At 36.4% G+C, this 72,089-nt stretch overlaps 1 long non-coding RNA gene across 1 annotated transcript; it reads left to right on the forward strand.

The window, feature by feature from the left end:
* The first annotated feature begins 25,665 nt into the window (after window positions 1–25,665).
* On the forward strand, window positions 25,666–31,734 carry LOC129644984 (uncharacterized). The gene is made up of 3 exons (XR_008711102.1): window positions 25,666–25,962; window positions 26,106–26,179; window positions 31,557–31,734. It is a non-coding gene; the product is annotated as an uncharacterized LOC129644984 (long non-coding RNA).
* Window positions 31,735–72,089: the final 40,355 nt, after the last annotated feature.

Consider the following 72,089-nt stretch of genomic DNA (forward strand, 5'->3'; position numbering starts at 1 on the left):
ATCAAAGGCTGACCAGCTGTCAGTAAGAGACATCAAAGGGCAACCTCCCTGAAACCTTTAAGTTTTATGGCAGGTGCCTCATAGAGATGTCAGGTCATCTCAGGAAACCAGGAGAAGACTCCATCTAAACGCAATTGTCTTTGGTTCCTTTTATCTGTTTGGGAAGGTTAGGCGTCCTGGGTTAGAAAGAATTTTGCAGTGATTTGAATACTGGACATCAAGCCTCTCTTATTTCAGCTGCTCTCAGCATGGAGGCTGCAGTCATGGTCTCTTCTGATGGACACATCTGGGGAACAGAAAAATGATCCCAGTGACAATGTCATCAAGTGCCCATGAGGCATAGAGGCATAAACCTCTTTTTTGGCCCCTCTCAGGACACAAACACACAATTTGGTTATACTTGGGCAATTCAGAATAACTTTGGAGATATAACATTTCCTTTCTCTCATCTGCTTGTCACAGTTTTGAGATGTGTTCTATATAGAACCACAGAATAATGGGATTTCTATTTAAAGTAACACAAAAATCCAGTTTCTTTTCCTTGTTAAGCCAACTCATATAATTATATCCATAAGGAGATATTATAAAAATCTATATAGAGAAGAATATCTTTACAATTGAATTAGGGGACAATGATGGTTAATTTTTAGCTGATTAGATAAATGAATGTATTGTACATGAAAACAGGTACTTTTGGTCTTAGATTATTAGATGTTTGTTTTCTATCCACATCTATACCATCTTAAGATGCATCCCTTTAATTTTACATAACAAGTGAATCCTTTATATTGTCAAAAGCCTAAAGCATATCTTGGCTAGTTGTTTCTACTTTATTAGGACCAAACAAAATTTGCACAAGAACTAAAAAGTTATCATGAGCTCCAAAGGCTTATTTATTTTTGTCTAAAAAATTAATATATTTAAAGAATACAGTTAAAACCATTTTGTACTGCTTTGATCATTCACTTACATGTCATTAAGTAGTCTAAGCATTTTATTATGAAGGGCTCTGTTTACAAATTAGATGAAAGAACACGGTTCACACTGAAGATCAGCATATATATTGTATTTTACTTCAGATGCATATGACACAACCTTAATATTAGAGCCAGATGATTAAAAGAACATTACCTGAGCCACGAGAGTCACTGAATGAGCTATGCTAAATTGGTTGTTTTCTGTTTTGTGATTAATTGTGCTTCTAAACCATATTTTAGTGTGCTTTGTTTTTCTGTCCCCAGTCATCCCATATTATTAAAGAGAAATTCTGCATATCTCTCCTGGAGTCCAATTAAGGATTTGCATCATGACTAGATTTTTCACTTTAATTACTGTATATAAAGTAGGTTTTGACTTATTTCCATATTTATCAAACTATGCAGAAGAAGCAAAATTCATCAAATAAACAGATATCTGTGGCTATAATTGCAGCCTGCATCGAGCATGTAGGAAGAAAATATGAGGGTCCAAATTTCATTATGTAGAACATAATAAACATCTGAATAATTAAACTGTGTGTAAATCATAAGCTTGGCAGTAGTAAGAATAGGAGAGACACTTTCATTTGATCCAAAAAATATTTTAAATATATTTCTAAAAATACATCCTGAACATTAGACAAACAACAAATTGAAAAAGCTCGCATCTCTTATTAGTGAAAAATAGCACGTTGGATAATTTGCATTCAAAAACTGTTTTTTAATTAATTATAATATATGATGAGCTTCCCATGTTTATGGATTTCCAAAGTTCTTTTTAAAAAAATCAAATAAGAAATTAAAAACAAAAGGAAGATAATATTAGCAAATTGTTTTGATGAATTTTCTTTACACTTATTAGTTTAAGTAATTAACATCAGGGAAGTGACCTATCAATTTCTGGAACTAAGAAAACACTCTTGCCTTCTAAATATATATAATTTAAAGCTCCAAATAACATTCCACTTACAAATGTTTAACCATACTTCTTATTATGTGTGCTTAATTGTATATTAAAGAATTTGTAGCTACATAAATATAGGAATCATTATTTTTACTGTATTAACAATGTAATGATGGGAAGTATATTAATATCATGACCAAGATACTAATAATTTATCACAAGTGGAAAAAGCAGGACTTTTCATATTAAGCATGAGTCTTTAACTTTTAAGACATTCAGAAAAAGGATTTCATGTGATTTTTCCTTTGGTTATTTAATTGCAAAACTTAAATAGTCTCTAGTGTCACAAATGAATTGGGCTTATTAATTTCAAAACTTTCAAAAGGACATTTTTTTTAATTTAAATTTTGCCATAGTTAAGCCCTTGACAAGGAAAGTTTAATTCTAGTTATTGTAAGGTTGCTAAGGGCTTTGAATTAATTTATCTTGTAAGCCCTGCTGTGAATGTAGCTGGTTACTTTTGAATTAGATATTAAGGGCAGATAAAGTGATGGACCTGCTTGGCTTCTACTATGTGAAGATTCATCATATTTTGGTTTCCACTGGCTCCCAGAAGTGAGGGTGTCTAGAAAATAGGATCTGCTTATTGTTGTCTGAAATCATCCATTTCTCTTTCACAATTGATACAGAAATTTTCTTTTCATCTTTAAGTGTATTGCAAAAATGTGACAATATGGGATTTTAGAGGTAACTACAGCTGATCAGATCAAGGCCACTATGTTACAACCCATCTAAAAAGCTTGAGTATGTTCCAGTGTGCAATGCATGGGGCCAGTGAATATACAAAAGTGGTTAAGGAGGTACAGTGTGTACTTTTTTATTTTGGGGTGAGATGAGAAAATAAGTTTGAATTCACTCAAATAGCTACTATGCATCTCTTTTATATTAAGAATTCTGATAACTGTATGAATAGTTTTCTTGATCCATTTTGAGATTTCAGCTGACTTTTCTGTTCAGGCTCGCTATTCTTCTCTTATTGCTGAACAATAAAAACATAAAATCACAAGGGATTGGATGTGAACACATTCAAAATGATTAACAGAATTGAATTGAATCAGTAACTGGATGTCTAATGGCCTCTCATTAGAAACAACTAGTTGTTTGGCTTAAAACTTGTTCAAAATCCATTTCTATGGATAGTGTCATTTAGATGGTCATATATAATAAAGAAATATCATGTCATAAAACCAGGAGAAAAAGTTTCAGAATATTTGTCTACTAAGGGGTGGAAATACTGATAAAATGTTAAAGGGAGTAATTAAAAGATAGAACTCATAAATTTCAGTGGTGCATGCTGTGGTTTGATTGTCTCAGTAGAGAACATTTCAGTGCAACATTCCATAATCCAGACACTCACCTTGTGGTTGAAGACGATTTTCAATAGTATCAGTTTTCTAGAATGAAGACATCCATATTTCATGTATAATTCCAAAGTGACTTCTCATTTCCACACTGATTTTGACTACAATGGTGGTAATACATGAATAATTTAGAAAATAAGTATTTATATGAATAAAAAGATTTTAGTTTTAATTTACTTTTTTTAAATTAAATAAATAGCCTAATACCCATGCAGAATTTATTTTCCCTCCTGAAAAAGAGAATGTAGTCCCTTTTATCTTCTGATTTCTTAATGGACTCATATGTTGGTATCGAAAACTGACTCAACAGTATATTTCATTTTGTTTACTTTTCTCTTCTTCCCTAATCAAACTTAAGGCTTCCACTGTAGAAAAAAAAAGTTATGTAAAAGAAATTTCTGGGCCTTACCCAAGATCTACTAATTTAATCTGAGGGATTGAGGCCTGGGAATTTGCATCGTAAACGATTGTCTTAGGCAGTGCTATGTTGGCAAATGTTTTAATAACTTGGTCCATGAAAAAATGTATTTATATATATATTGTTACTATACACTTTATTTAGGTAAAGAATATATAGTGTAAAATTTAAAAGTAATGAAATATACCACATTCTTTATTGTAAATTCCATATAGCCAATTTATTCCCACAGAGTAATTTCTTTAATTTTTGCTAAACTCTTTTACCTGTAGCCGGGCTATGGTTGCTTCCCAGATGGCTCAGTGGTAAAGAATCCACCTGCTAATGCAGCAGACAAGATGCAAGAGACACAGTTTGATCCCTGGTTTGGGAAGATCCCCTGGAGGAGGGCATGGCAACCCAATCCAGTATTCTTGCCTGAGAAATCACATGGGTAGAGGAGCCTGGTGGGCTACAGTCTATGGAGTCGCAAAGAGTTGGCCATGACTGAGTGATTGAGCATGCATAGCACAAACTGTGGTGTAGCTGATGAATGTATATAGTTTCAATGTGAATGTTGGTTGATATTTTTGTTTATGGTAAGATGAAAAATGAACCAATAACAATATATATGAACTCATTTGTTAGTCAATAATGTCAATGACATTTTTGCTGAATGGTATAATAGTTTTCAAATTTTGGACAAATGCTTCAATTTTATGTTATGTATAACATAATGGATGTAGACAGATACACTTTTAGGTTTAATCTGTATTAGACTGAATAGGCAACGAAATCAACAAAATATAAGGCCTGTTTTGTGGCATTTTTTCAAATTTCTTGATGTAAGCACTCCCACCTTCAGGTTACCAATTTGCCAATTTCAAGTTACCAATCAGATCAGATCAGTCACTCAGTCGTGTCCGACTCTTTTTGACCCCATGAATCGCAGCACGCCAGGCCTCCCTGTCCATCACCAACTCCCAGAGTTCACTCAGACTCACGTCCATCGAGTCAGTGATGCCATCCAGCCATCTCATCCTCTGTCGTCCCCTTCTCCTCTTGCCCCCAATCCCTCCCAGCTTCAGAGTCTTTTCCAATGAGTCAACTCTTCTTATGAGGTGGCCAAAGTACTGGAGTTTCAGCTTTAGCATCATTCCTTCCAAAGAAATCCCAGGGCTGATCTCCTTCAGAATGGACTGGTTGGATCTCCTTGCAGTCCAAGGGACTCTCAAGAGTCTTCTCCAACACCACAGTTCAAAAGCATCAATTCTTCGGTGCTCAGCTTTCTTCACAGTCCAACTCTCACATCCTACCAAAATGATGTACTAAAGCAGAGTTGGGAAGGGTTGCCAGTATTGTACAGATGTGATGGATATAAATAACCTGAGGAGCAAGATAATAGCAAAATATAGTAAATAATTAGGAAGTGATGAATTTTCAGTATTACCTTTGCTTTAAAGATCATTTATTTAGATAATTTAAATACATTTAAAATAATTTTACATTCCTAGGTGGTGCTAGTGGTAAAGAACCTGCCTGTCAATGCAGGAGACATAAGATATGTAGGTTCGATTTCCCAAGCATGGCAATCCACTCCAGTATTCTTGCCTGGAGAATCCCAGGGACATAGGAGCCTGGCAGGCTACAGTCCATTGAGTTGCAAAGAGTCAGACATGAATATAGTGACTTAGCATAGCACATATTTAAAAACAATTTATCAAAGTGACTGTATTTAACAACTGACAATTTAAAAATTAATTAAAAATTATCAGAATATTAGACATTTCTCAAGACAGTAGATGTATAGACAGATTACTTTTAAAATGAACTGAACATAGACTACATACGTGGGCCTGTATAGGTTGCTGTGTATTTGTAATAACATCTAACTATAAAGAATAAAATATTTACCCAGAGCTCTGGAGGCACTTACCTTTGTTGTGAGAAATGCAGAAACTTAAGATATTGTTTTAAAAACTCAGATCATTATAATATATTTGAATGAAGATGTTAATATAATAGAGTGATCAATGCAGTACAAAGTATTAAAGTCTAGGGGCAGACTGGCAGCTCTGTGATGACTATAAATAGTATGGAAAGGATCTTGGAAAGATGCAACTTAATTGGGAACCTAAAAAATGTTTAGTCAAACCTAGACATTGGTCTTATATCACAGAGTACAGGAGGAGCCTAGCAAGCAAAAAAAAAATAACTGAACAAACAAAATTCAGAAGTTTCTACTAGTTCTTTTCTTCATATATCAGTGGTATAATCCAATCTATGCTTAGTTAGAAGGTGTTAGGATTTTGTGTCTGTTCACAGGATCCTTAATTCTAGTCTCTTGGGATGCATTTCCTCATTCTCCATCAGTCCTGTTTCCTCAAGCTCCTCCTCTTTTTGGTCCTTTAACCTCTTTGCTTTTCCTCGCCACAGCTCCACTTGTTTCTGTTAAAATTGGTCCACTTCTGCCTCTTTCGGTTGTGTTGGGGAACAAACAGTAAGTCATGTAGGGTCAACAGAGGGGTCATTGGTTTCTACACTGACGTATTTAATAACAAATTTTAAAAAATTATGTGCTGCAATCAAAGGTCAGAAATGAAGCTAGAGGAAGGCTATACCTCCTCCCTAAGTGAGTGGACTTCTCCAGGGACACAGAGATATTCTCACAAAATGTAGATAAAGCAAGTTTGATGAAATGACCCACCACCCAAAATGTAATAGAGAGGTCGGGTAATTCTTGACTCCTAGGGAAGGAAGGTTAAGGGTCATGGTTTCTTAGCAGGCTGGGCAGCGTTTATTACACAGCGGAAGGTCTATGTGTGTCAGGCATTGCACTGACAGCCACATAGTTTCATAAAGAAGTGTCCTTGCTCATCTGCTCAGATGATACTGTCAATACTCATCTTTCAATTAATCAAAATTTTATGTTTCCCCTATAATTTTTACTTGTTGTTCAATCACCAAGTCATGTCTGACTCTTTATGACCTCATGGACTGCAGCATGCCAATTTTCCCTGTTCCTCACCACCTCCCGGAGTTTGCCCAAGTGCATGTCCATTGAACTGGTGATGCCACCAAACCATCTAATCCTCTGTTGCCCTCGTCTCTTTCTGCTTTCAATCTTTCAATCAGGGTCTTTTCCAATGAGTCAGATGTTGTTTTTACTATGTAAATACTATTCACTCTTAAACCAAGTGATACCATATGATTGCATTTTAAAATTACATAACTTTTCCCCAAGAGTTAATATTATTTTACTTTTTTATTTGCTTAATTTCTTTGTACCTCCAGCCAAGTCTTCCAGTTACAAAACCTCTGTAACATGCTTCACTGTAAGTAACTTCTCTATGTTTAGCGCTTAGGTTTTTGAATCTTTATTTACCTCAATATTGATTTATACCTCCATGTTAGAAGAACATATTCTCCATTAACTTCTTAAGAAAATGGCCAAAGAAATAATTATATTTCGGAATGCATATGTGAAAATGCTTTTATTTTATTCTCAGGCTTTACTGAGATTTAGGACTCTAGTTGGAAATATATTGATGCTGTATATATTTACATATAATTTGTGACTTTTATTTTTTAAGGAACATATTATTAATTAGAATAATTACAGATATAAAAACTTCACAATGTGCAACTTAATACTTTTAAATTTATTATAGAGTACAATGAAGGGCATCTCAAACTCAACATATTTCAAATAGAACTCATCCTTTTCCTCCCTGCTCCACTCTTGGTTTTCTTATTCTTAATAAATGGTACCACGATTTATTTAATCATACCTGTCAGAAACTTAACCTGCACATCCTTATCAGTGCTACTTTTGTATTTTTTTTGGCTGTGCCACACAGCATGCAGGATCTTCTCTGACCAGAGATCAAATCCATGCCCCCTGCATTGGGAGCATGGAGTCTTAACTGCTGGACCACCAGGGAAGTCCAGTGCTATTTCTGATATGTTTCTCCAATGTATCCACTTTTCCTTGTTACCTTTAGCAAACTATTCCAAGGCACCAGTTCCTTTCACATCCCAGATTTCCTCACTGATCTTTTTATATTCACATTTGTTTTCTTTCATTTTATTCACCTCACTACAGCTAGGTTATGTCCTGCTGAAATGCATATATGGTGACATCCAATTCTTAAAATTAGTCTTCAGTGGATTTCAGTTATCTAGTCTCCTTTAGCAACATAGTTCTGTGCCACATTTGCACTGTTTCACTTCCTTTTTTACTATCTTGAAACTAACCACAGGGCTTGCGTGTGTTCTTTTGTAGGGAACACTTCTTAACCTTCTTTTCCTTCCCTGCCTCCACCTAATTTTTAATTCTTAGTTCTACTTTTACTTCTTTGGGACTTCTTACCTAACCTGTTTTAAATTTTTATAAAAATACTGTTTTTTTTTTCTTTTTTTACCAAAAACCACGATTGTACTTTTAGTGTCCTTTGTATTGTTACTTCATTAATATTTAGCTTTCTAATTAGATGAAAGGCTCCACAAAGATAAGACTCTTTTATCTATTTTCGTTCATCAGGGCATCCCTTGTATTTACATATGCCTGCACCCCACTCCAGTACTCTTGCCTGGAGAATCCCAGGGACAGGGGAGCCTGATGGGCTGCCGTCTATGGGGTCGCGCAGAGTCGGACAGGACTGAAACAACTTAGCAGCAGGAGCAGCAGTGTATAGTACACTATAATTAAGTATTGTTGAACACATGAATTTTTTCCCCTTTGCCTTCTCTTTTTACTTCTCTTCCATTCCATTTGTCTTTTTCTTTCATTCTTACTCTTTTTTGGGGAGGTAGCCATGAATGATAAATGACATAAATTTTATTTGGATTAATCAAGAGAACAGGCCAGATAAGATCAATAAAATAATTATTTAAAAATCTCTTTGAAAAAAAAAAATAAAATAAAATAAAATAAAAGGTAAAAAAAAATCTCTTTGATTTTTCAAGTTAAAAATAGTTATAATTATACAGTGGGCATTTTAATAGCACTATTTCATTTTGAAGTGTATTTATTTGAAAGTCACTCAGTCATATCTGACTCTTTGTGACCCCATGGACTGTAGCACACCAGGCTCCTCTGTCCATGGGATTCACCAGGCAAGAATACTGGAGTGGGTAGCCATTCCCCTCTCCAGGGGATCTTCCTGACCCAGGGATCCAACCTAGGTCTCCTGAATTGCAGGCAGATTCTTTACTGTGTGAGCCACCAGGGAAGCCTCTTCAAATTATATTAGATTTACCAAAAAAAAAAAAAAAAAAAAAAGAAACTAAGGGTGTTATGAAATTTAACTTGACAGCATTTTCCAAATATTCAAGATATTAGGTATTTTGCTTAAAGACAATGAACACATCCAGCAAAGAATGACCCATTCATTCCAGGAGATTATTTCTTACTTCCTATTTTTTGTTCAGTTTATTTTAGGAAACCATCTACATAACTCATGATTGAATAGACAATTTGTTTGTGGATGCATATAGGTGTACCTTAGCTTTCTATTTGAGAACTATGGATAGCATAATGTAGTATGCCTAGAAATGAATTTTGTGTGCTTCCTTGTATGACCACACTTATAATCATCATGTAATTCTTTTCTACCCCCACCAACATTTTTATTTGTCACTATTTTATTTTTTCATCTTTCAAATCCTGATTCATCATCTACTGAATAATAGCTTTCTGAATCAGTGTATGGATTGTGCTTCATTCTTAAAAGGCAAATTTGTGAGTTTTAGATAAATGTCACATATTTTTAAAAATTATTTCAAAACATATAATATGGTGGGAGTGAATGACAGCTGCATGAGGATGTATATATTCAATAATCCTCTTGCTGGTTTTTGGCAGAGCCTGCTGTAGTTCCAGTCTCTTTGTTTACCATGTGCAAAAGACTGGATCAACTTTCAAACACTTTATTATGGTTTAATGGGGGAATCATTAGTAGATGAGCTTAACAGACCCAAATGCTAGACACTCAGTGGTTTATTTTTCAAGATTAAAATAATGTCTGTTTCTAACCTTCCGTAGTTTAAAGCAAATTTGCATACAGCTGTATCCAGTTAAGTGCCTTTCAGACTTCTTGTTACATTAAGAATGTACAAGCATTAAGAGTGCTTGTAATACAATTGACTTTAGGCTGAATTTTACATTAATGGCCCCCTTTGTTATTTAGCTGGCATTAAAGGCTTAAGTACAAGAAAATCCATGTACAAAGCGTATCATTTTTATTTTAATTTAAACTCCCAAGAAATTTAGTGACTAAAACATCCGTTATGCCATTTGGAATAATTTTTTTTCCCCTAAAGCTTTTTGCAGCAAGAGACAAATGTTAGCAGAATCCTGAAATGCACAGTTACCTCAGGATTGCTAGGCAAATTGATAAAGACTACAGTGATACAAATTGGAACCACAATGGCCAGGGGACACAAAGCTGATGGGGTTTGGGCCTCTCTTAGGATGCTGTTAGGAAAAGGGCTATTAACATTGGCAAATAAGAAAAAAAAAAAAAAAGGCTGTGAGTAGGATGCTAACAGTACAACAAGGGAGATGGTGCAGGCTGCCAGGATAGGAAGTGATTTCAACCCATCTCTAAGTGAAATCTTTTGGACAATTGTATCTTCCATGAATGCCTAGAAATTATGCTATTTCTGTGACATCTACTTGCTTATTAATAGATTTAATAGGAATGGTCCAATGTTAATAAAATCTCTACTTCCCTAGAAATATTGGGAGATCCTAGGTAAGAGAATCTTATGGTTCCTAGGTAAGATAATTTAAAGTTACGACCTTGTACAATATACTAGTCTGCATTTGATTCTATTCATCAAAAATCAGGCCATTACTATGCACAAGGCACTAGGGCCAAGAACTTTCCTTTCTTAGTATGTGAAAAATGCATTGAATACAATTGCGCATTTCTCTGATGACCTGGGATCTTACAGTGCCTCCTGTCACCTCAGTTCTGAAAATGTATTCTCATTGAAAATCAGTTTAGAAGGGGATGGAAAAGGTGAAAGAGACTGTACCGAACTCTATGATTACCTCTGGAAATGCATACCTTTGTTTTTGAAACTTTATTATCTTTTATTTGCTTTTCCTTAGAAGTAAAGTACTGAGAAAAATGTGATTAATTGAGGGAAGTGGATAGTTGAGTTCCAAATAACTGAGTGTTTGACACAAACTCATCTTCTCTGTATGTCTTTGGTTATTCTTTTAAAAGAGTGTTTCTTGAAATAATCTATCTGCTACAATTTCAGTAGTGACTTTTCAATGTCTAATGGATGAAAGATGAAAAAAAAACCCAGATGAGAAGAGATTGAAGTTTGTGATTATACCTGTTGGCTGGGTATAATCATGAATCACTACTGAACTATAAATCCACTGGGATGCAAATGAGTATCTGCAGAGCATGACCAAAGAAAACATCTGGTAGAAGAAATAAATGTAGCCAGGATCTCCCAATAAATAGTAGGTGGAGAATAAACAACTTGGGAAGCTGGCCATACTTGCATATTCCTGTGCTAGAAAAGTGAAAGAATGACTCTTATCTTGGAGAATATTCCAGAAGGACTGGATATCAAGATGTAACCACAAGATGTAATGATTTCTTATAATTAGAAACAAAATTAGGGCTAGATCTGAAGGATAAGGTAGAAACTTTAAGGTAGAAATATCTCGGCTTTCATAATTTCAAAACTTCAGGGGATGAACAGAAAATGCCTGTGAGTGAATTTGGGTGATGGATTTGTGGCATATGAAGAGATGATGCCTTGTCTACCAGGTGAAGTCTTTCTACTAACTTCATGTGGAAATAAATGCAAGTTCTTTGTGACCAGATCTTACAATTTTTAGAGATATCAGAAGTATAAAATCCTAAATTTTAAATATTATAATTAATGTACAGAAAAATAAAACAGTAGGAGTTTTAAAAAAATTGATAGGCAGATTTGCAAGTCTTCTATATTTCTGCTGTATTCTTAGCATGACCTACAAGGCCCTTACTCTCCTCACCTCCCATTGTTCTACTCCTTCATCATTTCCCAGTAACAGCACTTGTCTTTCTTAAGTTCTTCAAATGATTTTGCTTCAAGAGTGCTCTTCAATCATCCTTTTTTGTTTGGTTATCTCTTCATCCCTGAGATCTCAGCAAAAATGTCACCTGTTGGGAAAGTTATTTCTGATAACCCACCACCCCCAATTCCCCAAGATTTTGTTAGGATTCTTTTCTTAGAACTTTGGACTTTTTTGTTTATTATACCTGTTCAATTAGTAATTGTGATTTTGTTGTTGTTGTTGTTGGGGATGGGAGGGCTTAGTGAGAGAGTTCAGTTATTTGTTTAATGTCTACTTCTCCTTTGAATTACAGCATCACAGTTTTGGGAACTTGTCTGTTTTGTTCAATGTTATTTCTCCAGAACTTAACATAATGCCTATTCAGGACTTTAGGACTTATCTACTGAATGAATCAGCAAACTATCCCCCTGGGACAGCAGAATACATTTTGTGAGGAAGGGAAATGTGAGATCTCTCCATGGTCCTGAAAACTTAGCAAAAAGACATGGTCACTTGATTGAAACATTTTACACAGGGGGCTGTATGATACCAGTAGCAACTAATAGCAACTGGCCAAGAAAGTGGAAAAGAGAAGAGAAGAAAAGCGAACTAATATACTGAAATTCTGTTACATTTGTGATTCTCTTTACACACATAATCATAATTAACCCTCATGACAACCTGGAAGCATAGCTATTTTTAACCTTATTTTGTGGATGAGAAAACCAAGAATTAGAGAGATTAGATAGTTTTCAGAAGTCCCAGTTCTCAGAGGTGACTGAGATGATATTCGAACAAAAGGTTGGACTCCAAGGTTTATTTCATTAATACAGGAGGTTGGGTCATGTGGGTTGATAGAACTTACATGCTTTATGCCTAAAGGATTAGTTTTGTAAACTCATATAAGAGGTTAAGTCTGTATGTATGAGAGAAAAAGGCAGCAAAATTTGTGAATCAGCCTGGAGTGTAGCAAACAATTGACAACACTTGCTTTTCCAGGATGAGTTTTGAAAGATAACAGCTTCTTTGCAATAAATAATGAACATATTGCAGTAACATTCGTTATTGAAAGCAAAACATGTTGGTCTTTATTTTCAGACGTCACATTTTGGCAAAGTCTAATCTTGACAAAGTCCAATCTAATCTTTTCTTTCAACAAAGAAAAAGTAATAATCAACTTCATGATTGTAGGCTTTTCTTTGTGTTAAAAAGCCCCTAGAAATGTCTGAGAAGTGTATTCTGTACCCTAATGATCTTAATTTTCTGAATGATTCTGGAACTGGTGATGTACTACTTGTAAGGGATAATCACAGTACCAAACATGTATTTGCACTTGCAATGCTGGAAAGGAGTTAACTGTTTAACTGTGCACAAGGGACTCCTTTGGTATACTTAGGAGTGAAGGCAGGGATTAGGCCTTATGATGAATGGATTCAGGTGCAAGGGTACTAAGTGAATATCAGAGGGGGAGAAGAAAGAGTAAAACATGATGATGATGATCTCAAGGTGAGCTAAAAGTGAAGCTGGAACTGACCAAGGACATAGGGGAACCCTACAGTCATACCTACAAATTCCAATCTTCCAAATGGAGATAGATGTTGATGCTTAATGCCCAGTGCATGCAGCATCACTATTCTGAGTTGTTCAGATTGTATAGGTAAACATCCTTACTAGTTGCTCCCTTATATATTCTTTTCCCCATTTGGAGACCTCCACCTGAGTACATCCTATTGCTTCTTCCTTTCATCTGCAATTTTATACACTGCATAAGAATAGAAACTATGACTTAGCTTGGACTTTGATTATTGCAGGAAATAGAGTAATCATAAGCAACATAAGAGTACCTGATAGTATCCAGACACAGTTAAAAATTTTAAAAAGATTCTACTAGTGAAGTATTAATAATAATAAGCTTCCCTCATTTAATACACCACAAGGCTATTCAGGTTCAGTTTTGAGAATCTATTAAATTGTTCTTATTTCTCACTTATTTTAGAATACACACACAATTCAGCTTTCAAAGGACCAATTAAAACATGGACAGTTACTTCCCTGGGAATTCAGTGGTTAAGACTCTGCACATTCAATGCAGGGGGTAAGGGTTCAATCCCTGGTTGGGGAACTAAGACAAAACCTGTTCATATATCTAAGTTTTCCAGAAATGGCAGTTTCTTTGTGTCTCATTATGTACTCATTTAATTCTGCAGTTTTTGCTTAGTTTTTTTCCTATGAAAAATGATAAAGATGTAAATCTTATAGGCCTAAAATTATGGTTGGGTTTCATGATTCTAACAAATAGCTATTAATTTCATGGCATAGAAGGTGAGGAATATGAAACAATATCTCATGTTACTTTCTGCTTATTTTAATCTGTACAAGGTGAGGAATATGGTATACTTTTAAAGCAGATTCCTTTTCAAGTAGATTTAACTATGGAAAATGAGATGTGATTTCCAAAGTTACCATTCTAAAAATGGCACATTCACGACCATTATCTAGAGTGAACATTAGGGTAAGGTAACTATGCGGCTTTAGAAGTAATGCATTAGAGGAACAAGCGATGTTAGCTTTACAAAATAAAATTTGTCATCCTTCTGTGATTTAGATCAGCTATAAATAGAAACTGTTTAAAAGGTGTTATTTAGTAGTTTCCATTATGCAGCTGTCTATTTAAATCATTTAATTTTGGCATCTAATCCAACTCCCAGTCTCCATCGGAGACAAATAAGAAACCATATGTGAAGGCATCTGTGGAAATCTTCCTTTTATTTATGACAACATTAAAGTAAGACTCTGATGTCAGTTACTTAACAATAATAGACGTTCCCTTGCACCTATAGTGCTGGGTTACTTGGGCATATCCCTCAGTGGTATCTTATACCTACTGCTGTTTTCTTCATTATATACAGATGCACAGCAGTGGAGACAGTAATAGTCTTTCTTAATTAAATAAAGCTAAATGTTAATTAGTTCAAAAAATTGATTTATTTTTAGAGCCTAAAACTTTTCATACTGAGCTTTTTGCTTTTTAGGAACAGGTTGTATTCTCGTTTAGAACTTTACATTTTCCCCCTTTATTTTGGGTTTGTATTTGGAGTCTTGTGGTGGGCTCTAATCGTCATAGAGAAATTATAGGTCTACAGATGTTTTCAAGATGTTCCTCTGTCAGTAGCAGATTATCCCCTGTAGCAAAATCTCATTAAAGTGCAATTTACAGAGCTCTGCTGATGTTGCCATCAACCAAAATTAAAGGCATTAATTTTTCAAAGTTCACAGAAGTCCTTACATAAATGATGTAGCAGTTTGCAAGAACAATTTACAGAAGTGTTATTTGCAGAATTAACCTACATTAACAGAACAAATGTTGTAAGGGTGGAAGAAAGGGCTGGGCAGTGAAATTGCAGCTGTTCCCGTTTTATATTAGGTGCTTGATGTAAAGAAGTGTTGAAATGTAACAATGACTGCTTGCTGGGTGAAAAGTTGAGAAGGGAAAACAGGAATTTGAACGACCTCACTAAAAGAGTTAAGATTACAATAGAGTGATCACCAGTTGGGGACACCCAGTGAGACCTTAAATTCTACTTTGAAACATCTGTAGTCAATATCTTTTAAAATATTCTCATTTAGAGAATGAGTTTATGTAGCTCATGTTGTGAGTATTTCTCTTCAATAAACTGCTAAATGTTTGAGAATTTATTATGTGTACCTCAATGATCCTAGCTAAGTTATATGCATAGTAGTGTTTGTGACCCAAGATATTAAGATGGGACTTTTTTCTCTCATTATTGTATAGCTTTTCCCTATGCTTGATTTTCTCTAACAAAGTATCGACTACTGAATTGAAAACCTCACAGTTGAAACTTCAAAAGAATTAGAAATTTCAAAGATTAAAAACAGAAAAAAAAAAAAAAAACACCACTTTTCTTTTAAAGTGGGAACTATTTGCTACCACATTTGTTTCAGAACAGAGGGTACAGTTCTTAAAACTCATTAATCTTTACTAGTCTTTTTCCTTTCATTACATTAGCTATTTCAGCCTGGATTGGAAGATCATTGTATAAATGAGAGGACTCATCAGTCATACCTGGTCTCAGCCACGCTTTCTCTGTAAAGCTCATGCTTTCCCAAGATCCTGGGATGGCTTTTCTTTATTTCAGGAAGTCTGGGTGACGCTTGGTGGTTAGAGTGAACTATTGGAATGATTATCTGTGCTGGTGAGAGGTTGGTCTTGACAGTTCATGTCAATGGCAAACATAAGGTATTTCTGTTTAGTATTCAACCATTGAATGTGAAATCGTGGTTCCAGTGAACAGGTGTGCATGTCATGGAATCACCCCATAAATGCTCTTAGAGCCATATCAATTCTTGTGGTTTGACTTGTTTCATGCATGTCAGGGTCCATTTGCTTTGTCTGAAGTCTGTCTGGACGTACACCCGCTTTGATTACATAGTTGTTTTTCTTTTTCCCCTGTGAATCTCAATAAGCTCATGGACTTTTGTCAAGAAATTCACTTCTGCGTGAGTAAGTATGATAAATGTGTCCTTCAGAAATCTTATAATAGATTCCACAGCACCCAAATACAAAATGTTAAAATATAATTGAAAAGTATAAAAAATTAGAACAGCTGGGGAAATATTGGAGGAACTCGATTGCTTTTGGTGGATATGATATTTAGGAACTTGTTAATAAGCTCTGTTGTTTGGGAGTTTCCTATCTGGAAGGGACAGTTCCTCAAGGGACCAGGTAGAATATATGTTCATTGGCCTTTCTGTGAGATTTTTCAAAAAGGATATCAATTATGTTCCAGAATGATGAGGCCATCTGTTAACCAGGGGTTGATTTCAGATCATCAAATATTGGTAGGAACATTAAGCCTTGCTAATTTGCATAGTATCATTATCTCTAATACAAAAAATACATTTGGGAAAAAGCGCATATTCTCTGGTCCATTCAAGTATAAAGATATCCACTTGGGTATGATGCAAGCCCTGTAATATTTACAACAGAGAAGGCCTACAGAAATTACTCATATCTGCCTTGACATAGTGAAGGCAGCAATTGTTATTGTTATCTTTTGGACAATAAATGTGAGAAACACACACAGATGGACTATGAATTTGATTGACAGTCCTAAGTCCTACTCAAAAATATGCTTGAATTTAATTTTTCATTGATTATATGTCCCTTAATTTATTTCAATAATCTTCAAATACATTTATTTATTTATCTTCCAATACGTGGTAGATGATTTCTTTTTTGTAATATTAGTAAGATAATTTGCTCATATAAGGTTTTATACTTTGCTTAATGTGACTAGTCTATAGAAATATTGGTTGAGTAACTTATTTTCATTTGTATTTGGTAATAACTTTTCCTTAATGACACAAGATTTCTCATTTAGAGAAATAATTAACCAATAGAAATATTAAGAAATCTTACATAATAGGCATATTCATATTTATATTTATATATCTAGTGCATGATAATTACATAACATTAGACAAACTGAATTAAGATTTCAGATATTAGTAGTTTTATGAATAATTTGAGAAATATTACATATAACAGCAATAGCAATTCATGAAATAAATCTCTCTTAAAATTTCCAAATAACAAAGAAAACACTGACAAAGACACTTTTATTGGACATATTGAATGTTAATTTGTAATATTACTAAGTATTGATTCTAGCTTGTGTTTTTTTCCCTCATAAGTGGAGAAAAATTGTTTTTTATACTTGATTGGTCAAAACTGAACTTCACGTAGATTCTAGAGGCTCTATATTTAACAAAAGGTCATTTGATCTCATCCTAGCCCTCACACAGCCCTTGTAATTAAGTGATAATTTGGACGATTGTTAATCTTTGTAACTTGTACAGTGTAATCCTCAGATTCCCTCACATGGGCAGCTGGCAGAGGAACTCAGCAACCTTGCTGCTGGTCTGACCTGGCAACACCCTACCCAGTTCCCTCTTACCCCGAGAGTTGGCCTTTAACCAACCTTTTTCCAGGGGCTCAGGTTTTTACTGTTATGTTTCTCTGTCCTTTCTTCTTGAATACTTTACCTTAAGACAATAAGAAACAGGGAACTCAATATGTGTTCCTTTTGCCAAATTTAGTCAGGATGAGCCCATGCCTGTCTTTGAAAATTATTGTGGGAGAAATGGACATACCTATGTTAAATGTTTCAATGAGGAGATGAAATAATATATTTATTTCAGTTCAGTCGCTCAGTCGTGTCCGACTCTTTGCGACCTCATGAATTGCAGCACACCAGGCCTCCCTGTCCATCAGCAACTCCCAGAGTCTACTCAAACTCATGTCCATTTAGGCAACTATTATTTTTCATAATCTCTGGAAATGATGTGTTGACAGTGGAAGGCACCATAATGCAGTACCAGACAGACTTGAGTATGAATCCACTCTCTGCCCCAAAACTATCCACATGAATTTAAGGAGTGATTTAACCTCTAAATGTCTCAGTTTTCTCTTTGTAAAATGGAGAAGATAATAGTATTAACCTCATGAGTTTGTTGGGAGGATTAAGTCAGAACAATGACTGGTATATAGCAGCCACTCAATGAATGCCAGCTAAAAAGACTGCCTCACAGGAATACTCCTTAGATTTAGGAAAGTAAAAACAAGTAGGCAAACTTGCCAGGTCATGGTTGACAAAGCCAGAGTGAAGAACTCCGAAGAATATGTAAAAAATGTGAAGTTTCTCCTTTGGTTTCATACCTATGGTCTATGTTACTTTTTGATCTATCTATGTATGTTACATGATCTCTGTTACTTTTTGAAAATGTATCTAAGTGTGTGATTAGTTGCTCAGTTGTGTCCAACTCTTTGCTACCGGATGGACTGTAGACTGCCAGGCTCCTCTGTCCATGGAATTCTCCAGGCAAGAATACTGGAGTGGATTGCCATTCCCTTCTCCAGGGGCTCTTCCTGACCCAGGGATCAAACCTGGATCTTCTGCATTTCAGGTGGATTCTTTACTGTCTGAGCCACCAGGGAAGCCCCTGAAAATGTCTAGTTATTAATAATTTGCTTTCAAAAAGCTTTCATAATGTACACTGTGGAGAATAAAACACTTAAAAAACATGTTTATTCTCTGCTTTTGGAGCCCAGAAAAATAGATAAAACTTCTATTCTACATTCAGTGAATTTCAGGAATAGCTTGTTTATAAACTTGACATTGGAATGAAGTTGGCACATTGCTTCTCTGTTTAGTTCAGTTAGAGAGTTCTTTAAAGCTTAATGATGGAAATCTAGATCCAAATCTTAAAAATTAGAAAAGCTGTTTTATAATAATGCGACTTTCTCCAAACCCTCCCTGCCCTCCACCACAAGTATCAGTCTGTGGGCCTGAGAACTGTTTCTTTATGTAAATCAAGGCTCTCGTATACTGTATGCCAGTGCATTCAATCGATGTTTGTAGTAGTCATAGTGCTAAAGGTAGTGGTGTCCAAAAGCCAATAAGGAGCCTCTCTTCAAGGGGAGGAGAAATTGACCTGGGTGTAGGTCGAGCTCAAGCAAAATAAGGAGATTGTATCAGAGAGGTGGAGGAAAGTACTTTGGGGTTACAGAGAGGGTTTTGCTCACTTCTGTGAGTGGTGGCAAGTGAGGAGGGCCTAGCTGTGAGTAGTTTCATCAAGTAGAAGGTTAGGTGGTAGGACCCTAGGATAAAGAGACATTAAGACACGTGATGTTTTATAGGATTACAGATAATAGACTTTGAAATTAATTATTATAAAACCACAAATACATGTGTATAATATATTCTGAGGCATTTGACTAATACTGAAATGCTTTGTTCCTTCCCCAGATACTTTTATTTTGCCTGAGTATGTAAAACAATCATACATCCAAAAGGTTTATGTTGTAAAAAATAATGTTAATCAGATAGTGTTCCTCAGGCTTTATAATTTTTCTTGTTTCCTGTTATCTGTAAAAATTTTACAGATAAATAATATAAAACAATATATTGGTCATAATAAAATCCATCAGGTATTAATCTATATATATATCTCTTCTTCATATATTATCATGCAGATACACATGAGAAAGAAACAGAAAGCAATTATTTTCTTGGAAAAAGTGAAGCTACTTTGCTATATGTAAGGAAACATACAGGTTATGTTGTTTAAAGGTTAAATTGACTAATCTTTTAAAAGAGATTTTAAACATTTTTATTAATGAAATCAGTTATCTCCTACAAATTCATTACAAATTATTTAGCCTCTTAAATAGGGGCTTCCCTGATAGCTCAGTTGGTAAAGAATCTGCCTGCGATGCAGGAGACCCTGCTTTGATTCCTGGGTCAGGAAGATCCACTGGAGAAGGGATAGGCTACCCATTCCAGTATTCTTGGGCTTCCCTTGTGGCTCAGCTGGTAAAGAATCTGCCTGCAGTGTGAGAGACCTGGGTTCCATCCCTGGGATGGGAAGATCTCCTGGAGAAGGGAAAGGCTACCCACTCCAGTATTCTGGCCTGGAGAATTTCATGGACTCTATAGTCTATGGGCTCACAAGGAGTCGGACATGACTGAGCCACTTTCACTTTCATCCTCTTAAATATAGCAAAATTTGTATATTTTAAAATCTCTAAGGAAGAAATAATCGACTGTAATTAAATTACATAATATATAAAATTGAGCATGCTGTCACCTTTAGAGTCTGTTTCAAAAACTAAATTGTATGGATGTAATATAACATTCATGAGTGATGAATATATCACTTTAGAAACTGTTAATATTTTTAGGAATATTTCAGAAAAACTATTTCAGGAAAGATGTCTCAGATGTGAAAGCTGATTGATATACTTCATTGTGTATGCAAGCTTTCAAGCAGTGTCTTCACAGAAAATGCTTAAAATTGACAACTGATGAAGTCACTCTGTATTACCTGCTGGTCACTGCAAGTGGAATAAGGTTTTTCCTTTCCTATGCAGTGCTGACTCATGTAGCTGATTCCTTCCTCGCTTTTTTCTGTAGGTGCTTTGAAATATAAATTTAGGGAGTTTTTGCTAATCATCATTTATAAAGGCAAATATTTCTCTGTTTAATTTAACTTTTAGGTACTGTGAAAAGCAAGACAGGCACTGATTTAGTGTTTCAGGGAATCATCAGTGGTTATAAGATGGTATGTGAATCAAGCAGCCATTTTGTTGCTTTTACCAGAAACTAGAACAAAATGGTGGGAAGGGATATAAATGTTTTATGTACATATATATAACATAGATAATTGTAATACTTTGGGGTGCCAGTTTTAAAATTTTCTTTTAAGTTACTTTATCATTTAATGTAGACAAGAAACATTTATGAAATAAGGACAAATACAGGAGACTTGTTTATCTGAGATATTGTGAATGGCCTGTAGCAAGAATGGTGCCTCCTAGGCTCTGATATTGTTCAGCTTTGTCCAAACCAGGGTCTGTTTTCACTCACTGTGTAAGCAGGCAAGGTACTTACTTTCTCCCAGTTTTCTCTTGTACAATGGGTATAGTGATAGATCTCACTTCACTGGGTTGTGTAATAATTAAAATAAGACAAAACATGTAAGATAAACATGTCCATCATGTTTAAGCATGTCCATAAGATAAAACATGTCCATCACTGACTCAGTGGACTAAACTCAGGCAGTTGGTGATGGACAGGGAGGCCTGGCGTGCTGCAGTCCATGGGGTCACAAAGAGTCAGACGTGACTGAGTGACTGAACTGACTGAACTGAAAACGTGTAAAGAACTTAGCACATTGGTATTTAGAAAGCATCCAGAAATGTTTTAATTAATATTCATATTAATAACATAGTAAAGAAATAAAAATTGATGATAAGAAGTAATAGGGATAAAGTGGTATGAAAAATAAAGCCAGTTTTAGAGTAGTCTATTTAGGTTAAATAGACTGGGTCACATTCCTGTTGTAGATATTACAATCTCTGAATATATTGTCATTCAATAAACATAATTTAAATGAAATTTATCATAATATAGGGGAAAAAAACTTCAAGTTAAAAAATTCCATAACTAAACTCTGAAATCAAAAGCTTTTTTAGAGAATGTTTGACACTAATTGTATATATGTTATATTTGGTTACATACTTAAAACTCAACATTCAGAAAACTAAGATCATAGCATTTGGTCCCATCACTTCATGGCAAATAGATGGGGAAACAGTAGAAACAGTGACAGACTTTATTTTTTGGGGCTCCAAAATCACTGCAGTTGGTGACTGAAGCGATGAAATTAAAAGATGCTTGCTCCTTGGAAGATAAGTTATGACCAACATAGTCAGCATATTTAAAAGCAGAGACATTACTTTGCCAACAAGGGTCCATCTAGTCAAGGCTATGGCTTTTCCAGTACTCATGTTTGGATGTGAGAGTTGGACTATAAAGAAAGCTGAGTGCTAAAGAATTGATTCTTTTGAACTGTGGTGTTGGAGAAGACTCTTGAGAGTCCCTTGGACTGCAAGGAGATTCAGTCAATCCTAAAGGAAATAAGTCCTGAATATTCATTGGAAGGACTGATGTTGAAGCTGAAACTCCAATACTTTGGCCACCTGATGAGAAGAACTAACTCATTGGAAAAGACCCAGATGCTGGAAAAGACTGAAGGTGGAAGGAGAAGGGGATGACTGAGGATGAGATGGTTGGATGGCATCACCGACTCAATGGACTTGAGTTTGAGTAAACTCCAGGAGTTGGTGATGGACAGGGAAGCTTGGCGTGCTACAGTCCATGGGTCGCAAAGAACTGGACACGACTGAGCAACCGAACTGAACTGAACATATGTATATGTGTGTGTATATATGCTTAAATGTATTTTTAGTTGTGAGTAAAAAACTCATCGTTAAAAATAGACCAACTCTTGAAAAAAAATGTATAGCATAATAAAAATGAAAATTTTATTAATACCTGGAATAAGATTGCCTTATCTGTAAGAATTCTTTGCTTCTGGGAGGATATTCTTGTGAAATTGGAATTGGCCTATTAATAATCAGCATGGTGGGCTTTTCATTACTGTCAAGGTAGCATTTCAGTCTTTAGATGTGTAGGTAATAGTACTGGCTACTGTGTGTACAGAAATTTAAAAAGCAGGCACATGCCATTTTTAAAGGACAATCTCCCTCTAGCTCTTTGTGTTTATAAAGATAGATTTTAAAGAATATCTAGATGGCTATATATGAAGTATGTGGATCTTAATATCTATATCGGAGAAGGCAATGGCACCCCACTCTAGTACTCTTGCCTGGAAAATCCCATGGATGGAGGAGCCTGGTAGGCTGTGGTCCATGGGATTGCTGAGGGTCGGATATGACTGAGCGACTTCACGTTCACTTTTCACTTTCATGCATTGGAGAAGGAAATGGCAACCTACTCCAGTGTTCTTGCCTGGAGAATTCCAGGGATGGGGAAGCCTGGTGGGCTGCCGTCTATGGAATCACACAGAGTCGGACACGACTGAAGTGACTTAGCAATAGCAATAATATATATATATATATATATATATATATATATATATCTATCTGTATATCCACATCTATTCTTTAAAATCTAGATCATTAGATATCTAGATCTCTTTATATGATCCAGAAATATATCTACATCTCTGTTTACATAGATATATAGATGAAAGTGAAAATGTTAGTCACTCAGTCGTATCCAACTCTTTGCAGCCCCATGGACTGTAGCCCACGAGGCTCCTCTGTCTATGGGATTTCCCAGGCAAGAATACTGGTGTGGGTTGCCATTCCATTCTCTAGGGGATCTTCTTGATCCAGGGATCAGGTTTCCTGCATTGCAGGCAGATTCTTTACAGTCTGAGCCACCAGGGAAGCCCTAGATAGATAGATATCCAGATATATATTCATACTTATCTATCTATCATCTATTGATATAGAGACTATCAATCTGAATTATATGACTATAGATATCAATATCTATATATTCTTTAAATCCATATGGATAGATATCCATACACTTTTATAGAATCAGGTGGTATATGTGTGTGTGCACACACAGTGTTATTTCAGCCTTCCTTCACCTTCTCTCCACTGTGTTGCTGACAGTAATTCTTCTACCTCAGGACCAACACATGACCTCCTTGAGATACGCCTTCCCTCAGTTGGGGAGAGTTGCCAGATAGAGCAGCTCTGTCAACTCTGTCATCAGGGATGCTTCATGCTTCTTTCCCTTCCTGCTTTTCCCGCTTTCCCCTTTCCATGACCTCTCCATTGCTTTCCTCCTATCCTTTTACTTTGACCCTATTTATGGGTGAGGGAGTGTTCAGTTCTGCATGTTTCCTGCCTCTAATCCTTTTCAACTGTTTTATTAGTAAGTCAATGGTTAGGAGGGTAGCACATACCAACACACAAGGGTGTGACTCCTCCTGATCCACCTCTGTCCACTCCCTTTCCAAGCTGTACAGGTTGAGAACTTGGTAAGTAACAGTCAGGCCTGCCCTCTGTGTATTGTGACTGTTGGGTGAAACAATAGAACCTCATACAGCTGCGTGGTCATCTCGGTAACATGCTGAACACTTTAGAACATTATCTCTATTTAGGTACCTAATTCTGTATGTAGGTATCATTTTCTTATTTTTATAGACAAGAAATCTGAGGTTTACAGAAATTGATAATGTGGTGGTGGTGTTGGGAGGGGCCCTTGGGTTTGAACCTTCGTCTGTGTAACTCCAGAGGCCATAGCTGTAACAGCTAGGCTTATTGCTTCAATTTTGTTTTATTTGAAAGTCTATGTTTTTCCCACATAATAACCTAATGACATCAGGATAGGTGAAATATGCAACTTTAGCTTATGAGAAACAGATGTTTGAGGTACATGACCAACTGTCGACTGGAAGACTCATTTTCCTCCACATTTTTCTTCAGTGAGATATCATTTGGGAAAAAAAAAACAAACCAACTTTCTCATTTTGTTTTAGTTGAGAACATTTTAAAGATTTGAAAGACAGAACACGCTTGTAACAAACGACTTATAATAGAGAAAGCAACTAGTTTTTAGAAAATTCAGGTTGCAAATTAGCAGTAATAATGGTGATAATAATGATCCAGTGCCTTTCTTCTGAGCAGACCCAGATGATTTATAAGATGTGAGGGTAAACATCATTTTACTCCCACCCCAACCAGAGCAGTCAAAGTGACAGTGTACAGCTTGCTGGCGCCGTGCTCTCTACCGGGCCCCGGAATATTTGAGAGCTTTGTATTGCAGATGTCAAAACCGATTTAATAATTAATCATTTAGGGAATAAAAATCTAGGTTCTTGTTCTGCATTTAGAAAAACACTAATTGAATACATAACCATAAAGTTTTTTATTTTCACTTACCTGGTCTCTGCAGAAATGAAAATCTAGAGTTCTATTTGTTAAAAGCTATAGAAATGCATGTACACAGCAGTTTAATTTGAATTAATATGGGTGTAATAATATGTGCATGATTAAGGGTAGGAATTTTTATTACGGGAATAAATCTCCTAGTTTTTAGACAAAAAGAGTTTTGTTTCAGGAACTGTTTAAATTTGGTTTCTTCCCTAGTGCTTTCTGACTGGTGCTTCTGAATGAAAATAATGACTAATTAGTGTGAAATCCTGTTTGAATGATAGGATTTCTGGGAAAAGAATTATCAAATTATTTTACATATCCTAGTCATTTGTAAATTGTTGTGTATGATTCCCTCAGAGGGATTAATTTTCTCAGCAATTCATTATAAAACATTTGGACAAGTTTTTACTCTAATCTTTGGGATGACTTGTAGGCCTATTATAGTTTTTGCCATAAGTCAAAATGTGCTTATGAGAACGTCTTAAAGGCCCATGGGAAGCCAGGTCCCACCCTGGGGTGGAGGGAGCTTTGAAGCCACATCTACATGCAGGTGACTCCAGACCACACAGGAAATTCTCAGGGATCTGACAGTGTCACGGAAGCAGCCCAAACTATAGCAGGGCCTTCTCTTCCCTGTAACCCTATATTCTTTTCTATCCATTCTCAGCTTTTGAAATCTTTTGTATAAATAGGATTTATGAAAGCCATTTATTCAAACCCTAATCTAATACCCAGGTTTCTCTATCTCTTCTGGAGGCTGAGTTAGCTTTCCTCATAGCTGTAAGAAAAATATTCCTGGTTTCTCCATACTGGAATCACATCACTTCATGTGTAAATAAGAGGCAGTCAGGTGAGCTGGAAAAAGCAACAGCCTGGACTTCAAAACAGCTGGATTCTAGTTTGGCCATGCTCTTAGCTAGTCCTAGCCTAGTGATCTTGAACAAATCATTGGACACAATTCAGTGATGTCTCTGTCCTCTCTTTGTGAAACAGAATTTCATAACTGGAAGAAATCCTGGATTAGAGCAAGGAACAGAAATTCAAGTGTCTAGACTGAGGAATCATAGGTAATGTATGAAATGGGCCTGATGTCAGATAATAGAAAGTGATGACAAGGACTTCCCTGGCGGTCCAGTGGTTAAGACTCTGAGCTTCCAAAGCAGGGTGGTGAGGATTTGATCCCTGGTCTGAGAGCTAAGGTCTCACATACCACAAGGCCAAAAAAATTAAAAAAAAAAAGTGATGATGATATGGTTTACTAGTGATCCAGTGCCCAGTCTACTAGACTTGGGCCAGTAGTGATCCAGTGCCCAGTCTACTAGACTCTGCCCAGACTTGACCTTTATATGTTTCAGGTGTGCTAAGTCACTTCAGTCATGTCTAACTCTTTGTGACCCTGTGGACTGTAGCCCACCATTCTCCTCTGTCCATGAGATTTCCCAGGCAAGAATACTGGAATGGGTTGCCATGCCCTCCTCCAGGGGATCTTCCAGACCCAGGGATCAAACCCACATCTCTTATGTCTCCTGCATTGGCAAACGGCTTCTTTACCACTAGCACCACCTGGGAAGCCCCATAGAAGACCATAAATCCAGATTTATTGTGAAATCCTCTGATGTCCAAGTGTTCTTAAATATTTGAAAAAATAAAAACACCTCACATATCTACCAGGGGGACTTGGTATGCAGGTGGTCACTTCGTGATCCTTAGTAAGGGGTCTAGGGAGTCCCCACAGCCGCCTTTAGCAGGGACTCAAGGGATGAGTCCCCCCTTGAGATAGGCACTGGGGGCAGACCGCTTCATGGTCATGGAGAGGGCTGCTAAGGATATTTGTTGTTTTTCTTCACCTAGTTTGTAGGAGATTTGAATTTTGAGTCATGGGTTGCATCAGAACTAGAGTAGGTATACCAGCAGAGAAGGATTTCCAGGACCACATTCTCTACTGAAATTCTGTGCATGTTTTTCTGGTTTAGTAGCATATCCAACAAAAGAACAAACAGCAAAGGCAGTGTGCTGAATGACTAGTGTTCAAATTGTTCCATTGCCTGATGGGACTGTACTGAAAAGAGGACTATCTCCATGGGAGGCAGGTGAAGTTTGATACCCCTGTATATTAGCTGGCAAAAATCTCTTTAAGAAATCAATTTAAATATATTTCAGAGCAGGCCTTTAGAAAATCTCTGTCTTACATGCAAAGAGTCAGTAGAACAGTGTTTTGAAGAGTTCTACTTAGAAATGGTAACCTCTCTCAGCCTCAGTTTCTTCATCTGTAAAATGAACATTAGAATAGCAATTTTTAAGCTGAAGTATAGTTAATTTTGGGCTTCCCAATTGGCACTAGTGGTAAAGAAGCCACCTGCCAATGCCGGAGACCTAAGAGATGCAGTTTCTATCCCTGGGTTGGGAGGATCCCCTGGAGGAGGGCATGGCAACCGACTCCAGTGTTCTTGCCTGGAGAATTCCATGGACAGAGGAGCCTGGTGTGCTATGGTCCATGGGGTCGCAAAGAGTAGGACACGACTGAAGTGACTTAGCATGCATAGTTAATGCATGCATAGTTAATTTATGATGTGTTGTTTCAAGTATATGGCAAAGCGATTCAGTTCCATACACTCATACACACACACACACACACACACATATACACACACATATTTTTTTCAGATTCTTTTCCATTATAGGTTATCACAAGATACTGAGTATATTTCCCTGTGCTATACAGTAGATATTTGCTGTTTACTTATTTTATATATAATAGTGTGTCAATGGCACCCTACTCCAGTACTCTTGCCTGGAAAATCCCATGGACGGAGGAGCCTGGAAGGCTGGAGTCCATAGGGTCACTGAGCGTCGGACAAGACTGAGTGACTTCACTTTCACTTTTCACTTTCATGCATTGGAGAAGGAAATGGCAACCCACTCCAGTGTTCTTGCCTGGAGAATCCTGGGGACGGGGGAGCCTGGTGGGCTGCCGTCTATGGGGTCGCACAGAGTTGGACATGACTGAAGTGACTTTGCAGCAGTAGCAGTGTGTATATATAATCCCAAACCCCTAATTTATCTCTTCCCCACCCACCAATATCCCCGCTGGTCACTATAAGTTTGTTTTCTATGTCTGAGCCTATTTCTGTTTTGTAAATGAGCTTGTTTGTAGTTTTTCTAGATTCCACATATAAGTGATATCCTATGATATTTGTCTTTTTCTGTCTTGCTTACTTCACTTAGGATGATAATCTCTAGATCCACCCATGTTGCTACAAATGACATTATTTCATTCTTTTTTATGGCTAATATTCCACTGTATATATGTACCATATCTTTACCCATTCATCTGTCAATGGACATATAAGTTGTTTCCATGTCTTGGCTCTTGTAAGTAGTGCTGCTGTGTGAACATTGGAATGCATGCATCTTTTTGAATTATAGTTTTTTCTGCATCTATGCCCAGGAGTTGGATCACAGGATTGTATGGTAACTCTATTTTTAGTTTTTTAAGGAACCTCTACACTGTTCTTCATAGTGACTGCACCAGTCTTTTTATTCCCACCATCACTGTAGGAGGGTTCCTTTTTCTCCATATAATAGCAATATTAATACCTATATTACTAGAGTTATTGTGAGGATATGATAAATCAGATAGTACATGAAAAATTCTTTGAAAAGTGCCTGCTGCCTGAGCACTAAACAAGCCATTATTTTACCTACACCATCTCAGACTTAGTTCCACTTGTCAAGACTGAGGTAGAAATAGTAAATAAGTATTGCTCTGGGTAGACTTTTCAAAAATATATCGAGGGCTTCCCTGGGCACTCAGTGCTTAAAAATCCACCTGCCAGTGTAGGAGACAAGGGTTCGATCTGATCTGGGAAGATCTCACATGCTGCGGAAAAATTAGGCCCAGGCACCACAAGTCTACCTTGTGCTCTAGAGCTTGGGAGCTGCAACTCCTGAGCTCACATGTCCTGGAGCCCTGCTCGACAATAAGAGAAGTCATCACAGTGAGAAGCCCATGCACCACAACTACAGAGTAGCCCCTCAAAATAAAATAAATAACCAAATAAAATAAATAAATAAAAAAGTTTAAAAAACCTATATCTCTATTCTATTACAAAATATATTGAGAACATATACATGTATATGCATTATGACTAGCATAAATTGATCAATATCTATAAATGATCAGCAAATTAGTAAGTTGGACTTGTGTTAACATTGTTGTTTCCTCCCTGGTGCTTTGTGGGTTTATTTTTTATTTTTCACTTTTTAGCTGTGCTGGGTCTTCATTGCTGTGCAGGTTTTTCTCTAGTTGCGGTCCTCAGGCTTGTCATCATGGTGGCTTCTCTTGTTGCCGAGCATGAGTTCTAGGCTTGCAGGCTCAGTGATTGTGTCTCATGGGGTTACTTGCCCCACAGCGCATGGAATCTTCCTGGAGCAGAGAACCAGTGTCCCCTGCAAACTCTTAACCACTGGACCACTAGGGAAGTCTTGCTTTGCATGTTTAAACTGAATAGTGTTGTCAGTATTATCAAATGCCTGCTGATTATACTACATTAATATTTTCCCTAACTAGGCAATATACTGACATTTAAAAAATATTTAATGTTACAAGTGCCCATAATTAGTAGAGCAAAGTTCAGTTAAATAGTGAAATTATTAGGTTAAAACTTAAATGTCAGTAGAGGCACAATCTCCTAATTTGGGGCAATTATCTGGTTCATTGCCTTTGCTCTGACATATATGTCATGATATACATACAAGGTAGGGCTTAGAGAAGACAATTTAATTAGTTTTTTTTTTCATTTACACTTTATTGCAACTCCTAGTGGTGAAAAAATTAGGCTGATGAACCAGTTGCTCTGCATCTGAATTACCAAAATATAAAAGCATGATGAAATGTTTTATCGAAACATGGTATTTGTTTTAGAAGAGCAAATGAAGACTATTTGTTACATAGAAGATGTGCCAGCATTGTTAATTTTAGCTTTCATAAATGTAGTAATCACATTGAAGTATTTAACATGGTAAAGTCAGAAGCTATAAATTCTATTGACTCTAATTTTGAAATTTCAATAGTTTGAATATCCTTCTATGAATGGAAACACTATAGAGTAGTTTTTAAGTAATTTTAGTGGTTTCTGCAAATATGGATTCAATTACTTCTAAATTATGCATCAAGAATTTTGAACACCGTTCAGTGTGTAATCAACTTTTTGGTTATAAAGACTATTTCTTCATCCTTTGAAAGCACAAAAACTAAACAATAATCCATGATTTTTCCGTTTATTAATTTAAGCTTTTGTTTAAAAATAAGCCATTCTTAGAAACATAACTGAATAGTAAGAAGCAGATATAATTACATACACGCCATTTAATTCTTCTTATTTTCGTTTAATACTGCGAGGATTTGAAACGATTGCTTCTCTTCATGAGCATCTTTCTGTAAATGTGGTAACCTAATATATTTATACTTTAACCAAGTATAAATGAATAAATCTACTTTTGAAATAACATTAAGGCAATGATTAGTTGAGCATAATTTAATTTGTATTTTACCTTTTATGGTTTTTCCATCAATTATGTATTTCCGGTAATATACTTTATAGTTTGAGAGAAGAGTAAATTAGAAGGGAAGGGACCATATGAACTGGGAATGAGACCGCATTTATTTCACATGTATGTGATGAACATATGTATATTTGGCAAAAAAAAATGGCTTGGAAATCAAGTTCTTTGGAAATGTTTGTCAGTGTTTGAGATTGCTGATCTGTGTCAAAAGGTACTAAGACTATGTTGGTAATGGAATATTTTGAGAAAGTGATCTTACTGTAAACTAGTTTATCCTATGCTACCTATAAAATATGAGTTTGTCAAGAATTCAGTGCTTTTGCTGAACTGCTATCTCTGTGAAGGTAGGAATCACCTGGTTCCTTACCTTGGCCCACCAGCCCTGCATGTGGGATCATCCGTTTCTCACGAGCCTCACCTTCTGCCCTTCTGCTTGCTAACAGCATTCCAGCTGCAATGACCTCCTTCAGCTCCTGAAACTCACCCTGCTCCTTTCTCTGTCTGAGACTTACCTAACTGTCATCTTAGTTCAACTTGACCATAAGATTTGTTTCCTAGGCATGTGGCTGTTATCATGCTGCTGCTAAGTTGCTTCAGTCGTGTCCGACTCTGTGCAATCCCATAGACAGCAGGCCACCAGGCTCCCCTGTCCCTGAGATTCTCCAGGCAAGAACACTGGAGTGGGTTACCGTTTCCTTCTCCAATGCATGAAGGTGAAAAGTGAAAGTGAAGTCGCTCAGTCATGTCTGACTCTTAGCTACCCCATGGACTGCAGCCTACCAGGCTCCTCTGCCCATGGAATTTTCCAGGCAAGAGTACTGGAGGGGGGTGCCATTGCCTTCTCTGGGCTGTTATCATAATTGCCTACTTACCTTGTAGGAAAGTGAGCGTGGTGAAGACAGAAGGCAAGTTTTCCTTCTTCATGGCTCTGCCTCACTGCTAGGCATAGTATCCTGCCTGCAGCAGAAGAACAGTGTATGTTTGTTGAATTCCCCAGCATTTAACCCACTGAATACTTGAAAAATCATATACTAAAGTTGTTACTAAGCCAATATATTGTTTTCAACAAATTTTCCAGCTCTAAAATCCAAATCCAAACTGTTTTATATAATGTGTGCTGCTGCTGCTGCTAAGTCGCTTCAGTTGTGTCCGACTCTGTGCGACCCCATAGACGGCAGCCCATAATGTGTGCCCAGGTACAAATGAAATTATTTATATTTACATGCTCTTAGAGGGCACAGTTAAATGCTCCAAAGCAAATGCTGACTTTGTTATATTTGCTAGCTGCATGGATTATTTTGAATATGCTACTGGAGTTCAGTGGACAAAAAACTCCAGAAAGAATGGAGAGACGGACGGAGCAAAGCAAAAACAACACCCATTTGTGGATGTGACTGGTGATGGAAGTAAAGTCCGATGCTCTAAAGAGCAATATTGCACAGGAATCTGGAATGTTAGGTCCATGAATCAATGCAAATTTGAAGTGCTCAAATAGGAGATGGCAAGAGTGAACATTGACATTTTAGGAATCAGCAAACTAAAATGGACTGGAATGGGTGAATTTAGCTAAGATGACCATTATATCTACTACTGTGGGCAAGAATTACCTAGAAGAAATGGAGTATATATCATAGTCAACAAAGGAGTCTGAAATGCAGTACTTGGATGCAATCTCAAAAACGACAGAATGATCTCTGTTCATTTCCAAGGCAAACCATTCAATATCACAGTAATCCAAGTCTATGCTCCGACCAATAATGCTGAAGAAGCTGAAGTTGAATGGTTCTGTGAAGACCTACATGGCCTTCTAGAACTAACACCCAAAAAGATGTCCTTTTCATTAGAGGGGACTGGAATGCAAAAGTAGGAAGTCAAGAAATACCTGGACTAATGGGCAAATTTGGCCTTGGAGTACAGAATGAAGCAGGGCAAAGGCTAATAGAGTTTTGCCAAGAGAATGCACTGGTCATAGCAAACACCCTCTTCCAGCAACACAAGAGAACACTCTACACATGGACATCACCAGATGGTCAATACCGAAATAAGATTGATTACATTCCTTGCAGCCAAAGATGGAGAAGCTCTATAGAGTCAGCAAAAACAAGACTGGGAGCTGACTGTGGCTCAGATCATGAACTAGTTATTGCTAAATTCAGACTTAAATTGAAGAAAGTAGGGAAAACCACTAGACCATTCAGGTATGGCCTAAGTCAAATCCCTTATGACTATACAGTGGAAGTGACAAATAGATTCAAGGGATTAGATCTGATAGAGTGCCAGAAGAACTATGGACAGAGGCTCATGCCATTGTACAGGAGGCAGTGATCAAGACCATCCCCAAGAGAAAGAAATGCAAAAAGGCAAACTGGTTGTCTGAGGAGGCCTTACAAACACCTATGAAAAGAAGAGAAGTGAAAGCCAAAGGAGAAAAGGAAAGATATACCCATTTGAATGCAGAGTTCCAGAGAATAGTAAGGAGAGATAAGAAAGTCTTCCTCAGTGATCAGTGCAAAGAAATAGAGGAAAATAATAGAATAGAAAATTAGAGATATCTTCAAGAAAATTAGAGATACCAAGGGAGCATTTCATGCAGAGATGGGCACAATAAAGGACAGAAACGGTATGGACCTAACGGAAGCAGAAGATATTAAGAAGAGGTGGCAAGAATACACAGAAGGACTGTACAAAAAAGATATTCACAACCCAGATAACCATGATGGTGTGATCATTCACCTAGAGCCAGACATCCTGGAATGCGAAGTCAAGTGGGCTTTAGGAAGCATCACTATGCACAAAGCTAGTGGAGGTGATGGAATTCCAATTGAGCTATTTCAAATCCTGAAAGATGATGCTGTGAAAGTGCTGCACTCAATATGCCAGCAAATTTGGGAAACTCATCAGTGGCCACAGGACTGGAAAAGGTCAGTTTTCATTCCAGTTCCAAAAAAAGGCAATGCCAAAGAATGCTCAAACTACCACACAATTGCACTCATCTCACACACTAGCAAAGTAATGCTCAAAGTTCTCCAAGCTAGGCTTCAGCAATACGTGAACTGTGAACTTCCAGATGTTCAAGTTGGTTTTAGAAAAGGCAGAGGAACCAGAGATTAGATTGCCAACATCTGCTGGATCATCGAAAAAGCAAAAGAGTTCCAGAAAAACATCTGCTTCTGCTTTATTGACTTTGCCAAAGCCTTTGACTGGGTGGATTGCAACAATTCTGGAAAATTCAAGACATGGGATAACCAGACCACCTGACCTGCCTCCTAAGAAATCTGTATGCAGGTCAAGAAGCAACAGTTAGAACTCTACATGGAACAACAGACTGGTTTCAAATTCAGAAAGGAGTACGTCAAGGCTGTATATTGTCACCCTGTTTATTTAATTTATATACAGAGTACATCATGATAAATGCTGAACTGGATGAAGCACAAGCTGGAATCAAGATTTCCAGGAGAATTATCAATAACCTCAGATATGCAGATGACACCACCCTTATGGCACAAAGTGAAGAAGAACTAAAGAGCCTCTTGATGAAAGTGAAAGAGGAGAGTGAAAAAGTTGGCTTAAAGCTCAACATTCAGAAAACTAAGATCATGGCATCCAGTCCCATCACTTCATGGCAAATAGATGAGGAAACAGTGGAAACCCTGGCTGACTTTATTTCTGGGTGCTCTAAAATCACTGCAGATGGTGATTGGAGCCATGAAATGAAAATACGCTTGTTCCTTGGAAGAAAAGTTATGACCAACCTAGATAGCATAATAAAAAGCAGAGACATTACTTTACCTACAAAGGTCCATCTAGTCAAAGTTATGGTTTTTCAAGTAGTTATGTGTGGATGTGAGAGTTGGACTATAAAGAAAGCTAAGCGCCAAAGAACTGATGCTTTTGAACTGTGGTGTTGGAGCAGACTCTTGAGAGTTCCTTAGACTGCAAGAAGATCCAACAAGTCCATCCTAAAGGAAATCAGTCCTGCAAATTCATTGGAAGGTCTGATGTTGAAGCTGAAACTCCAATACTTTGGCCACTTGATGTGAAGAACTTACTGAAAAAGACCCTGATGCTGGCAAAGACTGAAGGTAGGAGGAGAAGGGGATGATAGGATGAGATGGTTGGATGCCATCACCGACTCAGTGGACTTGAGTTTGAGTAAACCCTGGGTGTTGGTGATGGACAGGAAGGCCTGGCATGCTGCAGTCCAAGGGGTCGCAAAGAGCTGGACATTCTTGAGCGGCTGAACTGAACTGAATTTGATTATTTCAAGTTCAATCTCTTGAACTTTAAAGGCATATTCTCTAAAACAAAGATAATAATGCTTCCCTTTTAGTATTGTGAGGCTTAAATGAATATATGAAGTGATCTTGGCATGTTATAAGTATGAAATATATGTTTTCCTTTTAATGTTTTTATAATGAATACTGTTTCTGTGTGCTCCGTCACAGTCATGTCTGACTCTTTGTGACCCCATGAACTGTAGCCTGCCAGGCTCCTCTGACCTTGGGATTTCCCAGGCAAGAATACTGGAGTGGATTGTCATTTCCTCCTCCAGGGTGTCTTCCCAACCCAGGGATAGAACTTGTATCTCTTGTGTCTCCTGCATTGGCGGGTGGATTCTTTACCATTGACCCTCCTGGGAAGCCTGATAATGAGTACTGTTAGCGTAGAAACCCTAGCATCTGTATAAGTAGCTGCAATGTTAGATAATTGTCATGGTCAGATTTGCTTCTTCTGTAATAGAGTTTCTTCAGAAATGGTATTTGTATCTTGCTATAAATCATGAGAGGGAAGACCTCATGATGTTGGAAGTACCCCATGAGGCTGAGCTTCATTTGACCTGAGTTACTAGTTGTGTGACTTTGGCAGAGTTATATAATACTTCTAGGGCTCTAGTTGGCTTTAAAATATTCTCAGATGAAATAATCTCAGGATGGAACTTCTTTGACCAAATCTCAAAAGCCTACATCATTGTCTGAAGGTTCAGCCCCTCTTTCAGACTTTCAGACCTGTGGGTGTAATGACTGGCTTGCTTTCGACAGTTGGAGCAGGGAGGAGATACAGAGAGATAGGTTCTAATACTACCAGTGTTTTACCCAGCAAAATTTGGGATAAATAAAGCTTGTGACAACCTGAAGTCTAAAATACCTCATCCGTGGGGGAGTTCCCACGTAGTCTAGTGGTTAGAATTCTAAACTTTCACTGGCCATGGCCTGGGCTCAGTCCCTGGTCAGGGGACTGAGATTCTGCAAATCTCATGGTCCAGCCATACACACACACACACAAAAACAAACAGAAAAAATAAAAAATATAAAATATCTCTTTTGAGATAGAGAGATATATATATGTAGAAAAAGTTTGATATTTTTATACCACTGTATATATATTACCAAAGCTCATTGCTATGGATAAAAATTCAGAATACAATCCAGTAGTTGACTATTCATACCATCAATGTCTTTCTTTCTCTCTCTTAGTCTGTAAATAGCGTAAATTTTAGACAACAATTTTAAATGCCAAGGACATCTTTGATATAAAGTAATTTCCAATGATGACTGCTTGCTCTTCCCATGACAGGAATCAGCCACTCTATTTCCTCTTCGTTGTATGAATGTGTATATGTATTAATGGTGAACAATGGCGCATTTAATCCAGAAGCAAAAGGAGATGTTCTCAACCAGACAGGAGCATTTGATACCGAAAGGGAGGGTGTACCCACACACATAAGCAAAGGAGGGCAACTAATGAATAAAACATCTTTTTAGAAGTGCAGAAAAATCAGTTGCACCATGTTAAAGCTGTTGCCAGGCAACATATCTTTTCACAATAAACACTTGTGAGTCAGATAACTCATGGAGACATTGAATTGGCAAATGTAACTGCTCTCAGGCAACTTCTGCAGTGTAGAGAATGCTCACAATCCTTTGCACAACATCAGGAATGCCTCTCTCCTTGTAACCATTTCTCCTTTGAACCACATTATTTGTTTCCATCTCTTCATGGGAATTCCCAGTCTTTATGCCTGAATCCCTCTTTATCTTGCAGGCAGCCAGGATGCACATGCAGATCAGGAACACATTCTTCACGGTCTAGGGCTGGGAGAATGTCGTCATCCCACCTCAGGTGTGGAATGTGCAACTTTTGCAGAGGAGTTGAGAAATAAGAAAAGCTAGATCTATGAGGAATTTCTGTTGGTGCAAGAGAAAATTAAAACAAACACCATGCACGTTTATTTATTAAATCCAGTCAGGGAGAGAAAGGAACCCCACCCCCCACCTGCCCCCGCAGACTTGGCCATCATGAGAGACGTGGGACACAACAGGAATAGGGATTGTCTTTTAGAGGATGGAATGAGATGACCTCAGGACCACCCACCCTTGTATTAGCAGAGCAGACAGAGAAAGCAGATTTTCGAACAGTAACTTGCTTGCTGTCTGATACTCCTGGCAGAAATACAAAAACATACTTCCATCTCAAATTTATGGCACCATAATGTATTCCCTCTAAGCTTTCCAGATCGCTCCCATTGCCAAATGTGACCAAAGCATAATCACAGTGACTAAAACAAATTAAATGTTCAGTTATAGACAAGCCCCCACCCCCTAAAAAAAATGAGTAAGGGAAAGAAAAGCCCCCAGATTGGTAATAAATTAATGCCATGTCAGGTTTTTTAGTCAACAAGCTTAGAGCCAGACCTTTCCAGTGCTGCCAGGGGGCCATGTGATAAACGGAGGGGGAGCTTCTCTCCTGCCGGATGGGCTGCACTGCACAGACCCAGGGCTCCTGAGTTCTGCTTTGTTTAGTATCTACAGCAACAATGGCCATCTTTTAAAAAATAATTTTAGATTATTCTCACATAATGTTTCAAAGTATATCTCATTTTTTTTGTGACAGTAAGATAAGTAACATATATCTTTTGCTACTTTAAGATAAATGCAATTTCAATATTTTCCATGTTTACTGAAAGTAAGATTAATGTTTTATTGCAGAAATTTCCTCCCCTACAGGTTAAAGTTTAACATTTGAACACGTCCTCCCAAATACTACTTTACTGTTCTCCCATTATCCATTTTTTTGGTGTGTACAGAATTTTGCAATTTGATTAAGTTATATGACCCTTTTCTTTTAGGAGAAGAATGAATTAAGCTAACAAAGATTGAAAATTAGCAATTCTGAAAAAAAATTTAAGTCTCTTTCACATATTTGTACAAATTTTGGAGCTGGGTATGGCCCTCAGAATTTATATATTCCAATTATTTTGTGATATAGAAATTGAGAGCCTGGAATCTGAAACAACTTGCTTGAGTTCATCAAATTAGTTAATTAACCGACTCTAAAACTCAGATGGGAGATTCCCTGGTAGCTCAGCTGGTAAAGAATCCTCCTGGCTCTCAGATTTAGCAATATTTTCTTATATATTATTTCTGCCTCTTCTTTATAATGAAATATGAAGAGACTTCAAAACACAAAATAAAGAGTAGTATTTTCAAAGTTTAAAAGGGAAAGGAATAAAAGCACAATGCCATTTTGAAATAGATATCTATTGTTATTCAGTTGCTAAGTTGTGTCCAGCTCTTTGTGAGCCCATGGACTGCAGCATGCCAGGCTTCCCTGAATTTCACTATCTTCCAGAATTTGCTCAAATTCTTACTTTTAAGGTTAAAAATTTACTGAGAAGAGAATTCCATCTAAAGATGAGTCTTGAATATATCAGCCAACAAATATCAAGTATTTGTGTAACAATTTGTGTGGCTGTTATTCACTTTAATAAGAATGGCTGTGCCTTATCAAATTTTTTTCTTTTAGAAATATAAAATGAATCAAACTATAGGTCATTTAAGAAAGACTTGAAATAATACTGGTATATTAAAATTGATTGTCCAACTCTATAGTTGGTACTGTAGATTTAATTGATTGTCCAGTTCTACAAGTACACTCTGCAGGTGTTTGTCCCAGAACTAAATATTGTCACTTTATTATATACCTCAAAAATTATACTTTGTACATGGCATATATGTTAGTCACCTTAATGCTTTAGTGTTAGATGAGGTACTAAGCTCATTCACCCATGAGACAGAGATAATAATGCTTGCCATAAACACCCAGACAGGAACAAAATGAAATCACAAATATGAATTTATTATTAATTGTAAAGCACCATACAGACATAACAAAGTACCTATTTTATTTCTTATATACAAATATCAGGGACCAAAGTATAATATTGAATTTTCCTTTCTTTGTCTCAAAGGGCAAATAATTAACAAGAAATTGTGTAGCAAAGAAATAGTCTAACATATAAGTATCTCAACTTTATGACCACCTGGGCCTTTGAAGTTATGGTAAAAACATTCTTAGCCAGTGGGTTCTTCTTATTATATGTCCATGAAGGGTTTCCATACATTTGTCAAAGTTTTAAAAATAATGACTTAAAATGTTTCTTCTGAATAGGCTTAAATTTTCACTACAAATTAAGTCACAATTGAAATAATAATTAATTTTGTTACAGAAATTCATATCAAGTTATAATAATTTCAGCCTATTTTTTGTAACTGCATGTCTCTCCTATTGCTTTAAAGCTAATTTAGGCCACATTATATACAAAATTAAATCTTACATTTATAGCTACACCCTTGGGGTTCAATGAAAAGGCTTTATGAGCTAGAAATTAAAAGTACTGGTTGAAAATACTATTACATTATACCAGCTATTATTAAGGCAATTTACAAAGTTGGTGCTAAAACTATGCACATTTTTCATTGTTAGTCCTCATATATTCAGTAAGCCCATGGGACTGTTTGGTATATAATTTGGCAAATAAAATCACTTGAAAAGTAAATAGCAAATCAATGGCATTTATCACAAAAGAAAATTACACTATACCAACAGCAACATTTATTTAAACCAATATTGTTATGAATTAACACATTTATACCCAGTGATTCCAGGAAGACATTTGGATGCTACTACGTTCCTCGGCTATAAATGAATGTGATTTCATCCTGGCAATTTCTTCTCTGAAACTGGGAAAAATGATGAAATTATTGAGAGCATACTTTCAATAAAATACACTTCTGATGTTTTAAGACTCTCAGTTTCTCTAAAGAATTATGCTGTGATATATACATATGTTTATGTTGTCTGAAAGCCTGCCAGGCCTCAGATAAATTTAAAATATGTTTCATAGTTTGAAAGAATATATAAGTTGAATGTATACGTTTACCCTAGATAATAGACAGTTACAAATTTTTCCTTTCAAAGGCTTGAAAAGATTAGTAATATTTAAATCACTATAACAAAAGCAAGCATATACAAAGATGTCATTTTTAATAATCTTTAATTTTGTGCATTAAAATATGAAAACAAGAGACACTTTGAGACATTCTTGAACTTATTTTTTAAGTACATCTTGAGATTTTTGATGGTACATAGTGTTATGGTATTTCATAATGAAAAAGTTTCTCTATTAAGAGAACAATATTTGACTGCTTCCAATACAAGTAAAAAATGGCTATTAATGTTTTATGTTGAAAGAAAAACCATTTAATGTTCTACTTGATATACAACTGACATATAACACCTCTCGTAATGTTTAATTTTTGTATACTTTTGCAGCAGTAAGTGATATTTCCACATGGAAGTGTATTTTTTGTTTCTTCTTCTATTCACTATGGCTGGTACTTTTGAACAGGTTGTGGTCACTACATTGTAGGTTAATGAAAGTAACATTCCCTTCACACTGTGTCAACCGTCAGGGTTAGGAAGAAGCAGAGGGTCATTTTAGGATCTGAAAGAAGTGACTAAAAAGGGTAGAGTGAAAACAGTGGACCTTTTTCTAAGTCAGAAGAATCGAATCTCTTTTGTGAGAACATGATTCTTGTCAGGCCAAAGCAGGGATAACAAATCCAAGTATCTATGTGCACCTGTCAGTGTGTGAATCATGCCAATATATGGCCACAGGGAATGGTGGGCTTGGGAAGAACTAACTTGCAAGGGCATGTCTGCTTAGACGCAAGTAAATGGAGAAATTTGAAAAATTCTATGATGCCAAAGCAGGCTTCTGAAAGCTAAATTTACCCAATAGGGTTGTCACTTAGCAAGCCCTGAAAATTTAACTTTGTGTGTGTGTGTGTGTTCTCAGCTTCTAGCCATGAAGTCCCTACAGAGATGAAGAGTGGGAAACAGTACAGTAACTGGTTGAAACCATTCCACAAGGGAAATTTCACTAGATTTCAGAGATACTAATAGATTGCAAATAGTCTAGAAATCTACCACATATAGCTTGTGGATGCTTGAGTAAACTTTGGCTGACTAATAGGTAACCAACTCCTGGTGAGGGCAAAATAAAGCAGATAAATGATATATGTTAAACTAGTAAATTATTTAAAATTTCTACCTCCTTATTAGGACAATTTCTGTTTTGTCCGAAACATAAGGAAAATGGATTCATATCTGTTTACGTGGAAAAGCTGAAAACTGTTTCTTTATTGAGTTTCCATATTCATAACTCCAGCAAATAATTAATGTAACTAATCTGATTTCATGAAAAGTAATTCAATTTTATGATGTCTATAACAATTAAATTTATCAAGACCCATAAATTATAAAATAGAAAAAAGCATGATAATCTGTGAAATTACATATATCAAAATGTTTCTATAAGAGGATTTATTTTTTTTACATATTAACAACTATATATATTTTAAAACTCAGATTATTTTATAATTTTATAATAAAACACAATAGGTTTTTTAGTTTAAGAATTGAAGTTTGGACTTAACCTTTGGACAGTTCCACATGATGTTAATAATATGTTTTATTCGTTTAAAATATTCTGACTGTTCTTATTTATGGAATCATTCATTAGGGGCCCTTAGTCCAGAAATTTGTTTGCTCTAAATAAGTAAGATTGAAGATCAAAGCTTTATATTTATGATGAAAAAGAAGATAGCCATAGAATTAATGTTTAATTCCCTAAACAATTACTGTATCCCTAAACAATTAGTTCACATGCTTTTCTGGTATCTCTAAATGAATGATTTTAAATATGACTAATAAGTAAATGGGGGGAAAAGACTACATTACTTAGGAATTTTATTAGACTGTCAATTTAAATACTCATTCCTCTGACAAAGTGCAACTTCACATTTAAATAAATGTATATTAAACACTTTAAATTGATAGCACCAGGTCTTCCCTTGGGTATGAATCATTTAGACTTTTCTAGTACACTGTTGCAAAGCATGATATTATAATACATTAATCTAGTATATTAATATCTTTGGTTATAAATTCATCATTAAGAGGTAAAAGTGTGCCTAATATAGCAAGATAATTATTTTTTCTGTTATATCCAAAAAAATCATTATATTTCAACTGTATCAGTTTATTCACACAAGGATTCACAACCAAAATGCATGTGGTTTTGTTCCCTATCTTTAGAGTTGTTAGGATATAAGCTATTTTATTATTACAGCAGATCATTTTTGGACACATCATAAAATCAAATTATGAAAGTTGAAATGAGATATTAAATCTGTCATACTGATCTTTTCTCTTGAAAGCCAAGATTTTAAAATTTCAAATTATACCAAACTGATTTGTTAGTTTCAAAGCTCTTCTGACACTAACATGGTTTAAACTGATAAGAAATAGTACAGCATCAAACCATTCCTGGAGTGCAGGAATATTTTTAAAAATTTAACAACACTGAATTCTTTACTATGTGATAGCTAACACATATATTGTTAACTGAAAAGAACAAATATGAAAATATCATTTAGAGATGAGCTAGCAAATCATTCAATTTTAACTTATTGCATTTGAAGATTGAGGAAAATTGCATTGTTTAAAATGCTAATGTATCCTTTTCTGCTTGACCTTTTAAGAATCTAGGAAGAGTGAATAGTTAAAATGTACTTGGAGAGTGTTTATCTAGTAATCCACCTAGATTATTTATAATCAATAACATTAATATGTTAAGTAAAAGGGCTGCAAGTTAAGAAATTACAGATGAAATGTTCACAAATATTTTTAGTGAGTTAAGTTCCACCAACTTTATTTTTGAAAACCCTTTCATGTTCATAAATGCATAACGTCTCACCACATCTACTAAGTGTTTACTTCTATTCGGACAGATAGTCAATTCTTTGTTAATTAAATATATATACCCAAGTTGGGTTTTAAAAGACATATCAATGAATTCAAATTAGTTTGTGAAATGTTAGGCAAATCAAATTTGGATTTCCCCTGCTTTGAATATCCACTTGTCTCGATTCTTCCCACCTGCTGCCATGTGTTCATTCCTTTTTCAAAGCTTCATCTATTTGCGAAAAAAGAAAGAAATTGGTATTGTCTTGTGTTGTTTCATCCTTAAAGTGAAACCATTTGCAAGAAAATTATAGGTCCCTAGTGTTGAGCTTCTTTGCATATTAATTTTGTTAGCCTTACCTCCTGTGGTCTTTAGTTCTGGAAGGCCTATTAGATAATACACAAGATAAATTTTTCCCTTGTATCTTTGAGCTAGCAGAAAATACATCCATTTTCTCTTAAAACTGAAATTTGCAGTACTAGTCACGCATATTTTCCTGTATTCTACAAATAGAGATTTATTTAATTAAGCATGTTAAGCATTGGAATAGTCAATATTGGTTATATTCCTGTAACCCAAGTTCCTGAAAATATATATTAAAGTAAATATAAGTATTGCACAGCATTCCAAACTAGTTAGTGTAATATCATGAAATTTGAACTTTGAATAAAAGCCTGAAATCATAAAGATTACTTTTTACTATAAATAAGAAATATTCCAAACAAGTATAGAAAGGCAACTCATTCATGCATATTGGAAATATAATGATATACGATAATCTAATTTAGATGGAAGTTATCCATTGCTTAGTGACACAAGCATACAAGGATGTACTGAAAGAAGGACACGTTCTTAGCACTTAAAAAATTTCAGATGTTAGTTCTTCATTTCTCTCTTTGTAACATTTCATTGGGATCTAAAATTAGCTTACACTGTTTGCTGCTGCTGCTGCTAAGTTGCTTCAGTTGTGTCTGACTCTGTGTGACCCCATAGACGGCAGCCCAACAGGCTCCCCCGTCCCTGGGATTCTCCAGGCAAGAACACTGGAGTGGGTTGCCATTTCCTTCTTCAATGCATGAAAGTGAAAAGTGAAAGTGAAGTCGCTCAGTCGTGTCCGACTCTCAGCGACCCCATGGACTGCAGCCTACCAGGCTCCTCCGTCCATGGGATTTTCCAGGCAAGAGTACTGGAGTGGGGTGCCATTGCCTTCTCCGTTACACTGTTTAGGTTCATCCTTTTTGAACACTAATGTTTTGAAAATTCCTAAATTTGACGTGGAAGTTTGAAACCAATTTAAGAGATTAAACATGACAATGAAAAGAGAATATAAGAGAGTGAAATAGTGATCTCTGTTAGAAGTTAGAGTAATTAAGAATAAAGAATATAGAGTGAGTTTGATAAAGTTTTCCCCTTAAAAAAGTGGCATTGTTTTTAATCAGAGCATTTAAACTGTACCTATAAAGGCAAGATGAACATTGCTTGCTCTTGAGAAGAGGTTCAGGGGCTTATAGTCTTTGAGAATTTTATAAAATTTCTGAATATCTTTAATTTTTGGAATTGTTTTACTGTCATAGAAAGAAAGCAATAAAAATGTTACCAGTCAAAAAAGTAATTCTTTTATATGTTATTTAAAACAGATCAATGATAACTTGTACTAGTGGAAAAATATTTTAACAAGAGATTCACAAAAATCAAGATTTTTACATTTGTTTATATTTTTAAATAATTTTATTTATTTATTTTTGGCTGTGCTGGGTCTTTTTTGTTGCATATAGGCTTTCTCTAGTTGTGGCCAGCAGTACTCTTGCCTGGAAAATCCCATGGATGGAGGAGCCTGGTAGGCTGCAGTCCATGGGGTTGCTAAAAGTCGGACACGACTGAGTGACTTCACTTTCACTTTTCACTTTCCTGCATTGGAGAGGGAAATGGCAACCCACTCCAGTGTTCTTGCCTGGAGAATCCCAGGGACGGGGGAGCCTGGTGGGCTGCCGTCTATGGGGTTGCACAGAGTCGGACACGACTGAAGTGACTTAGCAGCAGCAGTTGTGGCCAGTGGAGGCTGCTCTCTAGTTGGGGTGTGTGGGCTGCTCATTGCAGTGGCTTCTCTTGTTGCAGAGCACAGGCTCTAGGGTGCACAGGCTTCAGTAGTGGTGGCATGTGGGCTCAGTGGTTGTAGCTCCCGGGCTCTAGAGCACAGGCTCATGGGCTTAGTTGCTCTGTAGCACGTGGGATCTTCCCAGATCAGGGATCGAACCTATGTGTCCTGCATTGGTGGGAAGATTCTTTACCACTGAGCCATCAGAGAAGTCCTACATTTGTACCTTTTTTAACATTATGAACTTATATATGATGATCGGACACTAGGGAGAAATCAACGTGCTTTAATATTTAAAATGATATATCCTATATTGACCATTTAAAAGCTGAGTTTATTATTAGTAAAACTTTCTTCAAACTCTTAGAACTGTCAGAATTGACACTTTTTTAGTCTAAAGTGGACAAAGCGAAGAGAAAATAGAAATGGTTGGTGACCTAACCTTTTCATCTAACATAGGTTACCATTATCCCTTAAAATATTATATGATAATGAAGTAAAAATTAAAATGGGTTTTATAATATATGAAGTCACATTTCAAAAATCCAGCAAAACTTATTTTTAAAAATATGTTTATTTATTTGGCCTCATTAGGCCTTAGGTGCAGTATGTGGGGTCTTCATTGTATCATGCAGGACCTTTCATGGTGCCTGGAGTCACTAGCTGTGGTGTGTGGGCTCGTCAGTTTCAGTGCATGGACTCAGTTGCTCTGCAGCATGTGAGATATTAGTTCCCTGATCAAAGATTGAACCCGTGTCCCCTGGATTGGAAGGGGGATTATTAACCACTGGACCACCAGTGGTTAATACTCAACAAAATATTTTGGGAAATATTCAACAAAATGTGGGAAATACTCAACAAAATATTTTGATGGGAACCAGGAAACCCTTACTTCTATATCTAAAAGATATATATATATTTAAAATCTATCAAGTAGAAAAATCACAGAATATATGTTTTTCAGAGATAAGAGAAAACATAGAATACATAAATGTGTTTAAATGAAATTCTTATTTTAATTAAGTATTAGGATTAAGTCTTAAGGTAAATATGAACCAAACACACAAGGAATGAAAATTACTACATTTTTATGTCTAAAGTTTTAATATGTTTGTTTTCTTGCTATCAAACTATGTTTTGCTTTCCAGTACAAAGCTCAAGGATATTAAAATTATAATAGCAGTTTAATAATATGTTCTTCTATGCTTCCTAATTTTATTGCTTTGTTTATATAACTATTGAAGAAAGCATTATCCAGAAAAATGATTTTAACCTTTATGTATCTGATCAAAGTATAGAAGTTTGAAAGTGAGGCCATCTTGTTAGGAATAGTCTTAAGAATGTCATATAGGTTTATTTAACCTCCTGGTGTTTTATAAGAACAAAAATGTCAGAGGAGTAAGATAGAGAATGATGAATGGCGATATATTACCCTAAGAAAAATGGTGACCACAGACCTCATGACTTTGACTTCTTCCATTGCAGTATGCTTCAAAGCAGAGAGCAGTTTTACAGTTTTAAGTTAATTTATATTCTTTAATTCATTTGCTTTCTTATTGATTCTACCACTTGGGAAAATGCATGTAATATGTGATATTTGTTTTTTGCCAATAGGGAATGTGTATATTTTTGACACAGAAAGATAATCTTAGCAGGTAAAATCCTTTTATTTTTAATTTAAATATTTGTTTCAGGTACATTTTAAAAATGTACATTTTAATTCAGTTGTTTGCTGCCCTAAAGCACATGCTCCTCAGTCCTTTATCCTAAGAAATCTAAAATTCTGCATGTATCAAATTTCCTCAAATTTTACAATAATTATGATACTCTGATTCTCTTCTGAACTACTCCTTATAAGTCTTGCTCATTCCTACCTCTTTTCATTATACTCAGTGTGTTTGAAAGTTTTTCTCATTTTCTCCCACCAAAACTAAGTTGTGTTCTTTCCTCAATACCTAGCTCAAGCCAGCCTTCACTAACCATAATATCATAGCATCTCTATGCACCAAAGATGCATATGGATGTAATGACTATTTCCATGCTGCTTCATGGGTTTGGGTAGCTGTTTTATCTATTCATACATTATGAAAGTAAAAGTGTTAGTCATTTAGTCATGTCTAACTCCTTGTGACCCCATGGACTGTAGCCCGCCAGGCTCCTCTGTTCATGGACTTCTCAGGGCAAGAATAGTGGAGTGGGTTGCCATTCCCTTCTCCAGGGGATCTTCATACCTCACCTCCTCAATTTAAGTGTACATTTCTTGACAATAGGACCTGGGCTCATAAAATCTTTAGGTAACAAGACTTAAAATCAAAATGAAATCTCATATTTCCTATTTTTATTGTCCAATGTATTTTTCACTTTGTCATAATCTGTGATATTACTGTGGCAACAAAAATAGGTTTCTTTTTTGAATATCCATTACTAATTAACTTGAGTTGAATTGTTAAAAATCCAACCAAAATTAAATGTGGCAGCATGTGTATATGTCAAGGAAGGTGAGAGGTTTTATGTATGTATGTGGCAGCTACTAGAAGTCTATCAAGCTCTTGAATGAATAATTGAAAATATCTGAATAAATCTTCTATTTATTATTGCCACAGTGCATAATAGAAGTCTGGACATAAAATGTGGTAAAGAACCCACCCGCCAATGCAGAACACAAGAGAGATGGGTTTGATTCCTGGGTTGGGAAGATCCCCTGGAATAGGAAATGGCAAACCACTGCAGAATTCTTGGTGGCAAATCATGGACAGAGGAGCCTGGCAGGCTACAGTCCATGGGGTTGCAAAGAGTTGGATACAACTGAGCACAGAAGCACAGCACACAGGACATGAAAAATAAATGTTAAATATATTAACAGCAATGTGATTATTAATTCATTTTATGAAAACTTATTACCTTTTGTTGTTTTACTTGTTTTAGAAAAGTAAAAATTACTAGAGTACTTATCTCAACAATTATGTATCTATACTTTGCTTACTTTTTATATAGCATATTTATGTCCTTCAGGTGTATTTAAAAATCATTAAGTATATACTGATTTACAATATTAGCATTGTATTAAAATAAATTATCAGCTAAGTCTATAATTCAGGTTATAGGAAAATAGAAGATAATATTAATATTTCTACCCTTGAAATTAATATAATTAAAATCCTGTTTTATGGAATATATTTACATTATTCATTTTCTTTTAAAATATAATGAATACATTTAAAATAGTTTTCTAGCAATAATGCATTAGAAAAGTATTTTTTATTCTATACTGTGTAGATACTATAATTTTAAGTGAGAAAACTTTTAAAAAGGAAAGCCATATTAAATTTTCTTCCTCAGCAAGTTTCCCTTTTGATGATTCTTGGAGTTTAAAGGGCACATTTCAAGAATTTTTTTTTCTTTTTCTCATAGCCTTCTCAAAATAGAATTAATTTCCATAGACTAGAAAAGCTGTCAGATCTCTTTATATTTTATAAACAGAGAGATCCCATTGGCTTTCTAACATATGAAAGCAAAGAAAATAGATGCTGAAATCAGGAAATGGAAAAACGCAGGAAATGAGATAGAAACCATGAAGAAAAAGAAACAAGAACTCCCAGATGCAGTTCAAGACAGTCACTCAGGAGTGGACACAGGAGGCTCCTCTCTCCCCCAAACAATCTGCTTCCACTAGAAACATGTTGGCTGACACCCATTGCTCTCAATCCCCACTTACTCAATTTTTTCTTGGGTTTTTTAAGTGACTTGAATATGTTTGTAAGTTGTTTCAGTATTTGACTTTTAAGCATATTCATATATTGAATAACTAAAATTCCTAGTGATAAAATATTTTCAATTAATCTGTGATGTTTTATCTTAAATTTACTAAATATATATTTAAAGTAGGTACTGAAAAATGATATCAAACATTAATATTGTGAGCTTTGAAATGGTAAAAAGTGTTTATCACCACATATATTCTTGGCCATATTTACAAACAATAATTGTTTTAGATATGTGATAGAAAAAAATTCTTATGTTGGCCTGAACAAGGAAAGAATCTTTCACATGTAATTTATAACAAGTTTTATGCAGGATCTGGGGCAGAGATTCCTCTGCAGGTTGTCAGGATTAGGGAGGAAGAACTCTTTTCTCTCTAGATTTAATAGATGGCAGCATAAGAAAGTGTAACAGATTCTTTCTTCTCTAATTTTTTCCCTTATTCCCCAGGGAACTTGTTTTATGGAATAGTGTAGAATGGAATATACCTTTTCTCCACCATCCTAAAATATCTCACGTATTAGAAAAGCATTCTTTCCAAGTTTTATGTTTTAATAAGACATTGATGGAACAGAAGACTCTGTGTGACCCATGTTACACACATGAACTAATGTCTGATATGAAGTTTTTGTACCATCACCGGGAAATCCCAGCTGAACCTTGCCAAGAAACTCCCACTGTCCTCACTTGCAAACACTGAAAGCTTCCAGTTCATAAATACATCATTTGACAACATGGAACTCTGAGGTAACAATTCAAAAATAAATTCTGAAGGTCAGTGGCTTGGAGTAATAAAAAGGTGAAGGGATAGGAAAGCCATACCAGAGCCTGGTATATGCAGAAGGGAGGCATTCAAAGAAAAGACGTGTCTGAACCCATGACAGAGCACACAAGTCTCACTTTTCAGCAGGACGGGTCCTGAATGTAGCATCCAGGAGACTCCAGACCTTGCTTACCCATGGAAGTTTAGCACATCACACCAGTGCTTACAATTTGGAGAAGACAGTAGAATTCCTGAATTGCATGAATATAGGAATTTATTACTTAGGTTTTTTTTTTTTATATATTTTTTAAATTTTATTTTATTTTTAAACTTTACATAATTGTATTAGTTTTGCCAAATATCAAAATGAATCCGCCACAGGTATACTTGGGTTTTAATAACTAGAGAATGAGAAGGGTACAGGGCCATAAACATTCATATGTAGAAATAGCTAAAGCATGGAATTAGCTATAAGTTAGACTGATTTTGACATTTGTCCTTGAAGGTATATGGACCCTGCAACATGAAAAAGCTCTGGAAACTCTGTAGACCATCAGGCCCTTAGGGCTTTAAGGATTCTACTATAGGCCCAAGAGGACCATCTCTGTTTCTTTTGCTTGATGGTCTGAGGGGGCCAGATGAATTTAACTTTGAAGACTGTGATAGATTACTCCAATAATCTACTCTATTGCGATAGGGTACTCCTGAGGTGAAAATAAAGGGAGTTGTGTGACTTCTCTGTGGTCCAGTGGTTAAGAATTCACTTGCCAAATTTGGACTTAAATTGAAGAAACTAGGAAAAACCACTAGGTAATTAAGGTATGGCCTAAATCAAATCCCTTACTATTATAGACTGGAAGTGACAGATTCAAGGAATTAGACCTGATAGAGTGCCTGAAGAACTATGGATGGAGATTCATGATATTGTACAGGAGGCAGTGATCAAGACCATCCCCAAGAAAAAGAAATGCAAAGGCAAAATAGTTGTCTGAGGAGACCTTACAAATAGCTGAAAAAAGAAGAGAAGTGAAAGGCAAAGGAGAAAAGGAAAGATATACCCATTTGAATGTAGAGTTCCAAAGAATAGCAAGAGAGATAAGAAAGCCTTCCTCAGTGATCAATGCAAAGAAATAGAGGGAAAAAATAGAATGGGAAAGACTAGAGATCTCTTCAAGAAAATTAGAGATACCCAGGGAACATTTCATGCAAAGATGGGCACAATAAAGGACAGAAATGGTATGGAACTAACAGAAGCAGAAGATATTAAGAAGAGGTGTCAAGAATACACAGAAAAACTATTCAAAAAAGATCTTCACAACCCAGATAATCACGATGGTGTGATCACTGACCTAGAGCCAGACATCCTGGAATGTGAAGTCAAGTGGGCCTTAGGAAGCATCACTATGAACAAAGCTGGTGGAGGTGATGGAATTCCAGCTGAGCTATTTCAAATCCTGAAAGATGATGCTGTGATAGTGCTGCACTCAATAAGCCAGCCTATTTGGAAAATTCAGCAGTGGTCACAGGACTGGAAAAGGTCAGTTTTTATTCTAATCCTAAAGAAGGGCAAAGTCAAAGAATGTTTAAACTACTACACAGTTGCACTCATCCCGCACACTAGCAAAGTAATGCTCAAATTTTCCCAAGCCAGGCTTTAGCAATACGTGAACTTTGAACTTCCATATGTTCAAGCTGGATTTAGAAAAGACAGAGGAACCAGAGGTCAAATTGCCAACATCTGTTGGATCATTGGAAAAGCAAGAGAGTTCCAGAAAAATATCTACTTTTGCTTTACTGATTGTGCCAAAGCCTTTAACTATGTGGATCACAACAAGATGTGGAAAATTGTTCGAGAGATAGGAGTTCCAGACCACCTGACCTTCCTCCTGAAAAATCTGTATGCAGGTCAAGGGGCAATAGTTAGAACTGGACATAGAAGCACAGACTGGTTCCAAATTGGGAAAGGAGTACGTCAAGGCTGTATATTGTCACCCTGCTTATTTAACTTATATGCGAAGTACATCATGCAAAATGCCAGACTGGGTGAAGCACAAGCTGGAATCAAGATTGCTGGGAGAAATATCAATAGCCTCTTGTACGCAGATGACACCACCCTTATGGCAGAAAGTGAAGAAGAACTAAAGACACTCTTGATGAAAGTGAAACAGGAGAGTGAAAAAGCTGGCTTAAAACTCAATATTCAAAAAACTTAAATATGGTATCAGGTCCCATCAATTCATGGTAAATAGATGGGGAAACAATGGAAACAATGACAGACTTTATTTTTTTGGCTCCAAAATCACTGCAGATGGTGACTGCAGTCATGAAATTAAAAGACCCTTGCTCCTTGGAAGGAAAGCTATGACCAACCTGTGTGTGTGCTTAGTCACTTCAGTTGCGTCCGACTCTCTGCGACACCATGGACCATGGCCAGCCAGGCCCCTCTGTCCATGGGATTCTCCAGGCAAGAATACTGGAGTGGGTTGCCATTTCCTTCTCTAGTGATAAAGTATGAAGTGAGTGAAATGAGTGAAGTGAAGTCGCTCAGTCGTGTCCGGCTCTTTGCTACCCATGGACTGTAGCCTGCCAGGTTTCTCTGTCTGTGGAATTCTCCAGGCAAGAATACTGGAGTGGGTTGCCATTTAATTTTCCCATGGATCTTCCCAATTCAGGGATCAAAACTGGGTCTCCCACATTGCAGGCAGATTCTTTACCTACTGATTTGCCTGGAAAGGCCCAATTAATATGTAGTTGGGAAGATAAATTCAAAATATAAGAAAAGTTTTACAACAATGTCAACAATTCACAGTAAAAAAAAAAAAACCACAGAAATTGAAAAGTAACACATGATAAACTTGGAAATCAATGAACTTTGTTTAAGGTTTGCATAGCACCCTGACCACTAACAGAAAAAAAAAATGTATTTGTTCTATGTGTTAATAAAACAAAATACTAGATTGTAGATTGGTATTCAGAGGGTGAACCCAGGATTACTTCTAGGTTTTGATATCCTGTTACTCCTAGTTGTTCATGTTAACAAAAGGATGAGCTTTGGGACAGATGTATAGTTTCTCTTTGCAATTGTTTATTTACTCACCCAACAAATATTCTTTGAGTGCTTACAATGCAAATTGAAATGGAACTAAACAAGACATATATGGTTCCTCCTTTCTGAAACTTGCAGTTCCAGGAACTAGAGAAGACAGATATGAAAGAGTTAATTTCAATTGAAATCTATGTTACAAAAAGACATTTACACAGTGCTGTAAGTACATGCCAAGACCTAATTTAGTCTGAAGGCATTAGAGGAAAGAAATGCCTTTTAAACCAAGACTAAATAGTAGGAAACTTTTAATTAGGCATATGGATGCAGAAAGAAGTAGGTGAATTTCAGGGATACCGAAGAGACACAAATGATAAAGTTTAACTAATCTCATTTTTGAAGCATAACACCTAGTTCTCTGCTTAAATAACTAAATGAATGATAGTTTTGTATTTATGAATAAGGAGCCTGGAGTTTGGAGTAAAGTGAGGATAATAAAAGAAAAGGACTAATGCATTCCGTACCTGAGATGTGAAACTTTCAAGAAGTGATTGCAAATAGAGGTTAACTATTTGGATTTTGAGGTCAGGAAATGGTTTGTTCTGGCTATATGTGCTTGGGGGTCACTGCTATATAGTGTGGAGTCCCAAGGAATGACAACATTAAAAATGAAGAGAGAAGCAGCAAGAAAACAAGCAAAGGACAGACCAAAAGAAAGGGAATTCTTGAAGTTTTGGAAAAGGAAATACTCAGCTAAAATTAAACCTAGAAAAGTCCAATGCATGAGGATTGAAAAGATTCTGCTATTTAATATACTGTAGTCTTCCAGTTATTCATTGTAACCAATCACCCCAAAACTTAGTGGCTTAAAATAGTCATTTTAACCATTTTTTATGGTTTTGGGGTGAACTCGGCTCAGCTGCTCTGTCAGACAACTACTAATATGGAATCGTCTGAAGGCTTCAGCAGGCAAGACAGTGAAAAGGGCTTCTTCCCTCGCATACTCGGTGTCTCTTCCCAACATAGGAGCCTACACTTCTTACACAGCAGCCCAGGGCTCTAAGTGAAAGAAAGCAGAAGCTGCCAGGAGAGATAAGAACTACACTTAGACCTGATACAGTGTTACTTCTTTTAAATTTAATTTTTATTTCTATTGGGGTATAGTTGATTTACAGTGTTATTGTGGGTATTCAGCAAAGTGATTCAGTTATACACATCCATATATCCATTCTTTTTCAGTTGCTCTTCTCATATAGGTTATCACAGAATATTGCTTTGCGTTCCCTATGCTATACAGTAGGTCCTTGTTGATTATCTATTTTATACACGGTAGTGTGTAGCTGTTAACTCCAAACTCCTAATTAATCCCTGCCCCCCACATTTCCCCTTTGGTAACCTGTATCTTTAGTGCCTAAACTAATGCTTAATACATACATGTTGAATGATTTAAAAAGTGAAAGTAAGCATTCTCATTTTTTGAGAAATTTAAGTTAACACTCCAAATAATACCTCTATATATGATACTTTTCTTGAAATATTGCTTGTTGAAAATTTTGTTGAGCATATTTCATACTTGCCAGCACCAACTTTGTCATCATCACAATGCATTAAATTACTACTTTCTGGTATCATTGAGATGTAGATTTTCTCCTCAAAACACTCATTGTTTCAAAGAAAGCAGAAAAAATATAAATACATCAAAAAAACAGAACATGTACATGCAGTCTATAATACAGAGGTTACAAATCAAATGTTAAATGTATATGTAGAAAAATAAGAAGTGTATAGTGAGTTTTATGTTTTGAAAGGTATTTGGGAACTTCTAGTTAGGAATTCATAGGATTTCGCTGATTCTTCATAGGATTTCACTGATTCTTTGAATAAGGAAGACTTATTTCAATAAGGAAGAATCAGTGGTCATGCACTGGAATATGGCCCATGCTCCGTTATTTCTGAGATTGCAGGAAGGCAAGCATGAAGAGAGAAGACCACAGGGGCAAGGAATTGCTAGCAGAATTCTGAGCATTTGTGAGTAAAACTCTTTCTAGCTTCAGTGCCAGCAGGTAGGACCTTTTGAATGTTGCCCTTTCCCTGTTCAGTTTTTTCTCTTTTGCACTGCTGTGTGATCTTGACAATCACTGTGCAGGCACCCTGTCCTGAACCTGAAGTGCTAGCTAAACTCAGTGAAAAGTGTTTAGGGATGTAGAATTCCTGCTGTTTTAGAGACTGCCAAACCTTGCTTTGTCTCTAAGAGGACAAATGGCTTTGAACAAGTATAATTCAGCTATACAGAAGGACCATGCACGAAGGCATTTCTGGTACTTCTCCACAATGATGGTTAACATCTTGACCACTGATAATATGTAAAAGACTTTAATAGTTGGAAATAATATGCTTGAGTCTTTAAAATCATAAAGATCAATGTAAAACTTGCAGTTGGGTCCTAATAAAATCATTGGTGTATTTTTATATTGGTGAGATCTGGTCCAAGAAATTTAGTTGACTTCAGTTTTAACACATACTAACACCGTAATCCTTTCATGACCAAGAGCAAGACCAAGACTGGTATAATTTCAAGATTTATTTTATTAAAAGTTAAAAATACAGTGTCTGGAATAAGAAAAGAAATAGAATCACCATACCTGTCTGATTAAACCACCTCTGTGTTACTGAACTTAGTTCTGAGCATTGCATTTTATAAGAATGCACTTGGTATAATAAATGTCTGAAAGTTATTTCAAATGATAAATATTAGAAGTTACTGAAGGAAATACAGGAAAGGAAATTATTAAAAGGAAAAGACATAAAGTCTATAATAGTCAAACTTTCCTAGAGTTATCTGGTGGGGAAATCAAGGTTGAGCAATGTAGATTAATTTCCTTCTCCACTAGTGAGGAAATTGTATTCACTCACTCATTCATTCATTGAATAGTTATGAGCTCCTCTGTGTGCCAAGTGTTGTACTGGGGATTGCAGATAAGAAAGGGAACAAAACACAAAAAATTCCTGTATTCAAGGAGCTCCCATTGATTTTTTGCACCTTAAAATGTAAAAGTTCAGAATAGATTGCTATTATAATTATACCTTTAGAGCTTAAAATTCTTAGCAATATTTTAGTTAAGATCGTTGTTGGAAACAAAAATGCTTCATAAACTCTTTATGTGAGGTTTTAGATGTCTGTTATGTGGATGCTTCTGCTGCCCTTAAATTTAAAGACAGCATAGAACACATGATTCCATCTGGATAAGTAACTAAAGGGAAAAAAAAAAAACACATTGTGAACTTTATTCAATGAGGGCTAACAAAAATATTGAGTCTGTAGAGGTTAGACAACCCACCTTTCTCAAACTTTGATTTCAAGTTTCACATGTGCATTCACACCATGTATTGTATGGGTCAATGGGCTGAAACCACATGGTTTTTAAGGTAGTTAATATTATCAAAGGAGCATCTGGAGGATGTTCAAGGTTAATGAGAATTCCATCTTTGAACATTTCATTGAACATTGGGAGTTCCTTCTAAAATGTCTAGACTCAGTAAGCTATCATTTTATCAACAGGAGCTAAAAATTTGCTAATTAACATTCTCTGTTTTCACATATAAAATGTCAGAAAGGAATAAATGACACTCTCAAAGTTTCTCCATTTAATATATGAAAGGATGTAGACTCATAAAGCAAACAGACATATATATATATGTGTGTGTGTATACAGACTCATATATATGTGGATAACATAATACAAAAGCAAGTTGTGCAAAATGGTCTCAAAGTAGTTTTCTATAAAACACAGATGTTTGATTATATTGCAGCATTATTAACTTAAGTAAAGCGCACTTAAAATATTCTATTTTTATTTTGAGATACATTTCTTATTCCCAAAGTCATTTTTTCCTTTTGTTTTCTAAGAAAGTTCACTCAATATTCTGTTGCAGGTGAGGGCACCAAGACTGAAAAGGGTGAAGTGACTCCTCTAAAATCACAGTTACTAAAGGGATGAGTCAGGATTGATTGAAATAGGTGATCCTCTGATTAGATCGTCCATGTGTTTCATTTACTCTTTAATTACACTCTGATTCTGGCCTCCCTTGTTGCCCTGACCTAATTTGATTTATAAAAGTGTTTCTTTTTTTCTGTTTTCTGTGTGTTAATGTTAGATTAGATAATAGAACAAAGAAAATTTTCAGGTGTTGAACTCAGATTCTAATATGCCCACACGGGAAAGTAATTCCAAAGAGTTAAGTCTTAAAAAAAAAATCAAAAGCCTGCTGCAAAATTGATTTTATCATTTTTTTTTTTGGATTTCATCTTCTTCTTTTCACTATTTTCTAAAGGAGGTATGATGACATTTAATATGGTCCATACATTTATTTTTATTTATCTATTTATTTTTTACTAACTATAGTTGATTTATAATTTGTGTTAATTTCAGGTGTACAGCTTCAGATTCTTTTCCTTATGGATTATTATAAGACACTAAATATTGTTCCCTGTGCTATACAGTAAGTCCTTATTGGTTATCTGTTTTATATATAGTAGTGGATCCATTAATCCATACTCCTAATTTATCCCTTCCCCTCTCCTTTCCCTTTTGGTAACTATAAGTTTGTTTTCTATGTCCATTAGTCTATTTCTGTTTTGTAAATAAGTTGATTTGTGTTCAAGATTCCACATATATAAGATATATATACATATATATATGTGTATATATATAATATTGGTCTTTCTATGTCTGACTTGCTTCACTTAGTACGATAATCTCTAGGTCCATCCATGTTGCTGCAATGGTAATATTTCATTTTTTTAATGGATAAATAATATACCATTGTATGTGCTAAGTCACATCAGTTGGGTCCAACTCTGTGACCCCATGGACTGTAGCCCACCAGGTCCCACTGTCCATGGAATTTTCCAGGCAAGAATACTGGAGTGGGTTGCCATTTCCTCCTCCAGGGGATCTTCCTGATCCAGGAATTGAACCTGTGTCTCCTGTGGTCCTGCCTTACAGGAAGATTCTTTACCACTGAGCCACAGGGGAAGCCCATACCATTGTATATGTATACCAAATATATATTTTTTAATTAACAAAATTTTATTGGTGTATAGTTGATTTACAATGTTGTCTTAGTTTCAAGTGTACAGCAAAATGAATCTGTTTTATATATATATATATATATATATATATATATATATATATATATAGGCTTCCCTAGTAGCTCAGATGGTAAAGCACCTGCCTGCAATGCAGGAGAATTGGGTTTGATCCCTGGGTTGGGAAGATCCCCTAGAGAAGGAAATAGCAACACAGTATTCTTGCTTGGAGAATTTCATGGACAGAGGAGCCTGGCAGGCTATAGTCCATGGGGTTGCAAAGAGCTGGACATGACTGAGCGACTAACACACACATACATATACATATATCCACTCTTTTTTAGATTCTTTTCCCATTTAGGCCAATAGAGTACTGAGTAGAGTTCCCTGTAGTATACAGTAGGTCTTTATTAGTTATCTGTTTTATATATAAGAGTGTTTATATGTCAATCCCAATCTATCCCTCCCCTACTTCTTATCCCCTGGGAACCATGCATTTGTTTTCTACATTTGTAACTCTATTTTTGTCATGTAGATAAGTTCATTTGTAACCTTCTTTTAGATTCCACATATAAACAATATCATATACTTGTCCTTTTTTCTTTGACTTATGGAGTTGGTTTGTTCTTTTTATGGCTGAGTAATATTCCATTGTATATATGTACCACATCTTCTTTATCCATTCATCTGTCAATGGACACTTAGATTGCTTCCATGTCTTGGCTATTGTAAATAGTGCTGCTATGAACATTAGAATGCATGTATCTTTTAAAATTAGAGTTTTTATCTTATCTGGATATATGCTCAGATGTGGGATTACTGGATCATATGGAAACTCTATTTTTAGTTTTCTAAGGAGCCTCATGACTGTTTTCATAGTGGTTGTACCATGGTCCAGACATCTTTGAAGGGAAAATCATGATCCATGTAGAAATACAGTGGTGATACATCCTCACCAAAAAATGGCAATTGTTTTTACTTGAATTATTGAGAACTTTTATTGATATATAACACAAATACGGAAAAACACAAATTACAGCTGTGAAACCAGACTTTTTTTAAGTTGTTAACATACCCATGAGAACAAGATTCTAATAAAAAAAAGAATATGCCATCAATAACCAGAAGCCCTGCTGTGTCTTCTTTCATTGTCATGCTCCCCAGTGACAGCCTATCCTGACACCATGTATTAGTTTTTCCAGGTTCCTAATTTCATATTAGATGAAATCTACAGTATATATGTATACAGTGTTTTCACTCAACATTTTGTTTCTGAGATTTTTTTCCATTTGTTACATGACTGCAGTTTGTCTATTTTCATTGTTGTGTAGTATTCTATTCAGTGAGTATATCACAACTTATTTATATATTCTATTCTTGATAGATATTTTAGTTTCCAAATTGGGGTTATTACATATAATATATTGCTATTAACATTCTTTTGCATATATTTTGCATATATTTTATAAATATAAATATCTAAATATGGTATTATCCAAAACATTTGGAAAGGTCATATTACTTTTGGCATGTACAAAATAAAGATCTGTTTAAAGAGACATTTCTCTATCTCTACATGTATTTAAATTGTTCCTCCATGTACATATAAAAATGACCTTTATCTGGTTGTGTGCTGAATCTTGAAAGATAAGAAAAAAAATCAAATTGCTCATATTATTCATTACCTAGAGAAAATAATCACATTTGATGTTTTTTAGAGTTTTTAGTGATGTGATATGCATCTATATTTACTTAACTAAAGTTCTATATACTCAGGTTATTTCTATTTAGCAATGTATTATTAGAATGTTCTCATATCATAAAAAAAAGGATTGTTTAGAGTGGTTGGGCAAAGGCAGCCAGTGGTATTAGGCAAGGGATGAGTATTTTAAGATAAAGTAGTCCAGCACTGGAGCAAGACCAAGAAAGAAAACATTTAAAAGAGTCCATTGGACTTAGCAACTAGGAGACTATCGATGACTCTGGTGTAACAGCTTAAGTAGAATAATGGAGTAGAAGCTAGATTGTACTGGCTTGACTGGTGTATGAGAGGCAAGAATCGGGAGACTGAGTGGTCACTGTAGTTGGGGAAAATTTACTTTTCCGTGGAAGGAGTTGCGTGGGGATACTTGTTTTTACAAAGTTATTTTCTTCAATAGCCTTGCTTCACCTTTTTTCTTTCCTTTCCTTACATTTGTTTGTTGCTTTTATGGATAATAGTATTACAGTAAACCCTCCTTATTCACAGGGGATATATTCCAAGAACCCCAGTGGATGCCTGATACCACTATAGTACCAAACCATATATATATATTATGATTTTCCTATACATACACACCTATGATAAAGTTTCATTAATAAATTAGGCACAGTCAGAGATTAACAATAACTAATTGTAAAACAGAATAATTATAATAATGCAGCATAATAAAAGTTACTGTAGATCTTAGTAATCTTATAATATGAATTTTTTTTTCTTTCCTCATTAAGTCGAGAACTTTTACCTTTTCACTAAAAGGAGATCACTTTGCATTTCTCCTTGGCATATCTGAACTGCCAGCATCACTATTCTCGTGCTTTGGTGTCATTATTAAGTAAAATACAGGTGACTTAAACACAAGTATTGTTGTACCATGACAGTCGATCTGATCATGGAGATGGCTAGTAAGTGCCTAAGGGGTATGATTTGCTGGACAAAGGATGACTACTGTTCCAAGCAGGATGAAGCTAAAGAATGAGAGATTTCATCACAGTACTCAGAAGAGCTTGTATTTTAAAACTTATGAATTGTTTATTTCTGAAAATTTCCATTTAATATTTTTGGACTGTGGTTGACCTCAGGTTAATGAAACCAAGAAAAGTAAAACCTTGGATGATTGGAAAAGCATTAGTTGCTCAGTCATGTCTGACTCTTTGAGACTCCATGGACTGTAGCCCACCAGGCTCCTATGTCCATGAGATTTTCCAGGCAAGAATATTGGCGTGAGTTTTTTTCCAGGGGATCTTGCTGACCCAGGGATCGAACCCAGATCTCCTGCATTGCAGATTCTTTACTGTCTAAGCAATGGATGATGGGGGAATACTATAATTCTTATCGCCTTCACTGCCTTTTTGACCCTTCAGCCAGAGAAAGGTGAACAGAGAAAAGAATTATGTAAAGTTAAGAGATTGGAGAAGGCAATGGCACCCCATTCCAGTACTTTTGCCTGGAAAATCCCATGGATGGAGGAGCTTGGTAGGCTGCAGTCCATGAGGTCGCTAGAGTCAGACACGACTGAGCGACTTCACTTTCACTTTTCACTTTCATGCATTGGAGAAGGAAATGGCAACCCACTCCAGTGTTCTTGCCTGGAGAATCCCAGGGACGGGAAGCCTGGTGGGCTTCCGTCTATGGGGTCGCACAGAGTTGGACACGACTGAAGTGACTTAGCAGCAGCAGCAAAGTTAAAAGATATGTGAAATTTGCTGGATTCAGGGTTTTAAAGAGAGTTTGTAAAATGATTATAATATAGGTGAGGCAGATTCAGGCCATATTGGCTGGCTGAGCTTCCAGAGCTGTAAATTTCTTTGGCATACTATCTCTTTACCCACTGTACACATAAAATGTTGGTGAAAAGTTGTCATGGCACGTTTGAAGGATTCTGTCCCCAGAATTTGAAGGGAACAGTATTGGTCCAGAGAAGATTTGAGGAAGTGGTCCTTAAATTTAGCATGTGTATTTTATTTATGATTTTTATTCTTTTAAAAAATTAGTATGCATGCACATTAGAAAGTTTTTATTATTAGGTATACCATTTCATATACTTTTAATATACATTTCATTTTGAACTGTGGTGTTGGAAAAGACTCTTGAGAGTCCCTTGGACTGCAAGGAGATCCAACCAGTCCATTCTGAAGGAGATCAGCCCTGGGATTTCTTTGGAAGGAATGATGCTAAAGCTGAAACTCCAGTACTTTGGCCACCTCCTGCGAAGAGTTGACTCATTGGAAAAGACTCTGATGCTGGGAGGGATTGGGGGCAGGAGGAGAAGGGGACGACAGAGGATGAGATGGCTGGATGGCATCACTGACTCGATGGACGTGAGTCTGAGTGAACTCTGGGAGTTGGTGATGGACAGGGAGGCCTGGCATGCTGCGATTCATGGGGTCGCAAAGAGTCGGACATGACTGAGCAACTGAACTGAACTGAACTGATACCATTTCATTGGATGGTCTGATCAATAAAATAGTTTTCACAATTTGGATCCTTGAGTGAATTTGGGGAGTTTATTATTTTACTAAATAATGCCAAGGAGGCCAGGGGATGTCTAATAGGGGTAGATGATAAGTTGTAAATAGAATGCACATATTTCAGATTTTTTATTATTTTTATCAGATTATTTATTATTTTTCTAAATATTTTTCTAAATAATGCCAAGGAGGCCAAGGGATGTCTAATAGGGGTAGGTGATGAGTTGCAAATAGAATACACATCAGTTCAGTTCAGTCGCTGAGTTGTGTCTCCATGAACTGTAGCACGCCAGGCCTTCCTGTCCATCACCAACTCCTGGAGTCCACCCAAACCCATGTCCATCGAGTCGGTGATGCCATCCAACCATCTCATCCTCTGTCGTCCCCTTCTCCTCCTGCCCTCAATCTTTCCCAGCATCAGGGTCTTTTCCAATGAGTCAGCTCTTCGCATCAAGTGGCCAAAGTATTGGAGTTTCAGCTTCAACATCAGTCCTTCCAATGAACACCCAGGACTGATCTCCTTTAGGATGGACTGGTTGGATCTCCTTGCAGTTTCAGATTATTTATTATTTATCAGATTATTTATTATTTTTTAAATAATACCAAGGAGGCCAAGGGATGTCTAATAGGAGTAGGTGATGAGTTGCAAACAGAAACCACATATTTCAGATTCATCCTGCCACAAACAGACGGGTACAGCTCTGATCCTCATCTCTCAGCAGTAAATGAATACGTTTAAAAGGCAGACTATTGTGTTTTCCTAGTTCATATTTATCTAGAATTCTATGATCTCTCTTTTTGTAGTTGCTGGGTTCTATTATATGTAAGGACAATGATAAATTTGCTTACTAATAAATACTATAATTAGAGGAATTTGATATTCCTCTTTGATATATTCAAGTCACACTTTTGGGAAGAATTAATAATGAGTACATCAAGGCTGTATATTGTCACCCTGCTTATTTAACTTATATGCAGAGTACATCATGAGAAATGCTGGGCTGGAAGAAGCACAAGCTGGAATCAAGATTGCCGGGAGAAATATCAATAACCTCAGATATGCAAGTGACACCACCCTTATGGTAGAAAGTGAAGAGGAACTAAAGAGCCTCTTGATGAAAGTGAAAGAGAAGAGTGAAAAAGTTGGCTTAAAGCTCAACATTCAGAAAACGAAGATCATGGCATCCAGTCCCATCACTTCATGGGAAATAGATGGGGAAACAGTGGAAACAGTGTCAGACTTTATTTTGGGGGGCTCCAAAATCACTGCAGATGGTGATTGCAGCCATGAAATTAAAAGACGCTTACTCCTTGAAAGGAAAGTTTTGACCAACCTAGATAGCATACTCAAAAGCAGAGACATTACTTTGCCAACAAAGGTCCGTCTAGTCAAGGCTATGGTTTTTCCTGTGGTCATGTATGGATGTGAGAGTTGGACTGTGAAGAAAGCTGAGTGCTGAAGAATTGATGCTTTTGAACTATGGTGTTGGAGAAGACTCTTGAGAGTCCCTTGGACTGCAAGGAGATCCAGCTAGTCCATCCTAAAGGAGACCAGTCCTGGGTGTTCATTGGAGGGACTGATGCTGAAGCTGAAACTCCAGTACTTTGGCCACCTCATGCGAAGAGTTGACTCATTGGAAAAGACTCTGATGCTGGGAGGGATTGGGGGCAGGAGGATAAGGGGATGACAGAGGATGAGATGGCTGGATGGCATCACTGACTCGATGGACATGAGTTTGGGTAGACTCCAGGAGTTGGTGATGGGCAGGGAGGCCTGGCGTGCTGCGATTCATGGGGTTGCAAAGAGTTGGACATGACTGAACGACTGAACTGAACTGAATGATGAGTATATTGAAGGACTTTCGTGCTTTTGAAACTAACATCCTTTTGAAAACTAGGAATCAGTTTATTCTGAAGCATTATAAGAAACAACAAATTACCCTGGTCAAAATAACTGAAAGTGTAAATATGTACTGATTTTTTAGTCCTACAGTTCAGTTCAGTCTCTTAGTTGTGTCTGAATTTTTGCGACCCCATGGATTGCAAAACACCAGTTTTCCCTGTCCATCACCAACTCCCGGAGCTTGCTCAAACCTATATCCATCGAGTCTGTGATGCCATCCTATGTCATTTCCTTCTTCTCCTGCCTTCAGTCTTTCCCAGAATCAGGGTCTTTTCCAATGAGTCAGTTCTTCTCATTAGGTAGCCAAAGTATTAGAGCTTCAGCTTCAGCACCAGTCCTTTCAATGAATATTCAGGACTGATTTCCTTTAGGATTGACTGGTTAGATCTCCTTGCAGTCCAAGGGACTCTCAAGGGTCTTCTCCATAACCACAGTTCAATAGCATCAATTCTTTGGAGCTCAGCTTTCTTTACGGTCCAATTCTCACATCCATACACTACTACTTTAAAAATCATAGCTTTGACTATATGAACCTCTGTTGGCTACATATATATTTGTGTGTGTGTGTGTGTGTGTGTGTGTTTTCCATTCTGACCCTCAAGGGTTGCTGCTGCTGCTAAGTCATTTCAGTCATGTACGACTCTGTTCGACCCCATAGACGGCAGCCCACCAGGCTCCCCCATCCCTGGGATTCTCCAGGCAAGAACACTGGAGTGGGTTGCCATTTCCTTTTCCAATGCATGAAAATGAAAAGTGAAAGTGAAGTCGCTCAGTCATGTCCGACCCTTAGCATGGACTGCAGCCTACCAGGCTCCTCCGTCCATGGGATTTTCCAGGCAAGAGTACTGGAGTAGGGTGCCATTGCCTTCTCCAGGTTAGTGCATATTTATACAGGGATATTTTTGCTACCTGAAATTAAAAGGTTTTACTTAGAAAAGAGAAAAGTGAAAAATTGTGTGTTAGTTTCTTGTTGCTTGCCCAATGAATTACCACAGATTTGGTGTTTTGTGTGTGCGTGTGTATCTTTTTTTTTTAATTTCTTTTTTAAAAAATTTTATTTTATTTTTAAACTTCACAATATTGTATTGATTTTGCCAAATATCGAAATGAATCCGCCACAGGTATACATGTGTTCCCCATCCTGTTTTTAAACAACATGGATTTATACTCATAGTTCTGGAGGTCAAAAGTCTGATATCCAAGTGTGAGCAAAGTGACATTTGCTCCAGAGGCTCTAGGGAATATGCTTTTCCTTGTTTGTTCCAGCTTCCATTAACTTCAGGTGTGTTTCTTGGCTTGTAGCCAGCATTCCAGTCTCTGTCCCTGTCTTTATGTGGTCCCATTCTCTGTGTCTCTCCTTTGTCTTTAGTAAGGACATCTATCACTGGATTGAGTACCCTTCCAGATAGTCCAGGATGATCTTAACTCAAGATCCTTAACTTAATTATATCTGCAAAATCCCTTTTCCAAGCAAGTTCAAATTTACATTTGGGGTTAAGGCATGGATATATTTTGTGGGATCTACATTTCAACCTACTATACAGATGGTTATTCCCATATTTCACTGGGTCTAGTCTAGATAGGTTTAAAGTTAATTTTGCTTCATAAAATAGGTTTCAGCTCATATGTCATTTAGGGTTGGTCATACATTTAAATAACTTGCTGAAATAAATGTAAAAATTCGTTATTTCAATATCAAAGCTGGCATGAATTATAAACTGGGTTTGTACTATTTTCATTATGTGTCATCTTAACTGCTAAATGAAATGCCCACTACCTTTTTTCAGTAGCGTGTGAAACATTCTGTAGTTTATATACATTAGAAATTCTGTAAATGATTTTGGCAACTTTGAGGCTATTTTTTTATCTGTGTTCAATTTTCAAAATTTAAAAATTTATAGTCCTTTATAACACTGATTTCAAGTGTTCCACAAATGTTGGGTTGTTCTGGTGCTGAAACATTGGTCTGGAAATCAACAGTACTGGAATGGAATTTAAATTGGAAAAAAATACCATGATGAAGGCCAAACAATCATGATTTTACTCAGTGCTGACCTTTTGGAGAGAACACTGAGAAATGTTAAGAGATAAGGCCTGGAAACATGAAAGAAGCCTATGGTAAAAATATGCTAACATGACTGTAGATGTACATATTCTACAAATTCATCACTCCATTGACATTTATTTCTATCTGAATGGTTGTCTTGAATTTCATGTGATGTTTAGGAAATTATTCCTGACATAAAGTGCAATTGCCATGTATATATAATTGTGCATTCTGGCTTTTTTTCCCTATGATATTGCATCATTGCTTCTTCATGTTGTTTTTAAATTTTTTATTTATTTTTTTAATTGAAGTATAGTTGATGTACAGTATTACATGTTATATGTGTACCATGTAGTGAGTCACAATATTTAAAAATTATATTCCATTTATAGTTACCATAAAATATCAATTATACCCTATGTTGTACAATATATCCTTGTAGCTTATTTTATGGATAATTTCATGTTATTTTGAATGAATACATAGTATTCTTCCATTGTGATATGTATAATTTACCTCAACTATTTCCCATGTTGCATTTATGTTCCTTCTACCATTTATACAGTTATATATATAAAATAATCATGAACATATTTGTGGTATGATTTTTCCATATTTTTCATAATGTAATTATAATAGACTCAGATCAGAATATCAAGTCAAAGATCATGAATATATTTGTCTTGTTAACATATGACTAAATGATTTTCTAAAAATTTTGCAGTATTTTCATTTCTACCAGTACTATATAACTTTTTTCCCAGTTTGATTGCATTGTATTTGATATACAGCACTATATATATAAGCCCACCAGGACTTCCCTGGTTCAGAGGTTAAAGCATCTGCCTGTAGTGAGTGAGACCTGGGTTCAATCCCTGGGTCAGGAATATCCCCTGGAGAAAGAAATGGCAACCCACTCCAGTATTCTTTCCTGGAGAATCCCATGGACAAAGGAGCCTGGTGGGCTACAGTCCACAGGGTCGCAAAAAGTTGGACACGACTGAATGACTTAACTAACGAACTTTTAACTAATGATATATATTGAAAGTGTATAGCATAATGATTTGACTTACATATATTGTGAAATAACTACCATAATAAGTTTAGTTAACATCCATATAGATACAAAATAAAAGAAAAATTTTTTCTTGTAATGAGAACATCAGGATTTACTCTCTTTACTTTCAAATATACCATACAGCAATGTTAAATATAGTTATCATATTATACATTATATGCCTGTACTAATTTGTCTTATAACTGGAAGTTTCTACCTTTTGAATGCCTTCATCCAATTCCCTTCCCACTGCCTTCTCATTTCCCACTTCTGGTAACCACAAATCTGATCTTTTCTATGAGTCAGGTTGTTTTATTTTATTTTTTTAAAGATTCTACATGTGAGATCATACAGTATTTATCTTTATCTGAAATATTTTACTTAGGATAGTGCCTTTAAGTTCAGTCCATGTTGTTGTAAATGGCAGAATTTTCTCCTTTTATGTGGCTGAAAAATATTCCACTGTATGAAATATTATACCCCAGCTTCTTTATCCATGCATTTCTATTAATGTACACTTAGGTTGTTTCCATGTTTCATATTGTGGCTGTAAATAGTTGTAAATAGTGCTGTTATAAACATGAGGATGGAGGTATGTTTTTGAATTAGTGTTTTCATTGCTTATGGATATATTCCCAAAAGTAGAATTGCTGGAATATATGGTAGCTGTATTTAATTTTTAAAAGGAACCTCCATACTCTTTTACATAGTGACTGTACCAATTTGAAATCCCACCAGTAAGTCAAGAGAATTCTCCTTTCTCTACGTCCTTGCTAGTATGTCTTGTCATTTTAATGATAGCCATTCTAACAGGTATAAGGTGAAAACTCATTGATTTTGATTTGCATTTCCTTTGGAGGGAATGATGCTGAAGCTGAAACTCCAGTACTTTGGCCACCTCATGCGAAAAGTTGACTCATTGGAAAAGACTCTGATGCTGGGAGGGATTGGGGGCAGGAGAAGGGGATGACAGAGGATGAGATGGCTGGATGGCATCACTGACTTGATGGACGTGAGTTTCAGTGAACTCTGGAAGTTGGTGATGGACAGGGAGGCCTGGCGTGCTGTGATTCATGGGGTTGCAAAGAGTCGGACATGACTGAGTGACTGAACTGAACTAAACTGAATGAATAGTATGAAAAGGCAAAAACATAGGACACTGAAAGGTGAACTCCCAGGTAGGTAGGTGCCCAATATGCTACTGGAGATCATCGGAGAAATAACTCTAGAAGGAATGAAGAGATGGAGTCAAAGCAAAATCAACACCCAGTTGTGAATGTGACCGGTGATGGAAGTGAAGTCTGATGCTGTAAAGAGCAGTATTTCATAGGAACCTGGAATGTTAGGTCCATGACAAGGCAAACTGGAAGTGGTCAAACAGGAGATGGCAAGAGTGAACGTTGACATTTTAGGAATCAGTGAACAAAAATGGACTGCAATGGGTGAATTTAACTCAGATGACCATTATATCTACTACTGTAGGCAAGAATCCCTTATAAGAAATGGATTATCCATCATAGTCAACAAAAGAGTCTGAAATGCAGTACTTGGATGCAATCTCAAAAACAACAGAATGATCTGTTCGTTTCCAAGGCAAGCAATTCAATATCACAGTAATCCAAGCCTATGCCCTGACCAGTAATGCTGAAGAAGCTGAAGCTGAACAGTTCTATGAAGACCTACAAGGCTTTCTAGAACTAACAACCAAAAAAAGATGTCCTTTTCATTATAGGGGACTGGAATGCAAAAATAGGAAGTCAAGAAATACCTGGAGAAATGGGCAAATTTGGCTTTGGAGTACAGAATGAAGCAGGCCAAAGGCTAACAGAGTTTTGCCAAGAGAATGCACTGGTCATAGCAAATACCCTCTTCCAACAACACAAGAGAAGACTCTACACATGGATATCACCAGATGGTCAATACTGAAATAAAATTGATTATATTTCTTGCAGCCAAAGATGGACAAGCTCTATAGAGTCTGCAAAAACTGGGAGCTGACTGTGGCTCATATCATGAACTCCTTATTGCTAAATTCAGACTTAAATAGAAGAAACTAGACCATTCAGATATGACCTAAATCAAATCCCTTATGACTGTACAGTGGAAGTGACAAATAGATTCAGGGATTAGATCTGATACACAGAGTGCCTGAAGAACTATGGACATAGGTTTGTGACATTGTACAGGAAGCAGTGATCAAGACCATCCCCAGGAGAAAGAAAAGCAAAAAGGCAGACAGGGTGTCTGAGGAGGCCTTACAAACACCTATGAAAAGAAGAGAGGCTAAAGGCAAAGGAGAAAAGGAAAGATATACCTATTTGAATGCAGATTTCCAAAGAATAGTAAGGAGAGATAAGAAAGCCTTCCTCAGCGATCAATGCAAAAAATAGAGGAAAATAATAGAATAGAAAATTAGAGATATCTTCAAGAAAATTAGAGATACCAAGGGAGCATTTCATGCAAAGTTGGGCACAATAAAGGACAGAAATGGTACGGACCTAACAGAAGCAGAAGATATTAAGAAGAGGTGGCAAGAATACACAGAAAAACTATACAACAAAGATATTCATGACCCAGATAACCATTATGATGTAATCACTCACCTAGAGCCAGACATCCTGGAATATGAAGTCAAGCAGGCCTTAGGAAGCATCACTATGAACAAAGCTAGTGGAGGTTATGGAATTCTAGTTGAGCTATTTCAAATCCTGAAAGATGATGCTGTGAAAGTGCTGCACTCAATACGTCAGCAAACTTGGAAAACTCAGCAGTGGCCACAGGGCTGGAAAAGGTCAGTTTTCATTCCAGTCCCAAAGAAAGGCAATGCCAAAGAATGCTCAAACTACCACACAATTGCACTCATCTCACACGCTAGCAAAGTAATGCTCTAAATTCTCCAAGCCAAGCTTCAAAAGTACATGAAATGTGAACTTCCAGATGTTCAAGCTGGATTTATAAAAGACAGAGGAAGCAGAGATCAAATTGCCAACATCCACTGGATCATCGAAAAATCAAGAAAGTTCAAGAAAAACATGTACTTCTGCTTTATTGACTTTGCCAAAGCCTTTGACTCTGTGGATCACAACAAACTGTGGAAAATTCTTCAAGACATGGGAATACCAACCACCTGAACTGCCTCCTGAGAAATCTGTATGCAGATCAGGAACCAACAGTTAGAACTGGACATGGAACAACAGACTGGTTCCAAATTGGGAAAGGAGTATGTCACGACTGTATAATGTTACCCTGCTTATTTAACTTACATGCAGAGTACATCATGAGAAATGCTGGGCTGGTTGAAGCACAAACTGGAATCAAGATTGCTGGAAGAAATATCAATAAACTCAGATATGCAGACACCACCACCATTATGGCCGAAAGTGAAGAACTAAAGAGCCTCTTGATGAAAGTGAAACAGGAGAGTGATAAAGTTGGCTTAAAACTCAGCATTCAGAAAGATAAGATCATGGCATCTGGTCCCCTTACTTCATGACAAATAGATGGAGAAACAATGGAAACAGAATTTATTTTTTTGAGCTCCAAAATCACCACAGACAGTGGCTGCAGCCATGAAATTAAAAGATGCTTGCCCCTTGGATGAAAAGTTATGAACAACCTAGTTCATATGCTAACCTAGTAAGCATATTAAAAAGCAGAGACATTACTTTGCCAACAAAGGTCCATCTAGTCAAAGCTATGCTTTTTCCAGTAGTCATGTATGGATGTGAGAGTTGGACTATAAGGACCTGAGCACCAAAGAATTGATGGTTTCGCACTGTGATGTTGGGGAAGACTCCTAAGAATCCCTTGGACAGCAAGGAGATCCAATCAGTTCATCCTAAAGGAAATCAGTCCTGAATATTCATTGGAAGGACTGATGCCGAAGCTGAAACTCCAGTACTTTGGCTACCTAATGTGAAGAACTGACTCATTTGAAAAGACCCTGATGCTGGGAAAGGATTGAAGGCAAGAGGAGAAGGGGATGAGAGAGGATGAGATAGTTGGATGGCATCACCGACTCAATGGACATGAGTTTTAGTAAACTCTGGGAGTTGGTGATGACACGGAAGCCTGGCGTGCTGCAGTCCATAGGGTTGCAGAGAGTTGGACACGACTGAGCAACTAAACTGAACTGAATGAATAATGATGTTGAGTACTTTTTCATGCATCCTTTGGGCATTCACATGTCTTTTTTGGAAAGATGTCTAGTTGAGTCCTTTGCCAGTTTTTAATAGAATTACTGGTTTTTTTTTTTGTTTAGTCATATGAGTTCTTTATAAATTTTTGATATGAATCACTTATTAGATCCATGGTTTGCAAACATCCAATATTGCTGTATGATGTATATTCCTCATTATACAGGATTTTTCATTTTATTAATAGTTTCTTTTGCTATGCTAAATATTAAAAAGATGATGTCATCTCACTTATTTATTTTTGATTTGTACTTGTGCTTTTGGTTTCATATCCAAAAAATTATCACCAAGGCCCATGTCAAGGAGATTTACCCCCATGTTTTCTTCCAGGAATTGTGTGGTTTCTGGTGTTATATTTAAGTTTTTAAACAATTTTGATTTAATTCTTATGAGTCAGTTCAGTTCAGTTCAGTTGCTCAGTTGTGTCCGACTCTTTGCGACCCCATGAATCGCAGCATGCCAGGCCTCCCTGTCCATCACCAACTCCCGGAGTTCACTCAAACTCAAGTCCATCAAGTTGGTGATGCCATCCAGCCATCTCATCCTCTGTCATCCCCTTCTCCTCCTGCCCCCAATCCCTCCCAGCATCGGGGTCTTTTCCAATGAGTCAACTCTTTGTATGAGGTGGCCAAAGTACTGGAGTTTCAGCTTCAGCATCAGTCCTTCCAATGAACACCTAGGACTGGTCTCCTTTAGGGTGGACAGGTTGGACATCCTTGCCATCCAAGGGGCTCTCAAGGGTCTTCTCCAACACCACAGTTCAAAAGCATCAGTTCTTCAGCTCTCAGCCTTCTTCACAGTCTCACATCCATACATGACCACTGGAAAAACCATAGCCTTGACTAGACGGACCTTTGTTGGCAAAGTAATGTCTCTGCTTTTCAATATGCTATCTAGGTTGGTCATAACTTTGCTTCCAAGGAGTAAGCGTCTTTTAATTTCATGGCTGCAATCACCATCTGCAGTGATTTTGGAGCCCCCCAAAATAAAGTCTGACACTGTTTCCACTGTTTCCCCATCTATTTCCCACGAAGTGATGGGACCAGATGCCATGATCTTCGTTTTCTGAATGTTGAGCTTTAAGCCAACTTTTTCACTCTCCTCTTTCACTTGCATCAAGAGGCTTTTTAGTTCCTCTTCAC

The sequence above is a fragment of the Bubalus kerabau genome, chromosome 2 (assembly GCF_029407905.1).
Source record: "Bubalus kerabau isolate K-KA32 ecotype Philippines breed swamp buffalo chromosome 2, PCC_UOA_SB_1v2, whole genome shotgun sequence".
NCBI lineage: Eukaryota > Metazoa > Chordata > Mammalia > Artiodactyla > Bovidae > Bubalus > Bubalus kerabau.